The 63,237-nt window shown below is 24.6% G+C and overlaps 3 protein-coding genes across 3 annotated transcripts in view; 2 read left to right on the top strand and 1 right to left on the bottom strand.

Moving 5' to 3' along the window:
- The first annotated feature begins 8,453 nt into the window (after window positions 1–8,453).
- LOC145849935 (uncharacterized) lies at window positions 8,454–37,431 on the top strand. The gene is made up of 16 exons (XM_082955057.1): window positions 8,454–8,658; window positions 9,670–9,750; window positions 14,817–14,996; window positions 16,027–16,122; window positions 16,522–16,625; window positions 18,657–18,717; window positions 26,117–26,150; window positions 26,578–26,678; window positions 26,987–27,144; window positions 28,313–28,593; window positions 29,250–29,397; window positions 30,402–30,555; window positions 30,887–30,978; window positions 34,267–34,518; window positions 36,006–36,307; window positions 36,614–37,431. The coding sequence occupies exons 1-16, from the start codon at window positions 8,485–8,487 to the stop codon at window positions 36,775–36,777; spliced, it is 2,382 nt and encodes a 793-aa protein (XP_082811183.1). The 5' UTR covers window positions 8,454–8,484; the 3' UTR covers window positions 36,778–37,431.
- Window positions 19,123–23,180, bottom strand: LOC145830185 (adenosine receptor A3-like). The gene is made up of 3 exons (XM_082938099.1): window positions 22,702–23,180; window positions 22,151–22,406; window positions 19,123–19,823 (listed from the first exon to the last, which is right to left on the bottom strand). The coding sequence occupies exons 1-3, from the start codon at window positions 23,178–23,180 to the stop codon at window positions 19,266–19,268; spliced, it is 1,293 nt and encodes a 430-aa protein (XP_082794225.1). The 3' UTR covers window positions 19,123–19,265.
- A 21,280-nt stretch (window positions 37,432–58,711) lies between the features above and the next one.
- Window positions 58,712–63,237, top strand: part of LOC145829782 (large ribosomal subunit protein mL62-like) — a 14,910-nt gene continuing 10,384 nt past the window's right edge. The window contains exons 1-2 of the mRNA XM_082937651.1: window positions 58,712–58,852; window positions 62,904–62,946. Coding sequence (XP_082793777.1) covers window positions 58,712–58,852; window positions 62,904–62,946 — 184 coding nt within the window. The remainder of the gene's footprint in view (window positions 58,853–62,903; window positions 62,947–63,237) is intronic.

Below are 63,237 nucleotides of genomic sequence, written 5' to 3'. Positions count from 1 at the left end.
TTTGCACGAGATGACACTTTTGCAAGGCGTCAATTTGGCACGAGTAGACACTTTTACACGGTCGTCACTTTTGCGCAGCGTCATTTTTGCACGAGGAGACACTTTTTCACGGCGACATTTTTTCACGATGACAATTTTTTACGGCAGCATTGTTGCACAACGATACTTTTGCACAACTTCATATTTTTACAATGAAATTTTTGCACAGCGACATTTTGGCACGATGACTTTTTTGCACGAAACATCAATTATGCATGCAGGCCGATTAAAAGTTTTTTAGCTAGTACCAACTCTGTATCATAAAAAGAAACTAAAATTTTACAACATACTACTATTAAAGGCAAAAATGAAATATTTAAAATCTTAAGCAGTAAAAGTAAATGTTAGAAACAAACTAAAGAAAAGATAAAATAAACTTATTTATAAAAGATTCATACAAGAGACAAAAAATTTAAGTTATTTAGAAACTAGGATAAAAAAAAACTTTAAGTGTAAATAAATTGTTCTAGTTTTTTTGAATTTGTATATACTAATCATCAAATATGACTTTTTATATATTTTACTATACAGTTACAAGTTTATTGTCCATATGATAGACCTAGGCATCAAACCTAGACCACTTAAACTTAAAGACACATAAAGAAAAAAGAAATTAACATAAATAGTTTATTAATTTAACAAAGATAAAAACATAATTTGATATAAAAATTTTAGGTTAACATAAAAAGAAAAATTTTAACCACAAACTTATACTTATTTACGCTTTGATGTAGAACGATCAACATCAAATGTTTAAATGCATTGACTAACAACATAAACAAAAACTTAACGCTCCAAGAACATTAATAAAAAGACTGGCCAAATGAATAATCATTAAATACATTGAAAATGACTCATCATTAATAGAGTAAAGGTGCTGCTAATAAAATTAAACTTTAAACAAAGCTAAAGCTTAAAATTAAATCAACAGATGATAAAAATTACTTATTAATTTTACTAACACAAATATAATTCAGATAAAAATTTTTTTACTTTAATCGAAATTCTTTAAATTTTTTGCAAGAAACTAATTCATTTGGAAGTTTGTTCCATATTTCAACTGACCGATAAAAAAAGACTTCTGCCAAGTCTCATTATTGAAATATTGCAGCGGTTGAAGACTAATATGGTATATTTTATTTGAACAGATTCTATATAGTTAATATATTTTTTAGTTGTGTAGAACAAATTAGTGTTTTATATTTTAACTTAGGGCGAGTTTAAATAGGAAAAAAATTATTAAGGCTGTTTATATCCAGAGACTGAAAGCTTTTTAAATCTTGAAAAAAATTTAGTTGATGCAGTTCGGTAAACGTAATTAATATGGTGATTCCATTTAAAACTTTTAGCAATGAAAACTCAAAGATCATTAAACACTTAAGTTGTAATATAAGTTGATACTGTTTATTTTAAAAACAAAAGTAGAGATAGTAGTGTTTTTTTTTTAGTATTCAGAACTTGACATTTAATTAGGTTTAAGTTTAGTTTGATTTACTTAAGCTAATCGTTAATTACATCTAAGGAATATTGTAAAGCTGTGTTCGATTGGTAGAAGATTTTATTCATTCAAAACAACTTGCGTTTGATAGCGAATATTATTTAAGATGACAAAAAAAAATATTAAAACTTTTATTTGAGAATATAAAATTTAGAAGCGTTCAAAAGTGAAGCTTCGTTCAAAATTGACTGATTGTTTAAAATTTTTGCAGTTTATAAGTATATCCGTGAAAACATAACGCCGTGCAAAAGTGACGCTTTGCAAAAATATCACCATGCAAATGTAACGTCGTCGAGAAAGTTTTGACGTGTAAAAATGTCGCCGTGCAAAAATGACGCCGTGCAAAAATAACCCTGCGTGCAAAATTGACCAACGTGCAAAAGTGACCCTCCGTGCAAAAGTGTCCCCTTGTGCTAAAGTGTCGACCGTGCAAAAGTGACTTTCGTGCATAAGAGTCGCCGTGCAAAAGTGTCCCCTCGTGCAAAAGTGTCTTCGTGCAAAAGTGACCCGTTCCCGTTTTAATATCTAGGTTAAACCTAAAAATCATGCTTTTTCACTTAATATAACAAAAGTATTTAGTTTTTCCTAGTGTTTGTTTGAATTGCATTATCTAAAAAGGCTTATGCAAGTTGTAGAACAATTTGTAAAAGTTATTAAAATAAAACTTAAAACTAATCTACTATAAAACAATAATACATTAGTCAGCAATAATTCAACACTTACAACAGACTTACAATGTAGTTTTTAGACCGTAATATAAAGGCTTTTGTATCTGAATAATACAATTGTAAAGGTTTACTTTTAAAAATTTACTTATGTTAAAATTATTATAGTTACGTGAATTATTATAAGATCCAACTCAAATAAAGTTATAACTGCGTACTTTAAAATCATACAACGGAGAGTTCATAAAATTGTATGTATAGTAAACGATTTAGTGAATTGTATATGATTAACGAAAAACTTCTTTTAAGTAGATTGAAAGAACAAAAAATATGAATTAACGAAAAAAATTGAAATTATGTGTAGAATGAAATATCAAAAAATGAGGTATTAAAAATAAATTAAACTTATGTTAAGGTAATACTAATATGAAATTTTTTGCTAAAAATATTTTTTACGTAACACATTAAAACCATAATGTTTTAGAGAAACTAAAAATAAAATTGTTTTAATAACTTTATTAAGACTAGTTTGATTTTGCTTGAAATCCAGATGAAAAAAAGAAAAGAAAAGTAGAATGGGTTAGAAACGATCGGGTTAGAAGTGATCGGGTTAGATGTGATCGGGTTAGAAATGATCAGATTAGACATGATCTTGTTAAAAGTGATCGGGTTAGAAGTGACCGGGTTAAAAATGATCGGGTCAGAAATCATCAGGTTAAAAGTGATCGGGTTAGAAACGATCGGGTTAGAAGTGATCGGGTTAGAAATGATCGGGTTAGAAGTGAACGAGTCAAAAATGATAGCGGGTTAGAAATGATCGGCTCCCAAGAAAATCAGTCCTAAATCTAGATTTGTTCGGAAGCTAAAGAAGGTTTTAATATAGATAACTAATTTGTTTCTACAAAAATAATCTTTAAAAATGGCTCAAATCTTAAACTATAGGATAGCTCAATGGTCGTGAAGGTGTACACTGGGGCACACTAGTGTGCACGAAACTTTTTTTGGGATGCACGAAATTTTTAGGGTACACTAAACTCATTTAGGGGTGCATGAAATTTTGTAATTACAAAAAAAATACATAAAGTTAGATTAAGTATGTAGTTAATATTTAATAAAGTATTTAAAGAATACTAACTGGGGATTTTGTGGTAATTGCGGAGAAGTGTTCAATAAATAAGTATGTAAGTCAAAGCCATTTAACTAAAATATCATTGTAAAAATAATGTAAAACAAATAAAGAGGTCAATTAAAAAGAGGACCAAATAAAAAGTTTCCGCTTCAGTTGTTAAATGGTTTGCATGTAAATAAAAACTTAGTTATTACTTTTAAGGAGAAATGCACTAATGAAAGTGTTTATGTAGTCCCACCACTAGCGACGCTTATTAAATTAGATCTTTGGGTGCACCGATTTTATATTTTGCAGCTTGGTATACACACATTTTGATTAGCTTGACGACCGCTGGGATAGCTTACTAATCAAGCAAATTCTTAATTCTGTTTACGACTAATAATTGCTAATTTAAATCATAATTTATTGAGCGAATTAGGTGCTGCGATTTAAAACACAAAAAATTCTTATGACGATTTTACTACAACCATGTGAGACTAGCCAATGAGATTTTACTACAGCACATGCTTTACAATTTTTTTTTTCATACAAGTTGCTGTTGCACAATATAAGTTATATTCTTACATAAAAATTATTTATATTAGCACTAAAAGCAAACAGAAAGCTTAAAAATAAAAAGGTTTTTGAACTTAAGCTTTTACTTAATGAGTTTTTTGAATTGTATTATTGTGGCAAGGATAGATGGTTTGCTTAAAAGTAATTTTAATTTACAGATGCCAATTGAATGTAATTTTAAAAATATTTTATTAATAAAAAATAGCAATGCAAATACTAAAAAAATTTTATAGCAATAAAAAACTACTTCTTGTTAGTATATTGAATTTTATTAGTTAATACAAAATGCATTGTACAACAAATTTGACTGTTTTTTTTGGTGCATAACTTAATAAAAAAATATAACAGAATACATTTCATTTTCTTTAAATTTATTATTTAAGTACTTTCGTAGTAAGACTCATCAGAAATAGTTTCTTACTGAATTGGAATGAATACAAATTGAAATAAAATCATAGTGAAGTTTAAAGTTTTAAGATATAAAATGACGTAATAATCAAATGAGTTTATCAACTATTTCTGATGAGTCTTACTACGAAAGTACTTAAATAAGTTTAAAGAAAATGAAATGTATTATTTTATTTATTTTTAGTAAACTTGACTGTATATTGTTATTATCAAATTTCAAAGTAATTTAAAAATATGTTTATAACTTAGCTTTTTTTACTTTGTTTAATAAAGTTTATTGTGATTATTATGTTCTTTGATTTAAAGATAGTTAGATAGTGTAACTTTTATCTTGAAACATTAAAATATTTTTCAGTTTATAAAAAGGTTAACTACTTTAGAGCCAGAATACTAGTTAAATATTATAATACTTTGCATTATATAAGTATTTAAGGAGCTTTATAAATAAGTTGTTTCAAATTAGTAAATAAAAAAAAACTAAGTTCTTACTGATTTTTGTGTAAACTCAGAACATGGCTGCCACTTACTCAGTCTAATAAAGATAATTCAGGCTAGTTTAAAAAAATTTCAAAACTTAGGCTAGTTTTGATATTTTTACTAAGTGTCAAGGTAGTGTTTAAGACTAATTTTTTTTATTGATAATTTATGTATTTTCAGGTTTTTAAGTTTGATTAACAGTTTTTTTAAGGATAATTTTATACTTTGCTACTGTAAGTTTAACTATACTTTAATAGTAGCAGTTAAATAGATAGCACTAAAAATAAATAAAAACAATTTTTTTTGGCCCTGGTCAAAACAAACTAGTATAAATCTAAAAAGTTCATGTGAAAAATTCAAAATTTTGTGCCCAAATGGTGCCCTTTTATTTTTGTTGTAAACTTAGTTTAACTCAGGTTATTTTGATGCAGCTCAGATAAGTTTTTAGTCATTCAGAATGTTTTTTTGACTTAAACTTAGTTGGAAGCTATGTTCAGTATTTACCTAAAAGTTGGTTGGGAGATCTCCTATCATTTGTTTTTAACATTGCAGTTTATATTTTTAAACTTGTCAGGATAGATAAAAAACAAAATGCTTAGTATCATAAGTTAGCTAAAAGTTTTAACTTATGTAATTTTTAGTTTTTTGTCTAACACTAAAACTCTAGATTTTTTACTTGCAGTTATGAGTCAAAATTGAGTTAAAAGAACTCTTAATATTTAGAAAACCTTTTTAACCTTAAAATTCTGATAAGCTTTTTGTAATTTAATCTTTAATTTTTTTTATTAGAATGTCAAAAAAATTGCATAAAAAAATAAATATTTAATATGATGACTAAGAAATTAAGAAGTGGTACAGGGTGGCCATTTAGCTTGCAATCTTGGAAAAAAAAAAAAAAAACCTAAAAAGATCTAAAAATTGATTCTAAAAAAATCTGTAGTTTTGAACAAAAGTCAGTAAAAATCTTGAAAAAAAAGGTATTAAAAACTAGAGGCCACTCTTCTGTTAAACTAAAAGACATAATACAAAAACTTTCCAAAAAGATCAGTTTACTTTTAACTTCTATCTTTGTTGAGTTTTTAACTAAAAAGAAACTAAATTTAAACATGCAAGCCTATTAATTGGGAATTTTACTACATTTTATTTAACTTATGCCTAAGCATTAATTGTACATTAGTAATTGCGTAATAGCATAAACTGCATTTTGTTTAGTAAAGTTTATTTATTATCTTAAGATAATGTTTTCTAATTATTTAAGTTATGATTAACAGAACTGTTGTTGTTATACCACTAGCATGAAATTCTTAATTATAAAAGCTATTTCCTAGAAATGAGATTAAATTTATAATGGTTAGAATTTACTGTTGTGCTACTAATTCTATAAATTTCATGAAACATAATTTATTCTTATAGTTTTAATACTATTATGTCATTTTTATAAAATTTGATTTAAAGTTAACAATCTTTGTTATACTTATATAATGATATTTATAAAGATATGTTTTATATAACATATTGGTAGTAACTTAAATAAACCATGTACTTGAAAAAATTTAAAACAAAGAATATTGTATGCTTTGTTTGTACAGATAAAGCTTAAATAAAACAACTGCCAATTTAAGCGCTTCACTGTTTTTTTAATGAAAACAACTAACATAAAAAATAATTAGTGTCACTTGTCATTTCTAGATCAATTAATGTAATTCTCAATACCCTTCTAGTGTTTTCTTTTTGACATGTAATATTTATCAAAATGAAGTATTGAAAACTATGTGTTTTGAATTAAATGATTTTACTTGCTAATTTTTAACCAGTTTTATTTTGAGCTTATTTTATTATCTCCTAAGATAATTTTTTTTGTCTTTATTTTGGTAGTCATAGTTTACAGTTGCAAAAGTTTTAAAATTGTTAAGTATTTTTTTAGTCTGTAATTGTGTGATTTACCTGCGTAATTTAAAGTTTTGAAATTATACCAGTTTACTGAGTAGTGTTATTTTAAATTGTTAATTTATTATGTCTTTTAAATACTGTGTTTAACAATTTCTACATTTTTAAAACATTTTTAATCATTACACGGGTGTATTTAATTTTTTTTATTTTGCCATATTAATTATATTTTTTTATAATCAACATTGTAAGAAATTAACTTTTTTAAGTATTAAATAATGTTTTTTATCAGTATTTTAAAACCTAAATAAGTATATATGTAATATGATATTTCAAAGTTTATATTTGATTGGTGTATAATATAGTTTATATGTTGCAAGAATTAGCATTTATTAGGTAAGTATTTTGTATCTGTTAAATATAAATCTGTTACAAAAAATAAAAAATTCCTAAAGACTTGCAGATTTTTTACTATTAACACATTTGAACTAAAATGTTTTGAATTTTCAAGTAAATGTTGTTAGTTACTCACTATGAGCTAGCAATCATGTTAAAAAAAAATTGCTGCAAGTTGTTAATAAGTGTACCAAGTTTTAGTTAAAAAATTAGAATGATAATTAGAAGTGTAATGTAATCTAAAGACATAATATTTTAGTCTAATAGTTAATTTCTATTTGTTTTAATTCAAATATAATAGTTAAATCAAGACTTAAGTTAAATATATGCTTAAAACACATTTAAAAAAGAAATCAGTTCAAGTACAATCATTCTTTAAATGAAAAATACTTATTACAAATTTTGACAGTACAATAACCTAATTAACCAATAAATTTATTATTAAAAAAATTATGCAAAATGCTTTTCTATATATATTTTTATATACTGAGTACTTCCTTCATTTTCATAGGTCAGTTGAAGTGTGTTGACTCGTTTAACACACAGAAACATATGTCAGTGTAATAAAATAAGGATACTAAATAATTTGTTATTATTACATATTCCAGTGAACTTGTTTTGCTAGGATCTTTTGTTAACAAACGTTTAAATTTATATAATTGAATAGTTAAATATTGTTTCATCATTTTAAGTACATTTTTATCAATTTTTGCATAGTTTGTTGCTTTATATTAAAAAAAAAACAGACTTGTAGTTTGATAATTAGTCCAGTGGTAAAACTAAATATATTGTATAAATTTGTAATAAGTATTTTTTAAGATTTGATAAAACCAAAAGTTTAATATTGCCATTATATGCAATTTGTTTATATACCAGGTTTGTTAAAAAACCTGGAAAAGCTTGAAATTTTACAATTTAAGCTAAAAACCATGAAAAAAACTTGGAATTTTAACAAATTTAACACGTTAAGTAGTAAAGTTTTGATTTGACATAAAAAGTATATTAATAGGTTAAAAAAAACTTTTGTCATCAATATTATTTTCATTTATTAAAAAACAGATTTAAAGTAGCTTTGTAGTATCTTTTCAATGTTTTTATACTATTTAAAACAGTTTCTTACCTTAAAATTTACTTAAAACTAAAAATAGACCCAAAAATGATTACTTTTAAAAACCTGGAGGAAACTTGAAAACCTGGAGAAAATTTGCCAAAAAAATTAGGCAACCTTGATATACGTTAAATAAATTAAAATTTTATAATTTTTTTTATTGTTCTTCATTTCAATAGTGAATTATTTGTTTCATTATTTTATTGATAAATAATAAAAATATAGAAATGAAAAATTTAAAGATTTTTTTAGTGTATAACAAAGCCACATGACAAATTTTTAAACAGGTTACACTATTATTTTTTATTAATTTTAAAATAAAATGCCACCTATTAAGATAAATGCCGATGAAAAAAGAATAATACAAGAAGAAAGTTACTTATTAGACCATTTATACAAGGTTGATTTCCGTTTTGAACATCACGGTAATATTTGTAAAATAGTATTGCAGTTAAAAAACAAATATGTAAAGAATGAAGCAATAGAAAGAGCTGGGGTATGTTTTTATTCATATTTGAAATGAAAATAAAGAAATAGAAAAGTTTTTAAAACACATGTATCAAAACAAAAAAACTTCTACATTTTAGTTTTCTATATGTTTCACTGCAAGTTTCTTTAAATGAAAATAAAAGTTAATATTTTGATTAATTTATCATAGAACAAATATAAAAGCTCATTCAAATATATTTTATCATAATTAAACCTAATGTATAATATTTAACAAGTAAATATTATTAAAAATGTATTTTTCCATAACAATTTTTTAGTTTTCAAATTTTCTGTATTTAAGTTCAAAAATTTGTTTTTCATGTTCATGATAACACTTTTTTTTTGGTTTTTGATCTTATTTTATATCGTTTTTACTAAGCTACAAAATGCTTTTTACAGATTTAAAAAATTCAAAATAATTTTTGAGGTATAGCCGGTCAAAGTCGGAGGCAACAATAGGTTCCTTATGGGAGGCCCAAACTAATACGGCAAAAATAGACTATTTTACTAAAAATCTATCTTCTCCTGTGTTTTTTGAGATAACTACCTCAAATTTTCAGGAAATGTTCCTTGATATATTTAGAAAATTCTGTCAGAAAGAATTTTTTAATTTTTTTAAATTCTGTTCCTACAAAATTTTTAAATAAATCAAGGAACATCTCCTGAAAATTTGAGGTAGTTATCTCAAAAAACGTAGGAGGAGATAAATTTTTAGAGATTTCTAGTTATTTGCCGTTTTAGTTTGCGCCTTCCATAAGGATCCTATTGTTGCCCCTGACTTTGACCGGCTATATCTCAAAAGTTATTTTGAATTTTTAATATCTGTAAAAAGCATCTTGTAGCTTAATAAAAACTATATAAAATAGGATCAAAAGCAAAAAAGGGCGTTTAACCCCCCTATGCCCTTAAAAGTAGTTTATTATGCAATAGTTTTCTATAGAAATTAAAATTTATAAATGTTTTTAGTCTTAAATGAATAAAATTAAAAGATTAAATAACATCAATTTTGAATTTAAAGGCATACATAAAGAGTTTAAAGATTGGGCAAAGGATGAGTTTCAAGATTTCATTTCCTATGTCAGTGTGGTATGCTTTTGAGGTATGTATACAATAATATGTAAATTTATTTTAAATATTTTCTTATTTTTAAAATAAGTGCTTACCTTTTATAAAAAAAAACTGACTGTTAATGTGTTTTATTAAGTTTAGTAGTCCTAGCCACTAAATTATTAAAATAAGCAAACATTTCCTTAATTTAAGTTGTTGATATACTTGAAGTGTTTTCTTATAAAATGTATGTATACTATGAGTTTTTTTTAAGACTTAAGTTATTTTATTTTTAAGATCTTGTATACTTTTTTATTAATTTCTTTTTTCTATATTATAATTATAACGAAAGGAAGGGTTTTTTATTATTATGACAAAAACATTTGTATAATCAAACTATGTCTTAAATAATGATTAAAGTTTTGAGAATTAACTTATTGGATTATCCTAAAAAATACACTGTAAATAAAAAGATATTTAAGCTTAAATAATTTTATTTTGATTTACTAAAATTGTAAGTATAAAATAATGACAAGTTTAGAATTTTAATGTGTTATAAACTTTCATAACAAATAAGGTACAAATACTTTATTAAGTCTTTCTTTTAAATAAAGTTTTTTTAAGGTTTGAAGAATTGGCTACCAATTCTTGGTGATCCCATTATTTTTTTTTTTGTTATAAATATGCAGTTATATAAAATTTTGTACTTGTATAATACTTTGATTGAATTATTTTATACAGAAAAAAGTTAAAATATCAATATAAAAACTAGTAAATTGAAAACAAGTTTTCTACGAAGTAAAAAAGTAACTTAAATATTAATATTAAAAAACAAATAGAAGTAAAAACTAATTAAGTGGAAAAAACTTGGTTATGTTTTTTAAATTTTAAATTTACAGTAAAAAAATTGTAATATTATAAACCATCGGTAACTTACAAAATGCTTAAATGAAATTTATAAACGGATGGCTACCTTAATTTAATATTAGTTATACATTTAAAAAAATAGTTAATTTGAAACAAATACTTTTTGTTAAGTTCACTGATTGAAAACGTTTATTGACAAATAGTTCATTAATATCCAAGGCCCGCCAAAATGTAGGCCACTTTAATCATTCTTCACTGGCGTGCAAGAAACTAAAAAAATCCAGGTCACTTTAGGTTCATCAGTGTCAATGCAAAAAGCCTTGCTACTTGTGCAAGATGTTTAAACAAGGTGGAACGTATATCTAAGAGGAAGGTAAAAGTTAGGTTCAATTGGTCAAACTCTTGAACAGTCAGGCTAAATTTACAAAATTTTGCGTGGCAAGCCTGTTTTATTTCTTCATCACAACTTGAAAATACAAACATTCAGAGTTCCTTCTTCCCTATAAATCCCTTTGATTTCCTATAAATTTGCAATAAATTGAAAAATCCTGAGAAATCCCTAGAAAAAATTAAAAAACATTTGAAAATCCCTAGAAATTACGTTTTTTGCATAATGATTGAAATTTGAAAGCCAAAACAGTGGTAAAAAACATGTTAATTTTTTTTTTTATTAATATTGTTTTTTTTAACTCAAATCCTTTTATCTCAGTACAAGACTGTGACTTCATGGAGACTCATTTTTTTTCTTATTTATATTAAATATAATTTATCTAAAGTTTGTTTATTTAACTAAAATTAGAGCTCTAAAACCCTCTAACTTTCGTAGTTTCTTATTAAGACTGTGCTTATAAATGATTAATGGCATAATTTTTACTTTATGAACCTTAAAAGTATGTTTGTAACGCTTAAAATTTCTTTTTTTTTTTGATAACTTCTCTATAAATTTGCTATATTTTATTGATTTCTCTATAATTTTTATAATTGAAATTTTATTGGTAACTTTGAGCATAGGTTTCTTTGTAGCTTAATGGGGTTAAGTAAATGGTACTCAATTAATTACTTACTTTTATATATGTAAACAGTTGCTAAAGAAGTTATTGTTTTTTTATAGTTGGAACTTAAGTAAATAATAGTACAATTAATGCTTATCTTGAAAAAAAAGTTGTAATTTTTGTAAAGCATTATAACATTTGATTTCTTTTTCTTTAACGTCATACTAAGGTACAAAATTCAAGCTTAGTCGTATAAGTAGCATAAAACTTAGGGAACGGGTCTAAATTGCGCGAAGAAAAAATTGCAAAAGGATACTAAATTGCACGTGGGGACTAAATTGCACGAGTACAAAATTGCACTAGTGTACAAAAATACACGAAGGTACTTTTGCACGAAGACTAGTTTGCACGCGGGCACAAAAAAGCACGAGCGGACAAAATTGCACAAAGACTATTTTGCACGGAAGCTCAATTTTGCACGACAGACAGTTTTGCACGGAGAGTCAAATTAAAAAATTTAAATCTAATACATTTAGTTTTTTTTAATTGAAACTAAATTATTGTGTTTAAAAACTAATATAAAATTGAAAAGGTTTTAATAAAAATAAAACTAAAATTTTAATTTAATAAAAATATCTCATATTAAAGAATAAACATGTATTGATGTAAACTTAAATTAAATTAAAATTATACTAGACTTCAATATGAAATAAAACAAGATTAAAAATAAAAATAAATAAATAATATTTACATGGGTAGGTGCTAAAATTGCACGAGGGGACAAAATTGCACGAAGATACTTTTGCACAGAAAAAACGAGCATGCGAAAAAGTGAGACAATTAAATAAATAAATAAATAAAGGAGAAAATCCGTCTGATGAAGTTTTTATTGTGCATTGTACAGAAAGTTCTGTTAAGGCTGTGTACTTCCAAAAATTGTACTTAAAATTGTTTTTAAGTTTTATATAAAAGTTTTAAACATAATTTATATATCATTATTTTCTATTTGTCTAAACTTTACTATTTGCACGCGTTTTACTCTAATTAGCTCTTAAGTTTCTCCTGGTCTGTTTTTACTCTTTATCTAACCCTGACTTGCGAAAAAGCACTGTCAGAAGCAATTTTCTTCTTACGCTTTTAAAAGAAAAAGGAGCTACAAGCTTTTGACTAAAATGAAACAAACAAAATAATAAAACAGCTACAATTAGTTAATTTTAATTCTTAAAAAAATAATTGTTAATATAAACAACACTCTTTTTGGTAATTATATTTTAATACCGGTCAGAATCTTATTTTAAAATCTAGTTTTTGTTTTTATTATACATTTTTTTGATTGATTTTTGTTTAGTATTTAATTTGTTCATTTTGACTTTTTTGATTATTATGATTTATTTTAAATGTTTTAGTTATTTATCTTGACTTTTTTTATAAATTTTATTAACTTTAGTTTTCGAAATTTATTTAATGCATTTATTAATTAATTAATTTTTTAATATTATAAATCTTATATGTTTTTCAATTTTATAAAATTAATTTGTTATTTAGTTATTTGATTTTTTAAATTCTGACTTTTTTTAATTATTTATTTTAATCTGTTTAACATTTAGTTTTAATTTTTTACTTGGAAAATATTTTTTTATAGTTAAAAATATTATATAAACATTTTTTTTAATTTAGTTACTTTTTTTATTATTATTATTATTTGATTTGTTATTTTTTACTTAATATTTGTTTAATTATTATTTATATATATAATTGATTTGTTTTTTTTTTACTTAAAATTTTTACTTAATTTTTTTTTTACTAATATTTTAATTAATTTGTTATTAAATTTTAAAATACAAATTCTTCTTTTTAATATTTTTTTTTTTTTTTTTGTATTTTTCTAGTATTTAGTTATTAAATTTTGTAATTCTGATTCTTTTATTTTTTTAAATATTAGATAAATTTTTTCGTGCAAAAGAGTCTTCTGGTGCAATTTTCTCCCCTTGTGCAAAAATGTCTACGCGCAATTTTGACTCGTTCCTGGGAAGGAAACAAGATCCGTGCATAACTGACCTTCCGTGGTAAATTGTCACTCGTGCAAAAATTACCTTTTGTGCAAAAGTGTCTGCGTGCAAAATTGTCTGCTCGTGCGAAAATATACCCTTGTGCAAAAGTGTCTTTGTGCAAAAGTGAACTTTCGTACAGTTTTGTCTACGTGCAATTTTATCTTCGTGCAATTTTGCGCTCTCGTGCAAATTAGTCTTCGTGCAAAACTATCTTCGTGCAATTTTGTACGCTCGCGCAATTTAGGCAGCTACCCTAAAATTTAACATTTAAACTGAGATTTTACATTACTCTTTTCCTAGTGTTCAAGTAAAATATTTAGACAATAAGATTTTAGACAATTAGATTATTTTTAACAATAAGATTGTGTTTTTTTTAACAAAATAATTGTATTAAACTATTTTTACTAGTTAATGGTATTATAATAATTAAATTTGACAAGTTTGTTCCGTATTTGGCCCAATCCTAAATAGTATATCCGGTAGATCACTAGAATGTAAGTAGTTTTTGATAACTAAAATAAAATATTGTGGTTAACCAACTAAAAAATTATATAAATTTTAAAGAGTAATAATAATATTAGTTAACTATAAAAGTTTCTTTAACAAAACTTATCTATGATAAAAATTTATAATATTAATTTAACCAAACCTATTATTATCATTATTACCATCATTATCATCATTACTTTTGATGTAGTTGTTGTTGTTTTTAAATTTATCAGGGTTGCCACTTTATCTGGAATCCTGGAAAAACCTGGAATTTGACAATTTGGGCAAAAAAACCTGGAATTTAAGAAATTTTGAAAAAAACCTGGAACTTTGAACAAAAAACCTGGAATTTTTAAGAATTTCAACATGTTCAGTAGTAAAATTTCGGTTTGACTCAAAAAATTTGTCATATAGATAAAAAAATTTTGTTATCACCAAAAATCTTTTTATTAAAAAATACATTTTAAGTAGCTTTACAGTATCTTTTTAATATTTTTATACTATTGAACACAGTTTCTCACCTTAAATTTAACTTTACACTAAAAATAGACCCAAAAATGTGTACTTTTAAAAACCTGGAAGAAGTTTGAAAAACCTGGAAAAAATTTTGTAAAAACGAGTGGCAACCCTGATTTATTTAAAAAGTCAAAAACTTTTAAAACTTTGTTCTTGTTGAGATTGTTTTGAATTTTACAGCTTATAAAAAAAAAATTTAACAGGGTATCTTTCCAGCATTGCTAGAACTGAGATATAATTCATACATAGAAAACAAAAAAAGTGTAAATGAGAAAAAAATGTGTTCGATTAAGTGTAAAGCTTTCAGTTGCAGCAGCATCCATTCTTTGTTTGATGCGTTGCAATGTGCTGCTGACAAAAAAGATGAAGAGGACAGTTATGAGGTTAGTTGTAGAACAATGTAAAAATTTGAAATAATATAAACACATTAAAAAAAAATCGATCAAATTGACGTTTAATTTGACATTGGTTAGATGATTGCGTGCTTTTCACAAAATTAGTGCTTTCATAAACATAGACGGTAAGTATGTTCAAGCTACTGATTAAGCCGAACTAAAACTTATGGGTAAATAACTGCAGGCAACAAAAAAGATGTAAACTAAATAGTGATACGGTTTTACAGATAATAAGATAATGTACTATTGTGAAGGAGTTTTTAATGATTTTATATTTGTTATTTAGTTTCTAACTAATAAACACTGACAAGTTAAATTGTGAATTCTACCACTTAAGTATAGAGTCGACATTTTGTGGATTTTAAACAAAAATTAATAGTATTTTAAAACCAGTCAGAAATAGATTATTTTTTTATAATAAACAACAACTAATTATCATGTTAAAAAATATAAACATCTAACTTGGTTTAAATTTTAATGATTGTTATGCATTTTTTATTATTTAAAAATCATTTGCATAATTATTGTTGCGTGCTTGGGACGAAAACATCTAAAACACATCAAAAAAAAAAGCTAAGACAAAATATTTAGTGTTTTGATTTGTTTTTATATATTTTTTAAGTATACGTACTAAAGTAGTTTTGTTAAATTTGTTCTTTCAAATTTTTGTTTATTTGAATTTATAATCTTAAGCCATAAACTCAAGCTAGTTTTTATTAGATTTTTTTTAGCTAAAAGAAACCTTGCATTTCGTCTTTTTAATTTTAAGTGCTAAATCTCATGTTTTTTTAAACATCCTGCAGTGAAGTTACCATAAAAACCTTAACTCTCGAGCTTGTCTATCTTTTACTCAGTAAATGAAAACTAATACTATATAGTCTGTTGGAAACTAATAAAAAAGTATTCTTAAAAGGTCATATTTAGTTTGTCTTTACTTTTTATCTTGTTAGGCTATGGTTATTTTATTTTGATTCTAAAATAGCAGCTCTAGCATAATAGCATAAATATCGTTTTATAGTGTCCAGCTCACAACAAAACTTTTAATAACCTTGTGAAAAATACACAACCGGAATGCCCGGAACAGCTTATAAAATGGTCTTCAAGTCTTAAAAAAGTTAGTTGTAAGGTTTTATTTATAAGGCGTTTTTGTAAACGTTATAAATAAAGTTAAATAATTTTACTGTTTTTTTTTAACGTTTTAATGTTTAGAAAAATTTATATTCAAATTATATTGTAATTAATTTGATACATCAGTTAAAATTTCACTAATATAATTAATTGAGTTATAAAAAATGTCTGTAGTAATAAAAATACTGATTTTGGTTTTATCAGAACAGTTATTTAAAGGCATGTAAAAAAGAGAAATAGTTTTCTAGTTTACTAAATTATTTAGAGTTTTTTAATATATTTTTAAATAACATGTATTATTTATTTAAAAGTTTACAAGTATACAAGTTATGTGTAATATTTTGTTGAGGTCAGCAATAAGTGTGACTTTATTTGTTTGACGCAGGCTTTCCTTGATCACATAACTTATGCTTTAGAAGAAATTCACTATACAGTAGACGATCGTCTGATATTTGATACTATTTCAAATCACATAAAATGTACAAAGAGGTAATGATAAGTGTATTTTTAGTGTATTTTATTTAAAAAAGTATTTTTTATTTAGTGTATGTAGAAGAATAGTTATGTTCTTAGAAAAATTCCCTTTCTACTTTATATATGTTCTGTATTTTAGCTTTTACGTTAAAATTAGAACAAAATTAAAACATCGACTCAATAACCTTATAGTTTTTAAAAGCTAAAGCCACACTTATCAAATAAAAATTCATCTCTAAACATTCCTTTTTTCTAAATTGTCTTAACTATATATCTAAATACTTATGAATATAATTCAAAAAAATTTGCTACTAGAACAGCTGCTTCAATAATTAGACCGTTTCTTTAGCAAGTTACAAAACACTTGTATACTTTCAATTAATAAACCAATTCATTAGTTTTTTATGAAAGATATCTTCTTATCTAATTAGTAATTATAAACTATACAGTATCTAATAGTATAATAAAGTTTTAAAAAGTTATAAATTAGCACCATTAAAACTGTTTTACGGAATTATTAACACTATCTATTAGTTTAAAAGTTTTTAGGACTGTTTTAGTTCAATAATAATGATCTACAAAATACTAAATTGATCACCATTTAAACCCTATAAGTTTAAATGTTTGACTCTGTAGAAAACTATTACTAATTTAGCACAGGGAACCAGTAAATCCGTTAAATTGAAAACAAAGAAAGATTGTTAATTATTTTATTGTTTGTAGATAATTTATTATAAGTTAGTCTTTTTCTTCATTTATACTACGCTATCACTTTTTTTACCGTTAAAATGATTAAAAATGAACACTGAGATATAAGTAATCACAGTTGATACTTTAAAATTCTAATAGAAGACGACAAATAAAAAAGCCAAAAAAAATTTGTTAAGAAATTTATTTCCTCCTACAGCTTTCGAGCATTCGTTTTTAACTCTTTTAAGTATAACCTTTAAAAAATTAAAAAACAATTTGTATGAAAGGTATCTTTGAATTTATTATAAAAAATATACCAGAAATAATGTTTTTTTTTACTTTGGTAATAATGAATTATATGGCTAAATGATACTTACTTAAAAACAGCAGCAAAAATATGAAAATTTTTCAGTAAAAATGTTTGCAAATGCATTATTGTCAAAATTTCAGTACAAATACTAGAAAATTTATAAAACTTTGAATAAATTTGAAAGTTAGATTGTCTTAGTTTGAAAAGATTATTAAGATTTTGTTTTCTTTCTAAGTAAGCATTTGGCTTTATAGCCCAGCACTCTGTGATCTAGGACTCTAGTAGTTGAATGTTAAATATGTCTATAGCAGTTACATAAAATTTCAATTTCAGACAACTCAAATTCTTACAATATTTTCAAACGGCCATATCTATTAAATTAGTTTAAAGTTGAACAAAAATGTGCTCAAAATTTCAACCAAATTGATTGACTATGTTGTTTTATTTTTTATAACCTAATTGGGTGCCGACCAACAAGGGTTAGAGAAAATGTCAATGTAAATCGGTCTATAACTAGGGATCTTAGTCTAAAATTTAAAGTTTTGAGTACGAACTCTGTATAGAACTACTTATACGTCAACTAAAGTCATTATTCGTAAGAAAATGTGAATCTTTAGAAAAAGTATTTCGTCAAAACTAATTAAAGCATCATAAGAGTGATAGGTAAGTAAGTTATGAAATTATGTTATGCGATTAGAGCAAGAGAACCTTACATATGAGCCAAAAATAATAATTAAGATTATTCTTAATTACCAAAGTTTTAATTTGGTTAAAATACTTTTCTGACTAAACTTAAATAAATACAATTAACAAGTACTCGAATTGGATAATTTATCTTCATTTGAATAATTATGTACTAAATAGAGTAGGAGTTGAAAGTTTAATATACACTGATTTTAACATCATTTAGTATGTTTCAGGTAACATTTTTTTGTTTCATGAGTTTTTTTAGTGTAATTTTTAGATAATATTATTTAATAACTTACATTAATTTATTAAAAGAAATTGAATTAATTTTTAATTTAATACAATTTATCTTTTAACAGAAACAACAACAATTTAGTTAGCAGTAACTACCGAGGACATTGGAAAGAAGAGAGCGACAAGGTTTGTTAATTTAGTTTAAATTATAAATAAATAACTACAACAAAAAATATATGGTCTCGAAAAAAACACAGGGTTGCCACTTTACCTGGAATCCTGGAAAAACCTGGAATTTTGAGCAAAAACCTGTAATTTTAACAATTTTCACATTTTCAATAGTAAAACTTTGATTTGACTTAAAAAATCTATCATATAAATAAAAAAAAATTGTTATCAACAAATTTTTTTTTATCCAAAAACATATTTAAAGTAGCTTTACAGTATCTTTTCAATGTTTTTATACTATTTAATACAGTTTCTTACCTCAAACTTTATTTTAAACTTAAAATAGACCTAAAAATGTGTACTTTTAAAAACCTGAAAGAAATTTGGAAAACCTGGAAAAAAAATTGAAAAAATGAGTGGCAATCCTGAAAACAGTGTTACTATTTTTTATAATCTTTTTCTAATTTTCTATAATAAGACGTTGACAAAGAGGTACGTACTGTAACTACTAAGTATAATTAATTTAGTTTGACAGAGCTGTTTTTTAATTCATTTGGTAATATTATTTACAACTCATCTAGTGTACACTCATTGGATTTTTGCAGAGCTTTGTTTCTGTTAGTGTTTGTTTGTGTCGAGTTACTCGATTCATCAAAATTGTTTCTGTTTTTCTCGTTCTTCTTGTTGTTCGTATCTGCTGCGGAATAAAACCCTGGTATCCAATGAAGTCTGACTTGAAAGGAAGAAAATCTTCTTCGATAAGTTGCGCTTTGCGAACCTCGATTCATGTTTTCATTATTACAACAGCTTGTCAGCTCTTGTAGCATCTTTTTAAGCTTCTTGCTCATTTCTGGTATTCGACAGAAATAAAATATGGGGTTGAGTATTGAGTTGAACGTTGACATGACAACCAGCCCTCTCATTACAAAGTGCAAGTTTCTCTCATTGTGGCTGAAGCTGACAATGCAGCATATTGCAAGTGGTCCTGTGGTGAATAGGAAACCGCATAAGACTATTATCATTGTTCTTACCATCTTCAATTCTCTGCTCTTCAGTTTTGTTCCTCCACCATTGTGCAAGTTGCTTTTGTTGACTTTATTCAGTTCTGAACTGTGTGCATGTACCTGAAAATAATGTTAATTCATAAAATATTAACAAATTGTTAAAGGAATTAGTGATCAATTTAAATTTTTGTTACTAAAATCTATAATCTTAAGTAAGCGAGTTTAACAAATTTGTTTGAATAAAATTAGCAATCTAACCTAGTTAAAAAAACAAAAACTCACTTTAGATAACAATTTTGATTTATTAGTTTTAGATAGCTAACTGTACAACAGAATTCTATTTGAATAAGAGCTGATGAGGTTTTTTTTATAAAGTAAATATCTCTTGCTCAGTATTTTTATTTCAAGTAATTGAGACGGTTATTTTCAATGGTTTCAAGCCATTTTTATTTATCTGAGTTACTGCTTAAAATTTAATTTTTGTTGTTCGTTTTTATGACTTAGCCCATGTTTATACAATACTAAAGTTTAGTAAGTGAACTTTGTTTAATCATACATAAATCGAAATAGAACACTATAACAAACTAAATATTGCATAGACATACAATGCAGTAATAGAGTAAGTAAAATGCATGCAGATTGGATACATTTCTGTTTGTGTTACAGAAAATAAAGTGTTTATATACATGTATTGCCGTATAACATATCTAGGAGGTAGATAACTTAGCGCTGTCTACCTTTTAACATAAAGTTGATAAAGGAAGCATTGCATTGAATACTTGAGTTTACTAATAACAAATAGTCTTTTTTTACGTGAATGTTGCTTTAGTTAATAAATATTTACCTTGATATTCTCTGTAATTTTTAAACTTAGATTACAATTAAATCGTAAAGTTTAGGTTCTTTTGCTACAAAAAAATTACTTTGTTAACACTTCAACTATTAAATACAGCATTTTTAAGATTTTGAATATGTTATAAATTAAGAAAAAAAGTATATCACAATTTATTATAAAAAGTTATATTGACTAAATAAGTTTTAATACAATTTCTATTGGTGTATTTATTAAAGTAATGTTTGTAAGTTGTTACTATTACATGTTGCTTGCTTTTTCAAAAAGGCAGCAAAACTTTATTTAAGAAAACTTTGAATATTTATAAAAGTCCTAGTATGAAAATAAATGGAATATATCTAAATACTTCAAATAAATAATTTGAAAGAATTACATTTGTTTTATTTATTCTGATAAATTGTATCAACGCTTACTTAATTTATTTTCCACACAAAGTCGCTAGAGCACAATATAAATAGTTTATGTTAGTCACAGATTATTTGATTGTTTTTAGTTTTTAAAAATGAATATTAAATTTACACAAGTATAATATTTTTTTATTAAGCTAGGTTCTACTAATTTTGATAAGTTTTATTTGTTAAAAAAACAATCAAACCTGTTAAGGAGTTATTTATTAGAATAGATTAAATAACAAAGTTGTATACTGCACCTGTTAAACGTAAAATAACAATGTATCGAGGACTTTTCAATATAATAACTTATAAACTTCATGTAGTCATAGACGTTCTTGTTATTATTGATTAAGTATTTATTTTATTTTAAGTCGATTAAATGTTTATGAAGTTAAGAAATTTTAAATTATAAATTGAATACATACTTTTTAAAACTAAAAAAAAGCCTGCGTGCATTGTATTAATATAATATATATTTACTAAAATTTAAATTCCCTAAAATTTGAAGTTAAAAATTTTGGAAGTATTTGATAAGCATACATAAAAATGAAATGAATACACCTTAAATGGGTCCTGTACAATAAAGCAGTTAAACTTATACAATTACAGTTATTTTAGTAGGAAAATATCTTTCATTACTAAAAATTGTGTTTTTATACGTTGCTGTTTTTTCTACCTAGATTACTTAAGTTTAGTTAAGTATTTTAATTTTGGCTTGTATTAAGTTTTATAATTACTTGAATTTTATTTTAGTGATTAATTTTTTAACTTTAAAGAGGATTATGTTCTTTTTTTTCAAAGTAATAGAGATTAGTCAATTAAAACTACCTATATAAGTTTGAAACATTAAAGTTTATTTAAGAGAAAACTTAAAACCATGTTATGAATATTACGAACAATCAGGTGCTTAAAGGTGTATAAGTTCACGTTTATACTATTGTTTGATTGGTGTTTACCTAAAAAATTAGGTTTTGAAACATTAAGAGCTTAATTAAACTAGTTTTATAGTTCCTTGATCAAAATACCTGACTTAAGAAAAGTTATTGAATTTTACTACTTTTATTTGCTCTTGTTTTACATAACTCAAAAAAAGGAAACGAGAGATAAACAATAACATAAGTCAAAATTTGAATAAGCGTTTTGAAACTCGAAATTCTAAACATATTTTTACTCCTTATCAAAAAATATAAAAACAAACAAACTTTGATGAAAATGTGAAAATAGATAATTATTGATAGGATGAGCAGTACAAGTAGGCACAATCCTCCCATTAAAACGTAACCAGTTGTAAAAGGTGTCATCATTTGCGAGCATTTTGATCCTATGCAGTACCTCTCAGTTTGATCTTGGTTGTAAATTGTACAGTCGCATTCGTCAATGCAGCTCCATCCAAACGCAGGAACAACGACAAATACGAAGAGAGGTACAATGAACGCGCATGATATTGCTATCTTCAGTCTGTTGGACGTTTATTTTGTCATTTGCGATACACAAAAACTTGAAAAAACATCAAAACGTGATAGAATTTAAATTGTTTTATATATATCAAGCTGTACAAAAAAAGAATTACTGTTAAGACAAAACTTACTTGTTGGTAATAGATACTCTTGCATGTACATGTTTAAATAATTGCTTATTAAAAAAAAGCAGTTCCATTTTGTTCATTTTGTGTAAAACTTAGTTTGTTAATGCATTCTAGTTACCACTTTTATACTAAATTAAATTTACATACACATGTGAAAACTTCTTAAACCTGTTTCTAGTGACTATCTGTTTATATTCACTGTGACGAATGACGTAAAAGTAACGGTCCAAAGCGACCAAAAAAACACCGAGTACACTTGTGGATGTGAAAGAAGCCAGCAGTCCATAAGTTATTAAACTGTCCATAAGTGTTACTGATTGCATAACCAGGGTAGATAGTGTCCCAATCCAAAATACGACTATCCCTACGGAAGTGTCTGCAACTGCAAGTTGACAAATTAACCAGTTAAGAGCACGGAATCTTCGCGATGGAAACCTGATAAGAACTGTGATAATAAGCAAGTTACCAGTTATTATGAAAAACGAAGTTAACGCTGTTACTACAAAGCCCCAAGATTCGTTGTTCAGGCATATATCTGTTCTGTTTCCAAAAATGTATTTTTTTGTCGAGTTATTAGGTATCAAATGTAGTAGGCTTACACCTGTTAGATTTTCCAATTGTAAAACCCTCGATCTATTTCCTTCCATTTTATTTTTAGGAAACTACTGGATCTTTTTTATAAATAGGTATTTGTCTTAAAAGGAATGAGTAGGAAAAATTAGTTTAACTTTTAAATAAGATATACTACTAATTTCAAATGTCTCAAGTTTTAAAACAAGATTGTTTAGTATAAAAATAAAATGTTTACGTGTAGGTAAACATATAGATTCATATTTTTAACTAAACACTAATAAACAAAACAAAAAAGAAACCAAAAATTACACAACATTATTTTCTTGATTCTATTAAATTAATGCGTACAACAGAAATATTGTTACAGAAATTTGTTTTATTTTTTAAATATAAAAGTACTTTAAATACAGAAAATCTTTGTTACATCTTCTAAAGAGTAGTTAACTAATATTTTTTTATCAATTTAAATTTACAAGTATTTAGTGCTAAATTTTTGATAGTAATTGCTTCAATATGAAAAAAAAAACTATTTTTATAAACGTATCACTCGTAAAACATCGTAAAAAATCAAGTTATACTCAGAATGTTTTAAATTAATTCTTCCAAGCTGCTTTACCTATCTCTCATAGGCTTTTTTTACTTTTTAAACAAAATATTTCATGAAAAGCTTACTCTTAATATTTGTATCATTATTAATTTATCAACCACGCAAATGCATTCAGTACAACTGATAACAGTTTATGACCTCAATCGCTATCAGCTAATCATTTATCTGTCTTTAAAAAAACGCTAGCATTGCTTTTAAATATGAAAGAAAAGCAATTTTTTGCTTTAAAGACAGTATTAAGTTTGTGGCTAACAAATAGAGCCCACGTATAATATGAGTATGAAATTCACTTAATTTGAGACTACTAGTGTATAACTATAGGATGTAAATAAGTGTTTTATTTGTTTAATTTAGATTATTCAAAAACTGCTTTAGTCTTTTTAATTTGCTAAACATAAATTAAAGTTTAGATATCCATAAAACCAATAAGATATACTTTTCAATCAACTATTTACCAAGCAAACTAATTTCTGTTGAAAGAGCTCGTCAGTTCTTTAAATAAATATTTCTGAAAAAACGTAAAATTCATGGAAAAAAATTGTTAATTGAGCAATTAGTCATTACTTGAAACAAAATAGAAAAATTTAAAAACAAATCAAAACAAGTGTTAATCTTCAGACAAAAGCTTACAGTCTAACTAAACATAAAGTCTCAATAAAGTTGAATACAGACGAGCTCTTTGAGCAAAACTTAGTTTGATGAATAATTTTTTTTAAATGAAATATATTTATTCTTCTATAAAATTGAATTTTGTTTTTTCTGATCAAATCTATAATAAATCCAATTAGTATAGAATACAGCGTTTATAAAAATACTTTAGTTATTTTTTACTCTCATTGTATTAAGTTATTAAACAATTGTTTGATATATTAATTACCGGAAAAAATGTTCTTTCTTAATAAGCTTAATTTTTTATAAACGAAATAGATTATTCTTAAACGCACTAAAATAAAAAAAAACTGTATTAAGAAATTTTTATGTATAAGATAAACTACTGAAAATTTTCATTACGTAAATCACTTAAAACTTTACTTAGATGCAGAAACATTATTACATGAAAATTAATATAGTGTTTACAGCTGGTATTATTTACAAATTTATTTATTTTTCATCTACAAATTTATTTATTTTTGACTAAAAATATAATATGTTATAATATACAATTTTAATTTTAATTTAAAAAAATTCTCAAGCATTTTTATGACTTTTCAATATCTCAAATGTAATTCTCTTAGATACTTTTCAAAAAGTTAAGTCGTAGAAACAGCTTATGGAAATCAAAAATATAAGTATTGTGTTAGATCACTGAAATGTTCCATCTATATTAAGAGTGACTGAAATCTTCTGTTTTTAGTGTTTTTCGTTGTAATATTTATCAATTATAAGTAAGGCTTGCAATAAAATGAATAAATATACTAAATAAATCATGGAAAAGCACAATACCTAAAACTCATAAAATTTGTAATTTCAATGAAACATCAAAACACAAAAGACGTATAAAGTTTAAATGATTTTAAACTAAATTTGCTTTTACTGAACACACTTGATTTTTGAACATTAATGTGTACACCATAGTTAATAAGCACATGAGTTGTACATAAAAATATTTTTATTACTTTTTAGTAAGACCTTCAAAAGAGTTACAATTAAACTCAGATCATAAAACTTGCTTAGAAATATTTTTAACATAACAATTTTTTATCTTAAACACATATTAAGCTATAGTAAAAACAAATGAAAAAAAGTGTCTAGACTTGTGATACTTTTAGTTTTCATTCAAACTGTTAAATATGCATAAAGACTGACTGGTAAAAGCCACAAAAACCGCAAACTGTTAAAGCTTACTAAAAATATTATAAAGCATGATTTGACCAGCTATCACAAACAAGTTAAACACAATCACTTCGTCATTATTACGTAACAATATACCTACATAATTACTTGTGAATTTTTTATGCGAGTTACATATTACTGTGAATCAAATTCGTCTTTTGAAAACTTTAACAAAAAGTAGTCTATCAAAGCGACAAAACCTAAGGAAGTGTTATAAGTTGTTGAAAATAAAAAAAATATTTTGTTTTTGAGTAGTTTACTAACTTCTTTGATTAATCTGACTGCTTGTACAACAACTGTTACGTCATAATTTGTCTTATTATATTTTTATTGTATTTTTAACCCTCTAAAAACTAGTTTATTATGCTTAGTTAAAAATTTTGAACTAAAAAGTAGGTATCTATCATAGATTTATTTACTTTTAAAGTTTCTTAATGACTTTGTCAATTACCATTTTGTTACTAAAATAACTGATTGTTTAAATGTTTTGAACACTTGTAGAATCTAAATCTTAATTAGTCTAATAAAAATATATAGTTAATTTCCATCGTTTAACAAGTACTTTTTTAGTTTGAGGAAGAAGACAATCCAGTAAATGAAAATTGTAAGTTTCTTTTTTATTTATTAAAAAATAAGTTACTCAGAAATATTTTTATAAATATTTTATAGAAATATTTCTAGTTAAAATTCTTAAACTTTTTTATAAATTAAGAATATAAACTTAAATAAGGTTTGACAATTTTCTCTAAAAAATCATACAACTGTTATTTTATAAACAAAACATTTTAGTTCAGATTAGTAAAAGAAGTGTTCTTACAGCTTTAAGTTATACATTAATTCTCGGTGAGTTAATTCACTAAGTAATAACATAACTAAAATAGACTCTAAAAATAAATGAAATTTTGTAAGTATAATAAGTTTTATCAAACTATTTTTTATTTTCCATATCTTAGATAATGGCAAAATCAAAATTTTCAAATTAAAAATATTATGAGCGTTCAAAGCTTGTTTAGTATTAAGTAATTTTGCAGGTGGATTAAAACAAATGCTTGATGAAAAAATTCCTGTTGAAAAATTTCAAGACAATTTTAGTGTTAACGATTTGAAAAAACAAGTAAAAACTTGGTTTCTGGTAAGTATATTAGTTATTTTCTTATTTTTGTTAGGTATCGTCAGTATATTTTATTGAAACTTAATAACTTTAAACTTCCAGTTATGTTATTTGGTAATTTTATGAGTTGTTAAGCTTTGTTTTAATTAGTTATTTAAAAAAGTTATTAGTTGATATAAAATACCCTAAGTTGAAGTATTATACAAAACTAAAGTTGTTTTAAAGTTTATTTGTAGTATGTTATTCATAAAAAAAAAGAATACACTAAAGTAATTTTAATTAAAATCTAATAAGATTACTAAGAAAAAATAAACACGTATACTTTTCAGAACAAATACACTCGTGAATATTATGGTGGAAATAATTTTATATCCTGCCGAGTACTGATGCAAGATTTTGAAAACGATACAAATGTATTTTACTTTACTCTCGATCAGTTTATTGACGTTTTTCATCACATGGAAACAGTTCATATTTACCGATACAAGTTAGTTGTTTTTACTAAGTTTTACATTTATTATAATTTAGAGATCGTTACTCCAACCTATTTATCAATTGTTCGTTTTTTTTATCATCTTTGTAATAAAGTATTAAAAATATAGCGCAACTCAAGTAACTTTTTACAATCATACATTTGCTTTAATGAAATATATATAGCTTGTTTTCACGAACTAACTAAACTTCATGTTGATAATAAAGATAAATGTACTATTTGGTATAAGCTGTAGCCAGTGATCCATATCAAAGTTTAGAATATAATAAAATATTACTTTTGTTGAAATTTATCATATATTTATGTTTTAACATTTGTGCTATTGTACAAATATAACAAACAAACATGTTTGTTTAAAAAACTTCAAACAATTTTTTTAAAGTTTTTTGAAAATATAATATCTTACTGTCAGTTTTTTATTAATTGCACAACAAGTAGTGATATTTCATAAGTTAAAGTAAAGCTTGTTTAGATGCAAAGGTGGAAACTTATTTAGCCTTGTTTACACGATCTAGATTATTTTTAATTCTAGCTACTTATGGCCTAAAAGAGCTCATATTTTTTGAATATTTTATAATACTAAAAAAGTAGAGGAAGTATCAAGAAGAAACATTTTACTTCATAGAATTCAAAGTTTTATTCTTTTCTTATTTTTTATTTATTTTGTGTTTTTGTCCCTTATGCCTTCGTTTATAGAATTGGGAAAGTTTATTGATAAAAACAGTAATTTTTTATAAAGTTTACATTATGGCTAGTTAGCTAACTGTTACGAACGAAGAAAATAGCTTATTATAAAGTTCGATAAAAAGTATTAGGTTTTTTATGTAGTTTTCATTTAAAATGTTTTGAAATATCATGACTCAGGATATAATTTTCTTGAAAAAAAAGCTCTTTATGTTTATAAACTTTTTAAAATAGTTAAAGTTAACTATTGAAATAAATATAATTATAATAAACTGATCAAGCAGGGACGACATCACTTACTTTGGAAACTATTAATTTTGTATGATAGTTTATTTGCATCAATAATATTTGCTGTTTGAAGTACTGCTTTACATGTTATAAGCTAACTAAAATATATATTCAACTAGCACACAATTTAGACCAAAAAAGATCCAGAACTTTTGAGTAATAAAAAGATAACTATCTATTTAAATTTTAGAGGAAATGGAGATTGGGGTACTAACGCGTATGTTAAGAAGGATTTTGTTCCAACTTACGTACAACCAGTCCAAACTTTGCAAACTTTTTCTAGTACTTCAAAGTACTCAGAAGTTGCACAAAACCCACACAAGACTGCTCCATCAGAAAATGCAAGGAAAACTTACCACAATTCAGCTCAACCTACAATTAAAGCTTCCTCTTTTGCTGACAAAAGCTACAAGAATGCTGTATCTTCTGGTGTCAACAATCCTTCATACACCTACATACCAAACAGTCCTAGTTTGTTTTTAGAATGTTGTCAGACCTTTCATTATACTTAAGTAACATGAAAGTTAATTTAGTTTTCAGATATCATTTGCAACTTAGTATAAATAAATAAAAGTTACTCATTTTATTTTAATTCAACCAAACGTTTTGATAGATAATAAATGTCCTTTTTAAGTGATATGAAAGTGATAAGTATTATTTAATGTGTATTTTAGTTGTTATATACAAAGTTGCAAATTATCTGAAAACTAATAAAAACCTTCTTACAATAATACATTAAAAGTAAATGCAGTTATACTATTAAGAAAAATGTAAAATTATATATTAAATATAGTCTTTTTAATTTATGTTATTTTGAGTATTCTCCTTGTTTTGTCTAACTTGGTATTATATATTTATGATTTAATGCAGTTAAATAACGTTGCATTCAAATTTTCTTCTTAAATAATAGATGAATCACAGTTTTTACTAATAAAAAAAAAATTGAAATTGTTATTTGTGATACTAATAGTAATATTACAAGTATATAAAATCTAAAGAAAAATAAAAACCTTAGCTCTTAACAGTGTTGTAAATATTAAGATAGTTTTATTCTCTTAAAATTTTTAATCAAAGCATCTAATTGTGTTACTAATGTTTTGAATACGCCTTATTGCTATTATTTACAGAATTGCTTGTAATAAGAAACGGAGGAACTTCAGCGAATGCGCAGGAATTTTCAGATATGCAGCTTCTCAATTTTGACCCCAGTTTAAAGCCTACAAATTCAGAAAATCTCAAACCGATTATCATTGATGGTGGTAATGTAGCTTGCAAGTTTGTATAAAGTTATGAAGTGTACTTTGATAGTTTTTAATACTTTATACTTATATGTTTTAATTTTTACTTCAATAAGTAGGTAGAATAAAAAACCAATTTAAGGCTCTAATATAAGTGAGTGTAAGCTACTATGGTTGTTATTTGAACTATAGCTATTTTTGTTTAATATCTAAGCTAGTTAAAGATTCACTTAAAATAGTAAATCTTTTTGAAAAAATGTTATTGTTTTTGATAACTAAGTTCTTAAAATTTTTTAAATTCTTTTTAGTAATGCACTTTATGTAGGTACGTTGTGTAAATAGTTACTGTATTAATTAAACTAGCCTTATTTATAAGTATATAAGTTTTGTAGTTAGATATGTAAGAGTAATAAAGAGTAGTTAGTAAACATGCCAAATCAAGCCCAAAAAATAGTTTGAAATATATTATCCAAAACTCTTAATGATGCTCTTTATAAAGTTAAACTGTACATTTATTATTAATTGATAACTTTTTGTAGTTTAAGTTTAAAAAAAAAAATTAGTTTTTTTTTCCACGGAGTGCAGTGATATTTTTAAGGCAACTTGGAAATATGTTCACCAGTTGTGTATAACTGCCGGTCTTGTACCTTGTGATTAAACATTCGCAATTGTAATTGATTTTTTAAATGATCTCATAGTATTTTTCAATTTTCAGTCAATTTTTTTTGTTTAAAGGTTTTGAGTGCTTATAATTATTATCTTAAAAATTTAGGTCTCAGAGAACGTTTGAGGAGATATATTTTTAGTTGACTTAAAAATACTTTAATATCTTATTTTATAAGAAAAAAATTAACCTGACATATCTAAAGCATTAAATTAAGTTTATATTTTCCATAAAATAAGACTTACATATTAACTTTTAGTCTAAGAGTCAATGATTAATTTTCTATAAAAAATACTTTGACCCAACGTAGCCTTAAGTTATTCATTTAGTTTTTAATTTGTTTTAAGTTATTCATCATTGAATTTTATTAATTGCAGTCATGGTAAAAAGGATCGTAGTTATTCGTGCCGAGGTATCGCAATAATGGTCAGATTTTTTCATGATTTAGGACACCACCAGATTTATGTGGTTGTATCAGGTACCAGATACAACTTTTCAGGATCAAATAATCCGCCTACTAGAGATGAAAATGTACCTTGTTAATTATTGATCTAAAAGCAAAAAATAAATATTAGTTAAAAATATTTGGCTGCTATATTTCCAATTTGGATGCTTTAAAATTAAAGTGATCTATGAATAACTATAGCAATAAATAAATAAACTGAATTATTATAGTTGAAATAAAAAGCGTTTGTAAAGTTTTGTGCCAATTAATGTAATTTTTTTGTTTAAAAATATTTGCTCGTTATGGCTAAATGTTTGAAACAGTTGATTAAAATATCATAATATAAAAAAAGAATCTATAACTTTTGGATTAGTTTTGTACTCCTTTGAAATAAAAAAATATTAAAAAATATTTCAGGGAGTTTTGAGGCGTTTGGAAGATATGGGGCTTTTATTTCAATCTCCGACTAGTGAAGTCAATTCCCATCAAGTTTGTTCTTATGACGATCGGTTAGTTTTTACATGTATTGCTGTTGAAGTTTTAAATATTTAACTTCAATATAATAAGTTTATAGTACTTTAATGAAAGTATGTTATAAAAAAGACAAAATTTTGGCTTAGCTTTTCTTTCATTTTTTGTTTTTACATACTTCTTACTATGTCTTCTTTAGAAAAACAAAATTAAGTTCACGAAACAAAAATATTTTACATGCAGACAATTAGTAGCACAGAATAGAAATAAATTAAGTTATTTGATTTTTTCAGTATAAAATTTAAGTTTTTAAAACTTTTACTGGCTAATTTCGGTTTTATAGACATTATCTGTAAAAGATTAAACTGAAACTTTGTTATTAAATTTTGACTTTAAGTTATCAAAAAATTTAAGATTTTAAACTAAACAAATTAGAAATAAATAAAAGTGCTTAAACGAAATTACAACAATTAATTGTCTGTAAGACGGTTAGTATAGTTGTGTTTTTATTTAATGTTGATTGCAGTCTATTTACTTGTTTACTTTCAAAAAATTCGAATCTGAACGATATATTTTGATTTTATAAGTGTGAGTGATATTAGCATTTGCAACTTTAAATTACTATATTTTTTTGGGGTTGCCAATTTACCTGGAAAAAACCTGGAATTTTACAAGTTGAGCAAAACAAAACCTGGAATTTTAACAATTTTCACATGTTCAGTAGTAAAATTTCGATTTGACTCAAAAAATCTATCATATAAATAAATAAAAATGTGTCATCATCAAAAAATGATTTTATTAAAAAAAATATTAAAAGTAGTTTTATAGTATCTTTTCAATGTTTTTATACTTATTAACACAGTTTCTTACCTTAAACTTAACTTTTAACTAAAAATAGACACAAAAATAAATCTTGATGAAATTTGGAAATTCTTGAAAATTTTTTGAAAAAACGAGTGGCAACCCTGTTTTTAATTTTAGTATTCAAATATACTGAAAGCTTTTCGAAATGTATTTCCAATTTTTTGTCACAAGTTAAATCAAATGTAAAAAAGTTTGGAAGAATGTTAAACTTTATATGACGTAATAATACCATATTAAAAAAAGTCAAGCTATCCAAACTGAAGTTAAGAACTAAAGTAAATTAATACATTGTCAGTAGAGCTATATAAACTTATTAGACAATATATTAGTAGGTCTTAAATATTTTTTTTCTTTAAGTTCACATTTTTCTGAAAAATTTATGAAGTTATTGAAGTCCAGAAACGTTAATAGATTTTGAATGGTAAAATCATTTAATAAGTACATTCTTTGACCTAAGATAAATTATTAAACAAATTTTTTAAGACTGCACAAGCACCTTCTTTTAATTAAGTGTACAAATATTTTACAGCGTGTGATTTTTTTTTCCAAACTATGACAATGAAAAAAGTTATTTGTGTTTAACTAAAAATATTGGGATTGCTTCTAATCTAACCAAATTATTTAAAAATGTACAATTGTTAATAACCTTAATTCTCGATAAATAATAGTTGTTTGCACAATTGACGTTATTAATCAGATTTTTTGCTATCGAAGATCTTTTTGTCGCATTTATAAAAGCTTTCGTCTTATTATTAGTCTTATCTTTCATAAAGTTTTATATAAATTTTGGTATTTGTTTATTCACTTTCGTTTAAAGATGCCTAGATGTTTTGCCAACATAATTTCCTTCGCAGAAGCAACTAAATTTGTAAATAATACAACTTTTATTTAGGTAGGATATTAATTCTTTGAGTTCCAATATCTTACCTTGATAAAAGTTGTGTTATTGTAGGTAGGATTAATAACATCGATTGTGCAAACAACTAGAATTTATCGAGATTTAAGGATTTTAACAATTGTACAAATTTAATTAATTTGATTAGATTAGAAGCAATCTCAATATTTTTAAATAAACTTGAGATATGATAGCAGAAAGAGTTTGACTATAAGGTTTCTTTATTTATTTTAAAGTGTCTTTTGTTATTTTATTTACTTAAAAGTGTCATCGTTTGTTTTAACCATTATGTTTTGTAATTTAAAAAATTGTTTTTGTTGATTGTTTTTTTACAGCAATCTGACTAATCACTTAAGTAAATTTCTAAAGTTTATTGTTTTTAATTAAAAAAAAAACATTGTTTTATTTCAATAGTCTGCAGTAAGTTTCTGAGAGTTTCAGTGAAAATATATTTAATCTTTATGAAAAAACATTGAATGGTAATTTTATAGGTAAAAAAACTGTAATGATAAAAAAGTTACATGTGTACTAAATGCTTAGTTTTTTATAGACATATTGTAACAAGTAGTTGAACTATTTTATGGTTTATTATAATTGATCTTTTTTACTTTTGAAAAAAGAACCTTTTTTTAGTTAACTGTTATAACAATTTTATTCGGTTTTTCTTTTTTTTTTAGATAGAGAACAAGAATAAATTCTTTACATATTTATATTCTCCTAAAAGTTATATAACCAATATGTAGTTAAAAATAAAATAATGCTACGAAAACAAATGATATTATTTAGAAAATTTTAAGTTTGTAATATGAAATTAAAACAACTTTAACCATGAGTCGGCTAACTGCGGTATATAAATAAAAATCTGCAGTCTGCTATGTCTTCAATAGCATAAACAAAATTGTGCTCTTAACTAGCTACCAGTAGTACTTATTTTATGATAATTTTATATTTAAAAGTGTTATTTAGCATATCTTTTATACAAAAGTTTTAATTTCTAACAAATCTGGCCCGTTATTTAGTTTATTTTGTAAAATCTGACCCGTTACATTATAAATTTTATAAACGATGAAAAAAAGAAAGTTGTTCGAACACGTAGTTATATCGGTTTGACTTTTATTTTATCTCGACAATTTTTTTTCTGCCTAGCTACATTAAACTACTAAGTTTTAGTTTAAATTTACTTAAAAGTAAAACATTAAAAATCGGTCATTTGTAAAAAAGCTTGACTTGTACCAACATAAACCAAATTATTATTATTTTAATACCAGCATAGCCTTATGCTTGTTTAACTATTTGTTACAAGGTAAAACAAAATCAAGATTTATAAAAGGCCAAAATAAGCGCATAATTTATATACAATGAATTTTTTTTTATGTTTCTTCTATTGTCGGAAGGAATTTTGTTGTACCTTAATACCACTTGCAACTTAACATAAAAATATTTTTCATTTTCAAAGAAAAAATTAAAAAAAGGTATTTAAATAAAAAATAGATTTGTGTTAATTTGCAAATGGTACTTGAATTATTTATACTTATATTTTAGTAATAATTTATATATTTTTTTACAGTTATATGGTGTCGATTGCACAGAACAACGGAGGGGTGATAATTTCAAACGATCGTTTCGATGATTTGTCAGCTGACAAACATCTGCATGGAAAGTATGTTAGAATCGGGTTTGCATATGCTGATGACACAATCTTGCTCCATCAGGACTTCAGCAGAGATGGTAGGAAAAGTGTAAGTCAGTTGTTGGCATTAAGTGAAAGAGAAAAAGAAGAACTTAAGACTCAAAATCAATACACTCCTAATAAGAAAGCGTGAGTTTGTGTTTTAAAAGAGTATTGGTAGCTGTTGAAAATGTCAGGATAACTCCTAATTGCCAACATATGGTCAATGGGTTCGAACTTTTTTTTAATCGGTAATAGTCTTTTATAACTATTCAAGTAGAAGACAGTTTTTATACTTATGTTTAGTAACTATATTTTCTCTCTTTATGCCTTGAACAGAAGACTAAATAATATAAAAAATATTTTACTGAACTATCTTGTTAATAATTTTTTCTTCAATTTTTTGCTTAGCACAAGTGTAAAGTGACTTAAATGTTTTATACTTATGTAAATTTTAAAAGTTACTTTTATATTCCACGAAATAGTATACTAATAACAAATTGAAAATCATAAATTAGGGTTTTTAACAGTATATGAAGATTAATTTTTACTTTCTTTTATAATACATTTTAGTTTAAACATGTTTAAGCTATTTTAACTTTTCTAGGCAAATTTTGTATTGTTTTTAGTTGTTATCTCTTTTTGAAAAAAAAGCTAAAACATATACATATTAATATGTTTTACTTAAATTAGCTCAACTTTAATTACTTTTATAAATTTTGTGTTGAAGCAAACCAAAGTAATTACAAATACGTTTGTAAAACTTTTGTTGTATTTATTTTTAATTAAGCCCTCTGTACTGATTAACTAGCAAAGTTTTCACTTCTATTAATGTTTAATTAAAACCCTGTCCAAATAATTTATTAACCGTTTAAATGATTATCTTTATCACAAAAATGCGTGAGTTTAGCTTGCAAGAAGTTGCAAAAAACTGTTTACACTGAAATTTGTTTTCAAGGTTTCTACCACTTTACCTGGAAACCTTGAAAAACCTGGAATTCGACAATTTAGCTTAAAAAAACCTGGGTAACCCTGGAGTTTGAGAAAATTTGAAAAAAAAAACTGGAAAAACCAGGAGTTTTAACAATTTTAACATGTTAAGTCGTAAAATTTCGACTTGACTCTAAAAATCTATCATATAGACAAAAATTTTTTGTGATCATCAAAAAATTTTTTATTAAAAAACGCATTTAAAATTGCTTTAGAATATCATTTCTATATTTTTATACTATTTAACACAGCTTCTTACCTTAAACTTAACTTTAAACTAAAAATAGACCCAAGAATGTGTACTTTTAAAAACCTGGAAGAAATTTGGAAAACCTGGAAAAAATTTGGAAATAACGAGTGGCAACCCTGAGTAAAAAAATATAACTATAGATCATGTGGAAAATTTTGAAATCAAAGCAAAAAGTAACTTTTATGATCAAATAAAAATTCAAAACTATTTATATAAACGTGAAAATTTTTTTCTTTAAATTCTATAATTTTATTACTATTACTTTTAATAAAAGTAGTTTATTTTGAATTCTAGAGTTATTGAACAAGAAAACTTCAGCAGCTTCGATTATTTCAACTAAAAAGTTTAAAATTCTAAGTAACTACTGTTCAAACTTAAATTTTTGATAATTTTCAAGGCCACCAAGCAGCCAACAAGTAGACCCAATTTCTATTGTTTACAACTACAAAGATAATGATGAAAATAAGTTTGACCTTCGAAGCATGCCGCATCTCAAACAGTCCATGCAGAAGATGTCACTTCAAGAACAGAACAACTCGAAACCAGGTTCTCCAAGTGTCAAGAAAAAGCTTAACTATCCCCCAGGTCTCCAACATAGCAAGAATGTGAATAAATCAGTAGATCTTTCTCAACCTCCTCCATTGTCAACCAATAAAGTTTCCCCCGGTCCGAGTTTTCCTCGACTTACTAATCAAACAAGTAAGCTGATTCGCAAATTGTTTTATTATTTGTATACAACATTTATTTATGAATCTTTAAAAATAATTTAAACTAATAATGAAGCTATTTTTAAAAATAAGATTGAAAAGTTTTAAACGTAATAAAGTGCTGATAGTTAATATAAATTATTATCTTAAAATTATATATTTTTTAATCAATGCAAACTTTTCAGTAAAAAATTTAAATATTATTTCAAGAAAAATATAGAATCTAAACGATATATTTTTAATTATTTTAGTTATGTAAATACCTACTGTGACTTCAAAATTTACATACAATTTTCAGAGTCTGAGTTAGCTCTTGCAAATTTACGCCACAAAGCTTTTGTTACTCTAGAAAAAATATTTCCCAATAAATGGAAAGAAATAGAACAGTTAATAGACGAATTCCCCAACGAACTTGAAAATAACCAATTTCTCGTTAACCAAATGCTCGACTTGGAAAGCTGAAAACTCTTCATCTGTTTTTTTCGATAGAGTTTATTTTTTTGTTTGTAAAGTTTAATTACAAACTTAAATGTATATTTAAAAATTAAATTCAAGAGATTAGTTTTGATCTCGTCGTTCAAGTTTTAAACGCACAAAAAATTATTCTTTTCTTTTAAACTTTAGCTATGTATAAGTAAGTTTTCAATCTAAAATTTGACAAAAATCTTGAGTCTTTTTTTTTATTCCCGTTTTGTGCCAAATGAAATAGTTTTTATTAATTATTCTCAACTGCATCGTAGAAAGGTTTTTGATATCAAGAAAATACAGCTAAGTAAAAATTAAAAAAGAATATTTGCCGTATAAACTAGTTTTTATAGTTTATTTTGATAAATAGGTTGATTATTAAATGATTGCTTATATGAAAAAACGGTCAAAGTTTTAGCCAAATTTTTATTATTTTGATATGCAACAAACAGGTTTTTCACTTTTTGAAGCGAAGCTGCCAATTAGTTTGCTTCAGCCTTAGTTTTAAGTTTGTTTTTAACTTTTTCTAGTTAATTAATATAGAATTTAAAATTCTTTTCTTTAGCTTGTTTTCTTGATATACCTACTAAAACTTTAAACGCCTTTGTTTTTTCGTTGTACCAATAAAAAATTATTTCGTCTTGTTTTTAAGCAATATCATAAGTATATATTTTACTTAACACAGGGTTGCCACTTTACCTGGAAAAACCTGGAATTCGACAATTTAGGCAAAAATAATCAGGGTTTGAGAATTTTAGAAAAAACCCTGGAAAAACCTGGAATTTTTGATAATTTTAACATTTTCAGTAGTAAAATTTCGATTTGACACTAAAAATCTATCTATAAATAAGATTTTTTCTTCATCATCAAAAATTTTTTTTATTAAAAAACACATTTAAAGTAACTTAACAGTATCTTTTTAATGTTTTTATACTATTTAAAACAGTTTTTTATATCAAAATTAACTTAAAATAGACCCAAAAATGTGTACCTTAAAAAACCTGGAAGAAATTTGAAAAATTTTGAAAAAACGAGTGGCAACCCTGTAAACGGTAAATGTTAATAAGTCTTTCAATAAAAAAAAGTTAATGTATATGTATACATGTATTAGTGAACTACCGAATCCAAGATACGGATAAGGTCTTTTTTGCCAAGATCTAGATTCGGCCGCATCTTAATTTCAATAATAGATCCGGTTTGGACCGGATTCTAGCTAAAATCCTGTCAGATCCGTATCCAATTAATTGAAACAAGCAATAGTACTTTTTCATTGGAAAATTTTTTCAAGTTAGTAAACATCAAACTTAAAACAAAACGTTCTCTTAAAAGTCATGAGATTACCATCAAGTATAAACAAACTCCAAATATTTTATGAAGTCATAGTTGATGTATATTGTAGGTTTAATTATGTTTTCAAGTAATATCTGTTTTAATTGCTTAAGAAAATAGAAAAACGCATAGGAAAGTTTTTGACTTTATATTTATTTAAACATGCTTCAATAACAGGGTTGCCTTGCCACATAGTCAGGAAAAACGAAAAAAAAAAAAGACAAAAGTCCGGAAAAAATGGGGGTCTAAAAAATAGTCAGGAAATTTGATATAAACATTCTCTTATTGAGAAAGTTTTTTATCACTATAAAATGTATTTTGCTTGTGTTATTTTCTAAAAAAAGTTGCTATCATAATTCATATTTTTTCAGGGTCTAATTGAGTTTTCGGAATAAATCAAAATCTCTTATGATCTCCTGTGTGTTATTTATTGGGAACGGGTCAAATATGCGCGAAAGGACGCTTTTGCACTTTGGGTCATTTTTAACCAAGAGTAAAAATAATAAATGAAAGAAAACAAATAAAAAATATTACCGATCGAGGGTTAGGGGTAATAGTAATAAAAAAAAACCTTATAATAATCAAGAAAATAACAAACATCATTAAAAAAATAATAAATTAGCGATCGAAGGTAATGGGTGATAATAAAGAAAAATTATAGTTAATAAAGAAAAAAATCAAACCGTACATATTAGACTCCTACCCGTATTTATTATTTGGTAGAGAATGTGTTTAAGTTGTTTAACTACTGTACAAAAAACTAAAATTTACAGGTTTTTTAACTTAGACTAATCAGTAATTATTGTTGTTTTTCTCTTTTCAGCAAGTAGCTATTGTTTTAACCTTTATAAAAGTAAGATTGAAAACTTTACATGTAAACTTTACGTGGTTATGTATTTTTGAATCGGTTTTGATTAAGAAAATCAATGAAATTATTTTCAGCTTAATAAGTGGCAACCCTACAATAAAAATTCTTAATCGATCGATTTATAGTAATTTTATAATTGATACTAATTTTTTTTTTTTTTGCAAAAAGATAACGACACTTCAGCCAAAATTGGGATCTTCAGGTCCGAAAAGTAAAAATAAATGATGACGATGGATAACTGAATAAACAGTGTAAAACACTTAATATAACCAATATGCTAATTTAACATTATTGTTAAGGTAAATAAAAATCATGAATAATTAAAGTTCTTTGTACTTACAAATATTAATATGTTGTATATAGTTTTAGATACTTAAAGCACAAAAAAAGCTTATAGCAACACAAATCGAAAATGGCATTTAACAAAAATAATTACGGTAAAAACTAATAAACAAAAAACTAAAGTTATTTAAAGTTTAAAATATAACTTTCTAAAGTTCGCGCAGGTGTAAAAAAGTTTTTTATTTAAATTGCGTTTTTTGTCAGCAAGTGCTATTTAAATTTTTTCCAGGTTGTAGGTTTTACAGATCTTACCTATATTATTAATTCTCCAAACTTATGCATATTGTTCCATTTAAGTTTCTAGCTTGTGTTATTGTTTTTTTAATTTCCAAACGTACTTCGAAAGTTCTGTTCCTTTATTTCTTTCATTTTTAATGTCACTAATATGCGCATACCATCTCTTTTTAAATAGGCCTCCCGTAGATCCTATGTACTCCTTAGTTTCGTTTTGTGTAGTGATTGTAATTCTATAACTTTATTTTCTTTACAAACAACTTAATTTGTAGTATTTAAAAACACCAGCATTTATATTTTTGCTCGTGTTTTTGTTATTTTTTTTCATAACTACAGGGTGGAGACTTATCCTGGAATCCTGACATTTCACAATTTAGGCTAAAAATGGTGGAATTTTAAAAAATTAAAAAAAAACCTGTAATTTTAGATAATTTTCACATGTTAAGTAGTAAACTTTCTATTTTAAATTAAAAGCATATCTTATAGATAAGTTATCATCAAAAAAGATTTCTGCTAAAAAACACATTTAAAATAGCTTTAGAGTATTTTTCAAAGTTGTTATACTACTTAACACAATTTTTAACCTTAAACTTATTTTAAATTATTAATAGACCCAAAAACGTGTACTTATCAAAACCTGGAAGAAATTTCTCAAAAACTAGTGGCCACCCTGTAGATAGTTTATTTACAACAGAATAAGTTGTCAACTCCAGTCATTTAATATTTTTGCAATCATCAAAAATTAAGTTCAATAGTTATGTTAGACATGTAAAAATAGCTTTTTAGTTTGTAAATATTATTTTATTTTTTGAATAAATTCGTAAGTTTTTCAAAATAGTTTTTACTTTATAAATCATGTATGTATTTATATTTCAATCATCAAGTTTATAATTGATTATATAGAATAAGTCAATACTTCTTTTGCTGTTTTCGTTAAAATTTTAATGTATTTTACAGAAGATAAGTAAGCCTTCAATGAAAAAATTTTCGTCACACTGAAAAGTCTATTATAAAAGACCAGTGTGAAGTGAAGCAAGTAGAAATATAAAACGAATTGTAAGTTTAATTAAATTTTAACTAACCCTACTATGGAAATTTATCTTAGTTCTTGCACTTGGTTCTTGTTATCAATTTTATTTAACTTTATATTATATATTGCAAATACTAAAAAAATATTTAATTAGCTAGCTTGATAATTATAGATAAAATAATAACAAAATAAAACTAGCAACAAACTTTAACTAGATTACATGGCTATTTATGTTATATATCAACATGATAAAGGCTTAGGAACAATCATATGAGAAATTTTTTTTAATTATTTCAGATGTTATACAGTTTGCAATAGAATAAAATAAAGATAAGATAGTGATACAGTTCGTTAAAGTAGTTTAAATCTGTCAAAAAACACTTTTTTTAACTCAAAATAAATTTACTACTAAAAACGGTCAAAACACGATGTACTTTCAAAAACGTGGAATAAATTTGGCAATTTATCTAATTATTCGTTTAGATGTTGCAGAACTTCGTACATATCAGACCGGATTTGTTCGACGTAGACTTTTGCAAGTTACTCTATGTTTTTAATAAGTAAGTTTATAAAACTACTCATGTCTACAAATAAAGCTTTAACAAAAAGAGCAAAAAGTTCACAAAGTACAATTTTACACTTAAATAAATAAAACACACATAGTTTTATGCGTTATTCAAAGTAAAATAAAATTAAAAATATACAAATTACAATGGAAAAAATTATTTTTACTAATATGCTACTATTACAAAAACTAAGTTATAAAAGAAGAATCTTATAAATTTAATTTTGTGTAAAAGTCGATAAGATGCATGCATTTACTGATTGGTAAAACAAAATACGTTTACCTAACTTTATTTATTTATTAGCTATAAAAAATTGATAGGATAGTGATGGGAAAAATATGGTCCGTGTATTTCACCTTAGTAGAAACTAAGGCGTGCGACGTATTTTTTAGCTGAAAACAGTTAACAGGTAATGTAAGGTAACCTTTTATTAAAAAATGTAATGTTAATTTTATTTATCGACTCAAAATAAAACTTGGCGTATATACATTTAAAATGTATATATTGCTTAATTTTCAAAACTATGCGTCTTGCCGATATGTTTTTATATGAGCGACCTGTACCTTATATTGTAAGTCTAGCCTATCGACTATTTAGGTATTAAAATAATGAAATATATAAATCGAAGCTTAATTTAACATTTAACTCTTATAAGATCTGGCCCGATCTTAATTTGTAAAACAGATCCGAATCTTAATTGTGAGAAACAGGTAAACCAATATTATTTAAATAAGGTCTTGACGTGTATAAAATATTGTAAATAATTCTATTTTTTTAAACTTTTCAACTTACAATTTTATAAATTACTATTTCTAGCTCCATGTTTGGCTGTTTTAATTTTAGTCTGTTTACTACATTTTTACTTGCAATTTTTATTTTTTTAATTAATATGAAAAAAATGTAGTTAAACTTGAATGTTTTTTTTTTTTAATTTAGTATTAATTGTATACAAAAATAATATTTTGAACACATCATAGTTTAAACTGTAATTAGTTTTAAACATAATACTGTATTTAATAAGTTTAGTCCTTTTAATAATTTTTTTACTATTTAGTAGCACTTATTTTTCTAAATAAGCGAATCTAAGTTAAAAGACTTAATATGTTTTTTTCTTTTATGTAAAAAGTTAATTAATTTAGTCTAAAAAAGTTAAAGTAAGTAAGTAGTGTGTAACTCCATGTCTTAAAGGTCTTTTTATTTATCCAGGTCCTTTGATCATGCTATTGAGCTTCGATTTTCTTTATCATAATCTATAGACTGTTTATGATAACATTCTACTTTTTTTAACAAAGAGTATTTATAGAAAAATTATTGTACATATATATATATATATTATGGCATCGGGTCAAACATGCAATAAGACACTATTGCACGAAGGGTCATTTTTGCACGGAGGTCACTTTTGGTCGGAGGGTCATTTTTGCACAAGAAAAAAAAAAGTAATAACAAAAAATAAGTTATTAACCTAGGGTAAGGGTTAGGGGTAAAAATAATAGTAAATATAAAATTAAACTAAAAATAAAACAAATTAATTTTTTTCAACCTGTGCAAAAGTTTCTTGGTACAAAAATGTCCCTTCGTGCAAAAGTGACCCTTTGTGTAAAAGTGCCCCTCTATGCATATTTCTCACCTACCCATATACTATTTATATTTTTATTATTTATACAATTTATTTAATTATTCAAATGTAAGCTTCAATTTTAATTTTCATTGTTACGTCATAACATGTTTTTTAAAAATATTTCTAATCCATGAACATTTATGTTCATTCAGTTTATATTCAACTTGTTTGCTGAAGAAGAATCTGAAAGTACTTCAAACAGTATAATGAGTATAAAATGAAAACTTTGTCGATCATTTTGAAATATAAAAGTTTTTATGGGAACGGGAGAAATTTGCATGAGGTTACTAAATTGCACAAGGGGGACTAGATTGCACGAGAACAAAATTGCACGAGTGCACAAAATTGCACGAAGACAAATTTGCACGAAGAAAATTTTGCACCAAGGTTCAATTTTAAACGAGTTAAATTTTTGCACGATAGTAAAAAAACAACGGATAAAAATTTATAATAGGTAAACAAAAGAAAAGTTAAAAGATAAATTTATAAAAACACAAAAAAAAAGTTACTTACCGAGGGTAAGGGTTAGGGGTGAAAGTAAAAATAAAAACAAAAAAATAACTAATAAGAATCATTATTTTAAAAAAAGTTAAAAAAATAAAAGTAATAGTTTATTATTAAAAAGAAAAGCTACCGACAGAGGGTAAGGATTAGGGGTAACAGTGGTAGTAAAAAAAAAATTTAAAAAAAAACTCAACCCGTGCAAAATTGTCTTCGTGTAAAAATGACCCTTCGTGTAAAACTATCTTCGTGTAGTTTTGTGAACTCGTGCAATTTTGTACGTTCGTTCAAATTTGACAGCTACCCAGTTTTTATATCTATATTAATATATTATTTAAGTATATATACAAAGAAATTTTTTTGATTTGTACTTTAAAAGATGCTGTAACTTTTAAAAATTATAATAGATTTTTTTTTAAACAACATTGTAATGAAATGATTTCTTAATAATTTCTATTGTTTACTCAACTTTTGTAAATTTTAATTACAAAAATAATATATCTGACCTGCTTTTCTTTGTATTCAAATTCCTGCAGTAAAGTGTAATTTGCAATTAAATATATACTTATGTTTTAATCTTTTTCATTTTTAGTTTAGTGTAGTTCTAACTTTACTTTTAGATTCGTTTCGTTGAGCTTTTAAAAGTAAAATTAAGACTTTTTGACTAAATAAATTTTTGGTTATGATTTATAACTTAACTTAATAGAGTGAATCCAAAATCCTGAAACCTGTGCACAATAGTTTTCTCTGGTAGTCTGTTACGTATCCTCTAATAAGAATAAATAAAAACTTATAATTTTGTCAAGAATCATCGGAAAACACTTTTGGGTGTTTTAGAATCATGTTGTTTGAAGCAGTAGCATTTTAAATTACTAAACAAATTAAACTTTAATATTTAGGATAATTTATGAGCAAACTTTGTGACTTAAACTTAACTTTTTTACCAAAAAAATAAATTGACGTTAACAAATTTTAATTTCGGTTATAGCACAAATTTTTAAAGATTAATATTGGTATTCACCTTATGAAACTGATTTTCCTCAATATTTTCTATGCAAAAAGAAAATATTTTCTTTTTTTTTAATTATAAAGCTAATTAAATCAAGTTTGTAGAAAATATACAAAAACCTTAAAATTTAATCTACAACTTAAAATTTACTATAAAAAATGCCTTTTATTATTATCTTTCTATCTTAGCACATTTACTATAACTAAAACTATATAGTTTATGAAACAAATAGCCTAGTCAACTTAAGCGTATAACATACAAGCTAAGCTAACTAATTATAACGAATAATTTAACAAGAAACTACAAGCTTTTAGAATGTTTTTACAGATTTATTTAAATTTTTCTAAAATATTTGTAAAATCGTTAATATATTTGAAATATACTTATCATTTACTCTTTTTACATTTTACTTTGAATTTTTTTACATAAGCTACTTATTATAAAGTTAATTTCAATAAATTCATAAAAAGAAAAGTTTACGTTTCATTTTGGCCGTAATAATTGTATAATTAATGATAAAACTTATAACTTTATAGTCAGCTTTTCAGGATATCATCCTATTTGTATTTATTATATTATTAGCATTAAGTTTTTAATTTATAGCTTGCAACTTGCTACATATAAAAGCATTTAATTTTTTAAAGTCTTAACCGGTTTTTCTTTTGGAATTTTGAAACCTAGATCAATGATTATCAAACGATTTACATTGTAAAAGGTTAAAATTATTCCTTTTTTTAAAAGCTAGTTTTTTTGTAAATATGAACAAGTTATAATATTAATTTTAAAAGAAGTAAGTAGCAAATATAAATTACTAAATTTTTTAAATGTTAAGGGCATAGGGGTCTTAACATTTTTTAAAAACAAATAAAAAAGTCTCTTATTTCAAAGCTTAGAGTATATAACAATTTTTCTAAAACAGTTCGGATACAACCGTATAGTTGTAAATAAACCTTTCTTCTTAGGATTAAAACTTTTTATTTTAGTCTACAAAGTTTGGCACCTTTTTAGCCATTTTTTTAGACGTTATGATGTAATAATGGAACAAAGCAACTTAAATTACATTTATTGTAGTCTTTTTTCTTAATAAAAACAAGTAAATTTTCTGTGCACATTAAATTAAATTATGTTTTTTGTAATTTTTACAAAATAAAACTGTAAGACTTTGATCCTAAAAACGTTTTTAATGTTCTCAGATAAAACTAAGCATCGATTTTTTTTTAACTTAAATTATAAAGCTGTGAATAAATATTTTAACATACAATGAAAATTCACTGTATTATGAATGTAAGTAATTATAAAAAACGGCCAAATGACAAAAAGTAAGGAATGTAAAATTTAAATAAGACCTTTAAGAACTCAAATATAAAGTTTCATTGATTTCAGATAAAAATAAACATCGTTTTTTTTTATTAAGTTTTTTTATTTATTCAAAGTTTGTTGTTTTGTATTAGGTTTTATACAATATCAGAATATCTAATATCACGAAAACTTCTTGCTAATAACCAAGTGGTCAACATATATACAAAAAATTAAGTTAAGTTGTTTTGTTTTTGTAACAGTATATTCAAACAAAATAAAAAAATAACATTTTAAAATTAAACAACTTAATAGAATTATTCTAATAACAACTTTCTATATAGATCTATTATAAGTTGATTTCTACACTTAAAGTTATCATGGTGAACTTCAATGTCAATGCAAACATTAATTATGATGTACACTAAGATTATTAAAAATTGTCATTATTTATTAAGAAAGTTATGAAAATTACTATCAATTTTAGTTTTAGCTATTTAAATAAAAAACATAGTCTTTTATTATTTACTAATTTTTAAATATGATAAATACCAATTTACAGTATAGTAAAATCACATTCACCACACACATAACCATAAAAACTACAAAAATGAGTAAAAGTTGATACAAGTTCTTTTATATAAGCATACCAACACTTTTTCCTATACTAAATGTAATTATTTTTGATTTTGATACTTTATCTCAAAGAAGTTACATCTAGCTTGATTTTTACTATGATCAACTTGTTGAAATTTAAAATTTTACAAACTTGCTGAGTCAGCAAAAAAAGAGAATTCCGGTGAATCAACAATCGGACCCCTAGAGAGCATAAACATTTTTCATACTTTTTAAAATTATTACAAAAGCAGGGATAAAAAATTGCGATAACATTAAAAAAGCAAACATATTGTTATCAAACTATTTAATTTTAAACTAAATAGTTATTAAAAATTTAGTTGAATATTGTAAGGTCAACACATATACAAATATATTTTAAATTTTGACTCTTTTGCTTACTAAAAACTGACTATGTCATTTTAACCATTTGATCACGACATTAATTTAGTGAAACTTCAACATTTTCTTAAATTTAGTGTCTTTTCATGTATTTATGTGTCAACCACTTGGTTTAGTTAGATCTTGTAATGTTTAACGTAGAGCAGGGTTTCCCAAACCGTTTTTCAAATGGCCTCCTTTAAAGAAATTGCTTCTTCAACAAGATTACTCATAAAACTACCTTTAAAAGCACCTAAGAGTGACTCACCTTAGGCTAAAACCTTTTTTTTGCTCTTCATCAACAACTCCAGAATATCTAGTGTAAGTCTCAAATTATGACCTCATGGCCCCATGTGGCTCCTTAACTGCACAGCTCATGCCCCCCTTTGGCCTGCTGAGTATCTGTCATGGCCAACTTTAGGAAACTCTGATTTAGAGAGTTTACAAAACCAACATTTGGTCCCTATATTATCAGTCAACGCATTTAATTATCATTTGATGATATTTTTTTTAACATGGTAAGTTTTTTTTTTGTTATGTGTTGACCACAGGGTTTAAATTTCAAAATATCTAGTCAAGAAAGTTTTTAAAACCATCGTTAGGACTCTTACACCATCAGGCTACACATTTAATACAATTTAAATATACTTGTATGACATTGTATAAGTTTAACTAATATTTTTTGAAGTGAATTTTCAATTTATTAAATTTACAAAAACCAATTAATTTTAAAACAAAATATATTTAAAACAAAAGGAAAATAAAATTCAAAAGAACATCATTCAAGCATATCTTAAAACTTTAGACAAATGAATTTTTTTGTAAAAGTTTATTACAGTTTTAATTATTTTGATTTGATCGGGTTTGTTATAATATCTGTAGCTTCATAACTTGTGTTATGATTTTTTGGTCTAAATTTAATGTATTACTAATATTTTTTAAATTTGGAAAATATTTGTATTATTAGCATTTAGATTTGATTTTAAACTTCCAAGTAGAAAAAAACAAATTGAACACAGTGTTTTTTAGCTAAAAAGTGCAGTGCGTACCTAAGAAATGCGTACCTAGGTGGAAGGCAGTCATGTTATAATCAAGATGCCAGTTAATTACAGCTGTTAATATCAGCTGTTTACTATAGCAACTAAAATGCTAAAGTAACAATTTGTAGCTAACTTTTTCACATTTTTTACCTTGTATTAAAATTTCATTAGTTATTTTTTTTTTTACTTATGTTTTAATAAAATTAGTAAAAAGTTAACTTTTAAATTTTTTAATTTACATTGTACTTTATTATTATAACATTTTGTTTGTAAAGTTAAAACAGTATATCATATTAATTTTATACATAAGCTCTTTCTTTTATAACAAAAATAAATTTCTTTAGCTTAATGCTTTAAAAAAAAAAACTTATAAAGTACAAAAAAAATTTTCTGTGATTTTAAGTTTTAATTAACATTTTTGTTTATTGACTATAATTTTTTGTATCATGTGTTTAAAAAAAATACATAATTTCTTCAAGGTACCACAAATTTAAATGTTTCAACATCTTAATATATTTATAAAAGTTTTTAAATTTTAAATTTTAAAAATTTTCAGGAAAAGTTCTTTGAAATATTAATGATATGGTTATACTTAATAAAAAAAACAAATTAATATCAAAATGTTAAAAAATATATTCATCCTCCTATGATCTTAAAAATCAATTTTTTTTTTTATTTCTCATTAACAACAATTTTTAATGGGCCATAATAATTTTGGTTAAATTCAATCTATAAAAATAGAACAATTAAACCAACGCCAGGCTTTAAAAACAAGTTTATTGTTAATGAAAAATTGTTTTTAGATTTTTAAATGTAGTTAAAATTTAATAATATATATTATTTTTATAAATAAAATTTTCAATATAATGGTGAAACTATTTTTCATCCTTGTTATTAGTGCAACATAAACCTTGGCAAATTATTAATTTTTAATTTAAATTAATTTATTTTTAAACTACATTTTAAAATCTAGAACAGTTCTATTTATTAGAGAAAAGATTAAACATTGCATGTAACATATTGAGGTGAATATTTTACCCTTATTTATGTAAAAATATTAAAAGACAGCTATTCTACAATATACTATAAATAATTAAACTTAACTATGAAATTCACCTCTTTTATAATTTTTTTTTAAATATAAACAATTTTGAAAAAATTATAAACAGGTAAATTATACACATAAACTTATTACCCAAAACACTAAACCTATTGTTAAATTAAAATGAAATAATTCATTCACCTAAAAAAAACAATTAAATTTTAAAATATGCTAGATAAACTTATGTGTATTATCATTGTTTTACTAAGAAATGCTACAGATTATCAAACTGCATACAAAAACTGCTTGTTCAAGTAGGGTAGTTTTAAAATATTTTAATAGAAACATTTAGCAGTTTTATAAAGGATATTCATTTAATTTTACAAGATGAAGGCATTGATAATTAAGTAATTTTGTAAAATTCTTGGAAATTTTTTCAATTTTAATCACACTTTAAAGATTTTAATTAACCTTTTACCATTCAAAGACTTGTTTTTAAATATAAGGAATTTAGTAAATTTAAACTGACAAAATCTGGTATTTTTTTTTAATTTAGTCAAATTTCCTGACTGTTTTCAAAAAAAAGATTTATTTTACTATTCCTGTTACTTGTTTTTATTTTTGCTTTTCCTGAGTTTTCTGACTTTTCCTGACCTTGTTGCAAGTCTGCTTAATTTACAAAACTAGTTGTAAAAACCTTGAGTTGTATACTAAAACTTTCAAATATAAATTTTTTTTTTAATAAATTACCTAATTATAATAAAATAAGACTCAATGAATTTGCCATATCAAAAATTTAAAATAGAATTCATCTAAGCAAATAGTAGTTTCAAGTTTGTTAATAAAAATATTAAATTATATTAATAAAAGGAATTAATAAAGCTTTCAATTTTATATTTCATCTTATCAATAATTATAAAATTAGTAGTAAATATTTTACCCTTATTTATGTAAAAAATATTTAAAAACAACTATTCTACAATAAACTATAAATAATTAAACTTAACCATGAAATTCACCTCTTTTATAATTTATTTAAAAAATTTAAACAATTTTGAAAAAATTGTAATGAGGTAAATTATAAACATAAACTTATTACCCAAAACACTAAACCTAGTGTTTAATTAGAATGAAATTATTTATTTACTTAAACAAAAAACAATTCAATTCTAAAGTATGCTAGATAAACTCTTGTGTATTATCATTGTTTTACTAAAAAATGCTACAGATTATCATACTGCCTACAAAAACTGTCTGTTCAAGTAGGGTAGTTTAACAAAATTTTAATAGAAACATTTTGCAGTTTTATAAAGGATATTCATTTAATTTTACAAGATGAAGGCATTGATAATTAAGTAATTTTGTAAAATTCTTGGAAATTTTTTCAATTTTAATCACACTTTAAAGAACTTTAATTAATTCTTTACCATTCAAAGACTTGTTTTTGAATATAAGGAATTCAGTAAATTTAAACTGACAAAATCTGGTATTTTTTAATATTTAGTTAAACTTCCTGACTGTTAAAAAAAAACCTTACTATTCTTGTTATTTGTCTTTTTTTTCTGCTTTTCCTGAGTTTTCTGACTTTTCCTGACCTTGTTTCAACTCTGCTTAATTTACAAAACTAGTTGTAAAAACCTTGAGTTGTACACTAAAACTTTCAGGTATAATTTTTTATTAGATAAATTACCTAATTATAATAAAAAAAGACTCAATAAATTTGCCACATTAAAAATTAAAAATTTTAAATAGATTTCTACTTAGCAAATAGTAGTTTCAAGTTTGTAAACAAAAATAATAAATTATATTCAAATTACTTTTAAATGAAATCTATGTCTTAATAAAATAATTTATAATGAATCTTAAAAAATTATAATAATCAAACTTTATTTTCAAGTTTAAAAATTCAAAAAATTTGATAAAAGTAGGATATAAGAAAAAAAAATTTGTCTATTTCATCTAATTTTTGGAAAAAAAAATCAAATAATAAACTAACTTAACATCAATTAGTTCCAAAGCTACAATGTTTTTAGTTTATTAACCATTTAAATAAGTGGAAGATACTTTTCTTTAATTTTTCTAATCAAACATTACCTACAACTATAAGGTTAAAAGGTAGTTATGATTAAATTAACAATAAAGTGACTAAAATTGACCTTATGAAAATAAAAAACATAAACTTACATTTAAGGCATTCATATTTATAAAAACAATATGGTTTTAAATATGTTGGTGTAATTGAATATATGAAACTTTTATGTTCTCAACTTGTAAAATACAGCTTTTTCTTTCATAAGAAATTTTAATTCTATTGCCGGGGATTTTATTTTTTTATTCTACTGCGGGGATTTTGTGCTCTGCGATTTAACATCTCTGGTGGAAGGTTACAATAACGTAAATTGTGTAACTCCATTGAAAAAAGTGTAGACACGCCCCTGCACTAAAGTAGAAAAAAAAGACTAGCTTTTTTTTAAGCTTAAATTAAAAAGACGCTGTAAACTAATCGAAAAAATTTGTTGTTTTAGCTATTTATGTTTTATGTGTACTGTACATTGTATGATACAATTTGTATCATACAACAATAAAATAATAACATTACAAAATTTAAAATTTAATAAATATATTTATTAAGCTTAAAACGAACAATGAGTTTAAAACGATCAAAATAAATAAGATCAGATAAAAATTATCGAGTTTAATATGGTTCGATTTATAACAATTGCGAGTTAAAATTTATTGTAAACCTGTATAAGTATGTTTAGTATTAAACCTATAAACTACTACTACTATTTATTTCAATCTGAATATTAATATAATCTTAATAATTCTAAAAGTGTAAGTGCTCAAAATTGATAAATAAAGTAATCTTTCTTTGGGAGCACATAGGTTTACATTGTTATTCAAATTCAGACAGCTCAATCAAACTCCGACAATTCAAAATCGGACAACTCAAATTCTAATTATCCAAACTCCGACAACTCAAATTCTGACAATTCAAATTCCGACGACTTAAATTTCAATAATTTAAGTTTCGACGACTTAAATTCCTATAATTTAAATTCGGACACTTCAAACTCCACAGCTCAAAATCTGACATTTTTAAATACGATAATAACATCTGAAATGAAGATTACTTTTTTATAGAAAGTATCGAATTTTACCATGACACTATAAAAGTTTTAAGAGCATAACTTATTTTACTAGCTCAAAGATTAATTTTTAAGTCAAAAACAAATACAAAAGTTGTTAGGAGTAAAATAACTTTTAATAAAAAGTTTAATAATAAAATTAGTTGATTTGTCGATTGTTGGTATTTGAATTATTATAATTTGAGTTGTCGTAATTTGAGTTGTCAGAATTTGAATAGTCGTGCTCCCAGCACATAGTTTTAAACTTTTACGATTTTACTTTTTAAATATTTTATAGCAAATTAATATTTGTGGGCTTTCTGAGCTCATAATTGTAAGCAAAGTTTATTTTCTACTAAAAATACTAATTATTGTTCATGATAAATTAATTTATATGAAGTTTTAGATTTCTATTTCACAATTGACTTCTTTTTTTTTAAATAGTCAATTCTGAAAAACACAAAAAAAAAAAGTTACTGAAAACTGACCGAAGGTATGGGTTATGCTTAGGGGTGTAACAGTAATGGTAAAAAAAATAACTTATAAAAATTATTATTAAATAAAAAAAGAATAAATAAAAATAATTTTTTTAAAAATAAAATAAAAAAAGCAACCGACTGAGGGTAAGAGTTAGAGGCAACATTAAAATTAAAAAAAAAAACAATAATAAATAAATTAAAAAATAAAAAAAATAAAAAATTCAATTTGTGCAAAAATGTCTTTATGCAAAAGTGACTTTTTATGCTAAAGTGTCTTCGTGCAATTTAGTCCGCTCGTGCAATTTTGACACCTACCCATATATTTGACAGCTGCTAAGTTAAGTTTTAGTTTTAGTCACATTAAAAAGATAATAGTTTTTTCTTTTTGAGGGAATTACCCAAGCTTACTCAATAGATTATTAAATATTAATTAAAACCTTCACTATAAATTTAACTTTTCACAAAACTAGTACTTCTTGAACAAAGATAGAATGTAATCTTTTGTCATAATAATGAACTAAATTGTTGAACTTTAAAACTATTTCAAATTTTCTTACAGCATAAGAATCTAAATATTTGTATCATACAAAAAGTTAGAGTTTAATGCTGAAAATTTTTTGAATGTTTTTCTGACTGAAACTGTCCGGATAAGTGAATAACCACTGTATACATATATATATATATATTATTTAAAAAAAAGGTTTCCAGCCAGAAAATCAAAAGTAGCTGTAATATATATATATATATATATTAGAGCTACTTATGATTTTCTGACTGGAATTTTTTTTTGGCTCTGAAAATATCATGAAAACACCCTGTACAAAATTTAGATGATTTAAAGAAACTTTCACCTTGGCATAAACCTATTTCCTAAAAAGCTCCCCAATGCAAAATGTTTAGGATCCAAAAAATGAGACCTGAGAGTTCTATGCTGAAATTTGTTCACCCTAAAATAAATATATATATAGAAAATAAGGTGATTATTTAAACGTAATCACTTTTTTGTAAGGTATAGGAGGAAATCCCAAAAAGCTTAGAACAACAAAACTACCTTATAGCATTTCAATCTGGACTAAAAAATGTATTACTCAAAAATCAATCAGACAAAAGTCAATCTTAATTTTCTGTTTTAAATAGTATCACATAAAATTATTTCTTAGTTATTAGGTTTTACTCTCTACTTTTTTTCTATTTAAACAATGGCAGCTGTGTTGGCTTGGTGTGAGCAGAGTTTATTTGGTCTTAGATATAGTATTTGAACAAGCACTTTTGATTTACTAACTTAATTTTTTTTTTATGTGAGTTTGTAATTAAGTAGTATTATTATTTTTATTTATTATTTTTTCTTAATTAAAAAAAATTAATTGTTGAGTTTGTTTTAGAGTAACAGGGTTTTTAAAATATAAAATCACTTTAAAAAAAAAATTATAAAAAAATATTGAATTACAAGAGTAGAAAAAAACGTATTTAAAGTTAGTCTATTTTCATTTTTACTACATGCCACATTGATACACATGTTTTTAAACAGGTATAGTTGAAACTTATTTTGTTTATTTTTATTCTTAGGTGAGATTTAATAATTAATTTTTTATTTACTAAAGCAGTTGTTAAGTTTTTTTATTATTTTTTGTTTTATTTTTATAAAACATTTAGTTTTAGAAAAGCAAAATAAGTTAGTTATAACATTTTCACCACTTCTCCCTTTTTGTTTTATTATTGACCATTTTATTGCATTTTTCAGGGTTGCTCTTGTAGAGAGGGCAACAAGAAAAATGTGAATGTACATGATCATAAAAATGGAAATTTTTGGGAGGAGACGGTGTGGTGCCCATGGTAGACTATGATTTTCATGGTTAATATTGGCAGTAGTGGGTTTAAAAAAGAGTGCATACCATTTTTTTTTTGTTTAATAATTAATTTCACTAATTAGTTTAAGTTAAAAAAAAAAATCGTTTATTTAAAATTAGATTTTATCAAAGTTTTAAAAAATAATTATCAAAGTGATTTACACATATATGGTGTGAGGCTCAATGACCAAAAGGTCTTTCTCCACACCAATCCATCGACCATAGTTGTGAGCGTTCACTTTTTTCTTTCTTTCTTTCTACAGAGCCTACTTGAAGGGCTTTGGAATAATTTATTAGGAAAATTCAATTTAAAAAATTTCACAACATATGTTTCATACCGACAAAAAATTGTCTTTAATATTTAACTGGTTCAATTTGAAATAAATAACACTTTTGTAAACAAATATGCAAAAATTATACAAAAAAAAACACTATGACGTAATTATTGAATGTTGTACAGTACAAACATTCAGTGCAAAAATTAATCTAAACTAGGGGTGGGCAATCAACGGGCTGGATCTGAAAAATTTAGTCTTTTGCCGACAGGAGCATTTCGAATTAGTGATTTACTGGATCCAGTATCCAGCCAAATAATACCTTTTTATTTGGAATCCGACTGAAAACTAATTTTAAGTTGAGATACGGGTCTGTTCAGATTCTAATGTAAATAAAAGTTTTGGTTCCGGCTGGAATCTAATTTTATGGATACAGATAATCACTTTTTTAAATCCTTCAAATTCAAAAAACTTTCTTAAGTCTGACAACTTAAGATGTAGATTGAAACATGTCAGATGTTTAAATAATGTTTTTAAATAGAATTGACATTGTAATTGACAAAGGTACGATATGTAAAATATTGTACTTTAAAAAACAATTTGCTTGGGGAAATTTTACAAAATGATATTCTAACTAAGTTAGAACAACACAAAATATTAGGACAAAGTGGTGTATTTATTAGTACACATTAATTTATAAAGTAATTTTTTAGCATTTTTTCGTAATTAAATTCTTACAGTTTTGTTTAGTAAAGTAAGATATATAGTTTTATAAAGTTTTTGTATTATTGACCCTTTGCTGGCCTGTAAATTTGCTTGTGGGCCGGTCATTTTCATTTGCAGGCCGGATCCCATTAAAGTTTAAAAAACAATCAGGGGTCAGTCATTTTCACTCTGCTAGCCAGATCTGGCCTGTGGGCCGTACGTTTCCCACCCCTAATCTAAGCAAACAATTAAAATTTATAAGTTTATTAACTTGGGAGGTGTTAAAAAGAGCACAGCCAATAGCAGATGGTAATAACCCTGTTTGTAGGCTGTGCTTAAAAGAATCAACAGCCGCTGTGTATGCGTTGAAAAAATAAGGTTGCTTGATAAGAACTTCATATATGACATTTTCATTTCTAATTTCATAATTTTTTAGAGGACATTTGTTTTTTTTTTATTCCGCAGCTGTATTTTTAAAACTATTTTTATCTTTATTGGCTTGGAGGATCTTAAAATCATGACATCTGGTTATGTTTTCAATTTTAATCATGCAGGAGTAGCTGATCTTTTCATAATTTTTGTTGATGAATTTCTTCATTTTACTCTTTTCACCAAAATGTTATAATCAACATTGAAAACATCATTTAAATCCTTTGGAGAATATTAAATCAAATCTAAAAACCAGACAAACAAAAGACATATGCAAACTATGTATAACAGAGGCCCTAACAATTCTAGAGGAAATAAGAAACTGTATCAACAAAGAAACAAACTCATGAACATCTGTAGACTTAAAGTAAAATACCTAGTTAAAAACTGAAAAATATAAGCAAAGTGATCTTTATGATTTGTAATGTCTATTAAGCTTATTGTTATGTGTTTGTACCAAAAATTTATTTTTGTTATTTTATAATGTATTCTTCGTAAAAATTTTCATACTCCAAGTTTTTACCATGTAATCTACTAATTTCATTAAGTTATACGTTTTTACCCCAAAGCAAACTTTACTGAAAAACAATTAGCATACCCAATTTATATATAGCTTATGTAGTGATTTTGCAAGTTTGTTTTGACTGAAGAGCACTGGTAGTAATACCACTGCAAAATTCTAGTTTTGAAATAAACTGAATCGTTTATCTGAAGCTCTTTTAAAGTTCTTTAAATTCAGCTGAGTTATATTAGTTTATTTTAAAGTATTTTTGAAAATAACTAAATTATACAAATATAAAAATGAATATTAAAAATATTAAGTATAACAAATTGGAAAATAGCAAACATACAATTAAGCATACCCATACAACTTAGTTTTCCTTATAAACAAACTAAAACTAGCTAATCCTGTACTAGTATTAACACACACAGAACTAACATATTGTATAAATAAAACATTACAAATACTAATTAAACACAATTAAGCAACATCTGCATGTAACACAAATTATAGATTCAAAGCAATCTAAAGTTACCCAGTATACTAGCTCAACAAGAACTTTTTGTAATTGTTTTTAAACTGATCCATTTTATTTTTTATTTCATAAACACTAGACCATAGCTTAAGACCTAAATACCTGATTGATTTTAGGCCAAGTCCTGTTCTAGGTCTTACACTTAAAGAATTATAATTTTTAATACCTAGTATTATTGTATGAACCATGCTAACTGAAATAAAGTAATGGAGGTCAACCTCAAATCCTTTTAAAAAAATTCAGCATCATTCTACAATTTTGCAAATTAAACACCTCATTAAATTTCAGAACACCAGTTTTTACAAGCAAGAAATTAGTTGGAATCAAAGCAGGAACAGGTCAAACACATCCTGAGGTATTTCAAAGTTACATGCTCAGAAACTATATTTATATCAGTAGATTTATCTGGGTTCTATCTTTGAAGTAACTTTCGAACAAATTTAGTATTAAGCATTTGTTATTATAACATTAAAGTTTTAATCCTAAACCTTCTGGTTTTCTAACAAAGATAGTGCCATCTGAGGACCATACAAATTTCCAGTGGTTTTATTTTGTGAATTTTATGAAATAAGATATTGTTCCTAGAATTTGCAACATACTTTCTATAATTCTTGAAGTGATATAATTTCTTTAATTCACATATATTGAATAAGATTTTACATGAAGGATAACTCCTTGTCAATTTAGTTTAATAATTTATTAAAAATGTAAAATCTGAAACGAAAGCAAATATAAATATAAACACCGAAATGAGCTATAGTCTAATTATTCGATGTTCCTAATATCTAAAATTCCTCTAGAAAAATTGTGAAAAATACCTAGATTTCCTTAGAAATTATCCTTTTTTTTTTGGTGGGTGAATTTAAATTTTTTTGATAATATTACCAATATTATTTTTTTGGTATTATAATTTAAATTTTTATTTTAGAGTTATTATTTCTCGAAAAAGCTTCAGGTGGCTGATCCAAAAAAAAAAGAGGAATTTTAAGCATACAAAATTATTTTAACTGTCCAATAAATAGCTTTGTCTTGCCACTTTCTTGTTCTTAATCATCTTTAAGTTAATCTCTGTAACCTAATCTTTATAAGTTTAATGTTTTTAACCCCTTGTAGTTTTTAAGTGTACTTGTGCACTATTTTTATATTCAGAAATTAGAAAATTAAGTGTTTTTAATATTGGATTTGCTAGAAAATAAGTTATGCCTTTTAACAATTTATCAATACGCCTCTAATATCTTAACTCTTATATTGATCTACTAGAATACTACTCATGCATGTATTTTAATGCTGTCCATAGCATACAGTTCTTATTATAAGCTATAAATTATATAAAATAGACATAAACACTAAACACTTTAAAATCATCTTTAAGTTAATCTCTGTAACTTAATCTTTATAAGTTTAATGTTTTTAACCCCTTGTAGTTTTTAAGTGTACTTGTGCACTATTTTTATATTCAGAAATTAGAAAATTAAGTGTTTTTAATATTGGATTTGCTAGAAAATAAGTTATGCCTTTTAACAATTTATCAATACGCCTCTAATATCTTAACTCTTATATTGATCTACTAGAATACTACTCATGCATGTATTTTAATGCTGTCCATAGCATACAGTTCTTATTATAAGCTATAAATTATATAAAATAGACATAAACACTAAACACTTTAAAACATCAAACTCTATATTATAAAAGTGAACATATTAACTTGATGAAACAAGTACAGTAATATCATCATACAAATAGGTTTTAAAATTAAGTTATATAAAAGTATGAATCAGTAGCAGTATAAATACACTTATTCTCTTATACTATCTAACAGACGAAAGCATTGACAATTTTCCCTAAAAAGTTGCTATTTTTCAATGGATTTTCATAGAATTTTTTCTTAGGTTTTAGTGGGAACCCTGATATTTTCATTGATGTAAACCATTTTATTTTTAAAATAATCAAAGTTAAATTTAAGAAACTTTTTTTTCTCTTTTATTATTTTATTTTTTTATTCTGATACTAGACAAAAATACAATCCTGTTGTTTTTTTTTCAAAAGTTTATCCGATTTTTTCCTATGTTATTTTTACTACTGTAACTTATTTAGTAATTATATAGTACTTTGCATTTTAATAAGTTTGTAATGTTTGTATTTTTTTTCAGAAAAATGTTTCTAAAGACAATTTTATCAAGTGCTGCAAGGAGTCATTGTATGAGAAATTACTCTTACAAGAGTTTATATAATGTTGAAACACTGTACCCTTTGTCAAAGCCAATTGGAAGTCAGGTTCCAGAAATTTCAAATTTTGTAAGTTATTATGTTTCTAAATCTTATTGCTGGTATTTTGATTCATGCTGCTTAAACTCAAAAATGTTTGTACAAACTTGATTGTTTAATAAAACGTATTATAATTAACAAACACTATGGTCCATATTTTTAGGCTCGGTTGGTAAAGTTGCTGAATTAATTTTAATTTATCTGTCTTCTTTTTTTTTTGCAGGGCTGCCACACACTCAGGGAAACTCGGCATATTTTGAAATTCTAGAAAATGTCATAGAAACTCAAGACAATTTAGGATATTTTGACTTTTTTATTAACTCAGGATGACTCAAAACAGTTTATCTTTTTGTAAAAATCTCAGGGCAAATTATTTTTAGATCTAAAATAGGATGAGTTGATTCAGTTTCAATATTTTGTTATTTTATATACCCAATTTTGTTAAAGGACATAATTATTATTGATTTTTAAGTGCTTATAAAATTTTTTTTAGCCTTGCGGCTACATCTTCACTATTCTTAAGAATGACATTGTATTTTTTATTTTATAGTGAAATTAATATTTATCATGATTAAATTTTATATTAAACAAAAACAGTTTAGAGATATAAAAGTTTACCTATGTATTAAAATGTTTTAATATATACTTAATAATTTTTCTTATTTTTATATTTTAGTAAAGTTATCATTTTATACATCCTTAGTTCATAGGTAAAGTTGTTTGTTGTAACTTATATGAACTCGTTTTCAGTGATATAAAACTAAAAAATAAGTATAGACTAGTATTTTCTAATTTTCAAAAACAGTACTTTTTATAAGTTAAGTGAATATCTATTGCAGAAGCATACACATACAACTTTCATTTTAAGTATATAAGTAGTTTGCGCCTGAGACAAAAAAAAATTAAGGATTTGAAAAAACTCAAGGTGACTCAGGGTTTGCATTTTTTTTAACCTGATGGCAACCCTGATTTTTAGTTTTATTGTAGTTAAAAGTTTGATATATAACACTAATTATTTCTTATAATCGTGTGATTATAAGAAAGTTTTATCACTTATAATATTTAGCTATTTGTTTGCTTGTTTATTTATTTTAAATTACTTAAGTTACATTGAATAATTTAATAATAATAGCAATTTCGATAATGTAAATGATTTGATCCTAGCTTTAAGACTTTTAGATAAAATGAAAGTTTTAAAATATTTAAGATATTTATTTAACTAAAGCTTAAATATTTTTAATTTTTCATAGTTTTTATTAACTAAGAAAACATAAAAATATTTTTTTTTTAGCATTAGGTTGAAGTGAACTAAATTACAAAATTTTGTATTTTTTACTGTAAGAGATTTTAAAATGGGTTTCTACAATTTTACTTTGATATAGTCTACTTTTTTCTTTTTTTTAGAAACTTGTATCACTTAGGGCTAGTTTTAATATTTTATGAAAAACTAAAGCTATTTTTTTTGTTAAATTTATGGGCTTAAAATTATTTATTTGAAATAAAGATTTCTATTATAAATAACTTAGTTTATATTATTTTATTTAAAATTTTTTTTAGTGTTGATATTTGTTATTAAGTAAAAATTTTGGCGTTGCTGCTGGCTCTACTTAAATGTTACAAAGGTATCATTATAGGTATTGTTAACATAAAATGAATAAGAATAATTTTACAGCAAGGTTGCTACAAACTTAAGCTATTCAGACTAACTATGGCCATTTTAAACTTTTTTAAACGCAGGCTGACTCAGAGTAGTTTTGATAATTTTTATAGATCTCAGAAAAGTTTTTATGACTTTGATTTTTTTATAAAACTAAAATTTTATTAAATCATTTCGTTATTTTTATTTACTTTTGCGTAATTAAACTTGATGAATAGTATTTTTTGTTCAAATTTTTGCTTACATTTTTTATTTATTTCATCTTTATAATAAACTTAGCTTAGCTTGATATAACTGTGGCTATTTTTTTCTTGCTCATACTGACTTTATTCCTCAAAGAATGGCAATCCTTTTACAGTTCTGCTCTTAGTGGTATAAATGTATGTATTACATTGACGCAGCAGTTTTTCACATAATCACGAAAACTTTGCACATTAAATTACTGAAATAAAATTATCAAAGAAAATAAAAAATAAAAATTTGCTTCACTATAAATTATTTTTATTTTTCTATTAATCAAACACTTCTAAACAGTTTTAAATTTCAAAAAAGTATCAGGATGACTCAAGGTTAACTCGAAATAATTTATAGTCACCCAGACTAGTTTATATTCATTCAATTTTTTTAGCCTCAAAGAGTATAAAACAAGATAAATATTTTGTGTATTTAGTCTGCAAAAGAAGTCTTAGAGCTTATATGACAATAAATAAATTAAAATTGAATAATAAACATTTAAGCTTTTCTCTAAACACTTATTACAACTTGTACTTGTATTTTAACAGTTTGTCTTCAAATAGTTTTCAATACATTTACTTTAAATAATATACCTTAAATTTATTCAAGGGCATAGAGTATCCAACATTTTTTTTTTTACAAAAAAAATTATTGGCAACTATTTCAAAACTTAGAGTTTACTTTTTTATATTACTTTTAATAGAACAAAAAAATCTAATAACTTGTAGAGATAAAACAGTTTTAGTAAAGTGGTCCAATGCAACTGTATGGAATCAAAATTTCAAGGCTAATTTTCTTAAAATTACCAAAAATCTATCACCTCCTTCGTTTTTAAAGCAATTTAATTCAAATTTTTAGAAAAAATACTTTCTAATATAACAAAGAACTTGTAGAAAATTGATAAAACAAAATAATTTAAAAGATTTATGACTATAGTTTATGAAAAAAATAATTTTTTTGTTTAATTAAAAAAAAGTATTTATGATAAAAGAATTGTTTCCTTACAAGTTGTTTGAAGTTTAGTTAAGATCACTATGTTAAGGTTTTAAAACAATTGCTCAAAAACTGAAATAGAATATAGATTTTAGTGAAATAGTCAATTTTTGCCCTTTTAGTTTGTACCTCCCATAAAGAACCTGTTAAACACTTTAGCTTTGATCGCTTATATCTCAAAAGTTACTTTAAATTTAAACAAGCAGTAAAGAGCAACTGGTAGCTTATAAACTATGTAGAAAATAAGACTGAATCTAAAAAGATAGTGTTTACCCCTCATGCCCTTAATTGCTGCTTATTACAAAAATATAATTAATCATGAGGGTTTTTATAAAAATTATTTTAAAAATGCTATTTTTAGTCATTTAAAGCTTTAAATTTTTGCTTTTAAACCGTTATACAGATATAGCTCCACAAATGAGATGATTAAAAAAGTTTTTGTGTTTTAAACATTGATCTACAGATATATTTTTGTTAATCAAAACTTCTTAGTGCAGATAATTTTAATGATAGTAGAATAAATTTTCTAAAATATTATTTTTTTACTAAGACTTAAATTTTTCTTAAAAATTTTAATTTTAATTTTAAATAGACAATATTATGTTGGTTTTTATAAAAATAGTACTGTAGTGTTGCCACACACACAGCCCAACTCCTGCCAGTTTGAATTTTCTTTTCTAAATCTCAGCATAGTTTATATTGCTTTTAAAGGAATTCTTATAAGTTATGTTTTCACTTCTGGATACTAGGTCCTTTTGTTATTATCTTTTTATTATTATTATTAAATAGTTAGGCTTGCTTAAACTTTGTATTTTTACAGTTTTTAGCTCTTACTTTTTTTTAGTTTTATGATAAACTTTTGCTGACTTTTTTGCTTCAAAGAATTGCCAAGTAGTTTTTTTTATATTATACAAAAATTATAGTTTTGGTTCAAGTTTAATTGTGTTATAAAAAAAAAAGTATTCTTTTAGTATAAACAAAAGCATATTTTTTTCTAATTAATTAAAAGTTAAAATGTTATTTAAATTATAACCATGATTACTAGTTATGTTGTGTGTTAAATAGAGATTGCCAAACATAAAACATATAAAATAGAATAAACGGTTTTAAATAGTTATCAAAATAAAAGCTATTTTATGTTGTTTGTTAAAAGTTACACAACTTAAAAACAAAAAAACAATGTATCTTAAATTTTAGACTACAGTATCTGGAGACAAGTTTGTTGGGGAAATTCCACCAGGTTAGTTATTCAAAAATTATCTTTTTTATCACTAGAAAAAAAAGGTAATTATAAATAATTAACTATAGCAAGGGTCTTCAAGTTTTTCACTAATTACAAAAAAGATAAACTTGTATTCAAAATACAATACACTACCTTTTTTTTGAGTATCTAAATATACAATTAACTTGTTATAAACTTTTTGTTTTTGTTATAACTAGTTTTATCTAATAAAAAAGACAAAACAAACCTAAGAACTAAAAAAGAATTGGTTTAATTAATCGAGCATGAAACATAAATTTAAATCAAATA

The sequence above is a fragment of the Thalia democratica genome, chromosome 2, assembly GCF_965202585.1.
Source record: "Thalia democratica chromosome 2, ktThaDemo2.hap1.1, whole genome shotgun sequence".
In the NCBI taxonomy this organism is placed as follows: Eukaryota; Metazoa; Chordata; class Thaliacea; order Salpida; family Salpidae; genus Thalia; species Thalia democratica.
The sequence above is the reverse complement of the archived record's forward strand: the minus strand, read 5'-3'. Positions and strand labels throughout refer to the sequence as shown.

Excerpts from the sequence above, each read along its gene's own strand:
- LOC145849935 (XM_082955057.1), top strand. The coding sequence starts at position 8,485 with ATGCCACCTATTAAGATAAATGCCGATGAAAAAAGAATAATACAAGAA. Across the intron at positions 8,659-9,669 it reads AAGCAATAGAAAGAGCTGGG|GCATACATAAAGAGTTTAAA; the intron begins GTATGTTTTTAT and ends TTGAATTTAAAG. Across the intron at positions 16,626-18,656 it reads CACATAAAATGTACAAAGAG|AAACAACAACAATTTAGTTA; the intron begins GTAATGATAAGT and ends ATCTTTTAACAG.
- LOC145830185 (XM_082938099.1), bottom strand. The coding sequence starts at position 23,180 with ATGGAAGGAAATAGATCGAGGGTTTTACAATTGGAAAATCTAACAGGT. Across the intron at positions 22,407-22,701 it reads CAGATAGTCACTAGAAACAG|ACTGAAGATAGCAATATCAT; the intron begins GTTTAAGAAGTT and ends AACGTCCAACAG. Across the intron at positions 19,824-22,150 it reads ATTTTCACATTTTCATCAAA|GTACATGCACACAGTTCAGA; the intron begins GTTTGTTTGTTT and ends CATTATTTTCAG.